At 34.9% G+C, this 72,089-nt stretch overlaps 3 protein-coding genes across 4 annotated transcripts; 1 reads left to right on the top strand and 2 right to left on the bottom strand.

The window, feature by feature from the left end:
• Positions 1-10,310: 10,310 nt before the first annotated feature.
• LOC128559307 (L-xylulose reductase-like) lies at positions 10,311-10,988 on the bottom strand. The gene has a single exon (XM_053550606.1). It carries the CDS (start codon positions 10,986-10,988, stop codon positions 10,311-10,313), a length of 678 nt encoding a protein of 225 aa, XP_053406581.1.
• An 11,494-nt stretch (positions 10,989-22,482) lies between these two features.
• LOC128559553 (L-xylulose reductase-like) lies at positions 22,483-27,010 on the top strand. The gene has a single exon (XM_053551567.1). It carries the CDS (start codon positions 22,593-22,595, stop codon positions 23,346-23,348), a length of 756 nt encoding a protein of 251 aa, XP_053407542.1. The 5' UTR covers positions 22,483-22,592; the 3' UTR covers positions 23,349-27,010.
• A 34,108-nt stretch (positions 27,011-61,118) lies between these two features.
• On the bottom strand, positions 61,119-68,236 carry LOC123547294 (uncharacterized). 2 transcript variants are annotated; one of them, XM_045334272.2, is made up of 4 exons: positions 68,085-68,236; positions 65,896-65,996; positions 63,915-64,077; positions 61,119-63,582 (listed from the first exon to the last, which is right to left on the bottom strand). In XM_045334272.2, exons 1-4 carry the CDS (start codon positions 68,128-68,130, stop codon positions 63,458-63,460), a joined length of 435 nt encoding a protein of 144 aa, XP_045190207.1. In that variant the 5' UTR covers positions 68,131-68,236; the 3' UTR covers positions 61,119-63,457. The 2 variants fall into 2 exon arrangements, with proteins under 2 accessions (XP_045190207.1, XP_045190208.1); XM_045334273.2 differs by lacking the exon at positions 68,085-68,236 and adding an exon at positions 67,188-67,333.
• Between the last annotated feature and the right edge of the window lie 3,853 nt (positions 68,237-72,089).

Here is a 72,089-nt window from a genome sequence, read left to right as displayed (position 1 = left end):
AGTCCTATTAAATAACTTGTCATTTAGTGGATCTAAGTATATGTAAAATTTAAATAAAGCAGCAAGCCAAGTAGCAACACAATCTTGCTGCTTAAAACAGGTAATTCCTTAGACAAGTTGAAATTAGACAAAATGTCAATTTGTAGAGTTATCTGACTTGCTGCTTGATAATATATTTCTAAGATTAGAATATCTGCAAATGTCTAAAATGATGTTATAATTGTTTTAAAAACTATCATGTTTTATTCTCTTTATGTAATAAAGTTTTACATTTGTATTTCCAGAAGTGCCACAAGTGTGTTGTCATGTGAAATGGAATTTACCCCAACTGTGCTGCAAGATGTATATTCAAGTGCAAGACAGCCATCCATGCACCAGCTGTAAACTGAGATGGACCCATATAATAAATATGTTGACTTTTCTATGTATTATCATCTGTACAGAATGTGTTCATGACAAGACTGCATACATATATTGTTAAATCATTTTTTATTCCCATTATTGCATGCATGTAAGAAGCAAGCATTTAACAATTGCATTCATAGAAGTGTTAAAATGTGATCAATCTAATTTAAAGAAACACATTTAATAGGAATTTTTTAGTTTCATAGTTTTTGTGGTGGAGACTGACCCAGTCATTCAGCAGCTTATACTGTCTGTATGTCATTTCTTGTATGTTATAGTTTTCTTAATAATACATTAAATGTCAAAGTTATGGTAAGATGAAATCATTCATCACTTGTAGATTAATGTTCAAGCAGTTCAACATTTTACCATAAGTTAACTAATATTCTATTTAACCAGAGTTGTCACATATTTTCATATAAATATTTGTATAATACAGTCTAATCTAATCTACATATGATGTTCCACAATTTTTTAGTTATATTTTATGTTGATATTTTATGTTGTTTTCATGTCTCTACATATAATTACTAACATCAAAGAAACTTTAGTATTTTACAATTTGGTTGGTATAAATGGTTGTTTTGTTTATATATTTTATTTTTTTTCCATCCAGGAGAATAAAGAAATGTACATTTCAAAATATCTAATCATTCCAGATAAGTACACTACATAATCAAGATAAAAGAAATAAGAACAAAATATGTTGGTGGAAATTTATTTTCAAAAATTTGATATACAGTCTTTGTAGTATTTACTTCTTTAGATATGTTGGACTGAAATAGGAATAACAACATACTTTAAATTTTTGTAGTCATAAGTAACTTAAAAAGATTTTATCTCACTGTTATGCCATCTGAGCTTTAATATTTTTCAACATTGTCATTGGCAACAAGGCTCAAAATTATTTGTTGTGTATACCTTGCATTCATGTGTGATAAATGCTTTTATGGTATTCTTTAATATAATTTATGCTTTTCATTTTACCATGGATTAAAAATATAAATTTATTTGTCTGAAAATTAAGGTAAAAATACTGACTGATTAAATTGCAATAAAAGAAAGCTTATTTGAGATAAAGGGAAGTAATTCCATAAAAAATATGTAGAATGTAGATGATAAATGTAATGAAGGGAGGTAATAAAATATTGTGAAGTTATTAGTCTTCATTTCTTTGATGAGCTAATTAATTGTTTTACGTTTTGGTTTATTAACTACAAGTATGACCTTACATGTGTACCTGTCCTGAAGGAAAATAAAATAGGTTGTTTGATGTCCTTGTACTGTTAAGTTGTTCATATATTTGTTTACATTCCATGTCTGAATGAAATGAAGAAACAGACTTTAATGAGGGTATCACGGGAAAATACCTAAGTTTATTTTTATATCAGCAAATTTGATGAGATAGTCATTCAGGAGTTGTCTATCCTATTTCCAAAAATGCTATGGGGACTAAATTTTTTGGAGTAAATATCTCTTTTAGAAAAATAACACACAGCATTTTAATATTGTATATATATTATCTGATGCACTTAGTAATATATATTTGGAGTCAAAATGTTAAAAATTCCGATTTTAATTTTTTAGTTACAATGTCTACTTGATAAGTGTGAGAATTTTTCCGTTGCTTTGTTTTCAGACGAAATCAAAAAATGAAATCGTACGACACAGGACTCGAACCAACAGCCCCGAATACTTTTATCTGCACAGTTATAATCTGCACCTGTGAAATATTGGTTTTTCAACAGATGTATGGTTATTTAGGTTTGGACAACGAAAATTAATCTACAAAAATATACGGAATGTTCATGAGTGTCATGTAAATACTATCAGATAAGTATGTATTGTTTTAACTTGTTTTACAAGTCATCGGAAGGGTCAATGACACATAGGTCAGAAATTTGCTATCGATATTATATAGGTAACAATATAAGAGAATATCATGTCAAGGTATAGAGATAGTACCTAAAATTTTGAATTATGAAAAGGAATTAAAAAATTAACTTTGGTTGTTTAAATATAACATTTAAGACGGAATATAATGCATAAGTCTTGATTTGATCATTCTGAAGCATGTTATTTAAGACTTTCTTAAACTTTTTATTTAATTTCCATGTATTCCCTCTTGTAGATAGTCCTACCTGTCAAGTCATTGGTCAATATTTAATCCCCGATTATACCTGGATTATTGTGGGAAGAACTTAACACAGTGAAAAAATGTCCAGTCAAATGCATGATTATGACATCGGAAACTGTTTTAAGTCTAATTAAAACAACTTAGATCCACTATTTACCATATCACTCATCATACATAAAAACAAGAAAAAACTCTTCGGCATTTACCATGAAATTTGAAATTACACTTGACTTATCACTAAGGTTTTAACCATACAGTTACTTCATTCTTACTCTTGACTGGTGTCATACAGATGTATAGGTAATGCAGGGAAGCATTATTATTTGTGTCATTGATTGATCTCTAGTACTATGCCTACATGTCATGTGTATTCGTAAATGTAAAACGGGATTATAACCGTTGGTTTTGATGCGAAAACCCATATCCGAAGTGTTCAAATCGATAAAGTACGGAAATCCGCTTTAAATTGATACGATCAGGTTACTTTCGGCCAATTGAATGAATCTCATATCGGTAACAGTAAGTTTGATAAACTTTTAAGGTCATCAAGATCTAGAATACATCTTCAAAAGGGTCATGTAATTTAAAAGTAAATCTCCGCTCAGGTTAACTTAAAGCTATTTAATCTATTTCTTTGTCCGACATTTAACCCATCCCCCCCCCCCCCCCCCCCACACACACAAAGGGAAATACTGTTTATTTCATTGTGAGACGTTAGGTGGCAGAGGAACGGGATTGTTTGGTCATTTTTGAAATATCGCCCGGATACTCTAAGGCGTCTGTCTGTATTCAACCAAATTTAAAGGAGCAGCACTTGTGCTTTATTATGAAATATTACACTAATTTGTGTTCCAAAACGACCTTATTATCTAAGACCTTTGGAATCACATCTAAAATTAACAGTCATCTAAATCTACCCCAACCCTTTAAAATAAAGGAAATTGTGGTATTTTACCTTATCTCAAACACATGCAATTCACTCGGTATTTTTTTTTTTTTGTCATTTAATATAATATGACTTTGTTCACATACATCAACACTTAGGGTGCAAAGCGCTTCTAAGCAAAGTATCTGAAAAAGAAAAAAACAGGTCAAAAACACTTACTGTCGTTTTGCTACTGAAAACAAACTGCTTCGTTCAAATCTGCCACCATAATAATGGCTCACAAGATTTCCTGATCCAGATGTAGCCAAGTACTCGTATCTGTGATCTGACCCAGATGTATCCAAATATTCGTATCTGTATAACTACAAACATGTACACATTGATATTTTTGAGAATTAACTTTCACTAATTAAAACATTAATTATTATACACTTTGAGCAAAGGTACGCAAAATATAAAAAAACTATAATTCGAAACCACTCCTCTGGCACCTTAGAAAAATTAAACAGCAATAATATGTCTAAGCTAATTTGCTCCATTATATATTTAACATAACTTTTCCTGTGAAGAAAATATGCGTGTTTTTGTTGCTGTCGCTGGTTCAAAATGTAACAAAGGCGATATATAATAAACAGAAAACTCACATTTCATAATGAATATGTTTCTTTATTTTTATGTCTGTTTCTTTATTTTGACTGTTTACAAAATATCTTTGTTCTTTGAATGTATGAATTGGAAAGGTAAAATTAAACATACTTATTAAAAATAGTGACAAAATAAATGAAAAGAAACTAAAGAGAAAAGATGAATTTGATTAAAAAAGAAAGAGGTTTCCAGTTACATGGATGGGAAGGACTTTCTGTTGCTTTTGACCTTTTCTATTGTTGACATTCTTATGATACCTTATTTCTGATTTGATCTAAAAATAATGAATCCCGGTTCAAAACATAATCGCCATTTGAAACTCCGTTACCGTTAATCGAATTGATAGGTAACAACTTTGTTCTATTGGCAAATATGTTTGTATTGTTTGCTTTCCTGCCTTTAAAAACTCATTAAGACAATTTATGTCAAACTGTAATCTTCGAGCTTTCAATGCGGAGAAAGACCTCAGACGTTTCTCCCTGCAGTACGTTAGGCACTAGCGTGTGTTTGATAGCAAAAACTGAAATTCGACTACCCAGCACAAGCACGAGTTCTATATCCAAACTGTAGTGCCGTTTCGAACTCGCTAGGAAAGAGGTACGTTGTACGACGTATGTGTACAGTATTGAAATTACAATCTTAGTAGACTAAGTATTAATTCAACATATGAGCCGCGCCTTGAGAAAACCAACATAGTGGCTTTGCGACCAGCATGGATCCAGACCAGCCTGCGCATCCGCGCAGTCTAGTCAGGATCCATCCTGTTCGCTAACGGTTTCTCTAATTGCTATAGGCTTTGAAAGCGAACTGTATGGATCCTGACCAGACAGCGCGGATGCGCAGGCTGGTCTGGATCCATGCTGGTCGCAAACCCACTATGTTGGTTTTCTCATGGCGCGGCTCATATATATAAAACAGTATTTATCAGTTCACTTGTTTTATCGCATTGCCAATATTGAGGAGACAGTAAAACATGTCCATATATTAAAGCCGAATTGGCCAGGTCCAAATTTACAAATAAGGGGCAATTTGGGATTGAAGTGCATTAATTTTTTTGTACTTTAAAACAGAATTTTGTAAGTTCTTCTTCGTCAATTTATTTAACGCCTGTAGCGATTTTTAGTATGATTTATAAAGGAATATCGGTGTAAAAGTTAATTCTGATTCAGAAGAAAATTGTAGATTCTATAGAGCAATAATCAAGGGAAGAAAACCAAACTTCAGGCTTGAAAGTCGGTTTTACAGTGTTTTCCGAGCAGATCTAATTACAGATATCCACATACCAGATTGCTTAAACAGATAAGTATTGTGCCATTAAAGTCATCAAATAAGGCGATTAAATGATTTTTATTAATTCACAACGCGTTTTAGAGCTTAACGGTTCTCATAGGTCTTTCAACAGTATGTCCTTTGAATTTGTGTTTAAGAGCTCATTTCTGTTTACAATTCATACAAAATTTGATATAACATGTACCCCAATAAGGGAGGATTGAGGACTTAGTGCATTTTTTGTACTTTAAACAGATTGTTACATACTTTTAAAAACGTTTTGTCGGGTTGAAATCTTAACCAAACCTAATATCTGAGATGCATAGTCCGAGACCACAATTGTTTATTGTTAGAATTCAAATTTCATAAAGCATTCTGAAATATGTGTACGTTCTGTATACTATAAGCGGTCATTTTGTATCATTCAGTTGTAGATTTAGACAGAGTTGTAATAAAAACTTAATTCATTTCCAGAAAAAAGGTCTCTAACACGCGTCAATATCGAGGTGACATTGTATCTCGTGTGTTATGCCATTTTGGATCTCGAGTGTTTAGCTGGCGAGGTACAATTGTATCCCTTTTGCTAAACTATTTCATTGGCAGTACGGTTTAAAAAAAACAACGGTACACATGGACTGTATCAATACGACCTTGGTGGTTGACATTATAATAATAAGTACTAGAAAGTATTCAGCAATTTTCCTCATAGTTTGATTAACAATTATTCGGTTATAGATGAAACTTCGTAAATGAAAGTCTTATTTTTTCAAGAGGTAGGCCAGCTCAATTTATTTTTGTATTTTTTGATCGACTGTATCTGTAAATACATATACATATTAACATTTTTTTAAATTCATTTCTATTAAAACAGATAAAGCAACTCCCCAAGTAGGTGTTTAGAATAATTACATGTTAAGAAAGGCGTTCCTTTCATTTGTAACGTTTCAGTGCCATGTACTGGCATCCACTGGAATTACTTCCCTTTATGCTTTCAGTAATCGTTACATTACTTTCCCCTCCGAGAAATCTCGTTAGATTTGGCCTAGAAAATTCATGGGTAAGGCAACTCCAGTCCGGCAGTTGACTTCATCCCACCGCTGCCACCATTTGTAACGTTTTAGTGCCACGTACTGGCATCCACACACAAATCCCGTCGGTGAAAAGCTAGCTCATCACCAAAGGTGATTTATTGCGCCTATAATTATACTGTCATTTTACTCCAATGACAATTGACAGGTTTACAAATTTGCATATTAGTGGAATTACTTCCCTTTATGCTTTCAGTAATCGTTACACATTGTTAGACATGAACATATGAAGTCGCAAACAGAAAGGGGGGTAATCAAAATTAATACATTCAATAATACTTTCTGCGATGTAAATCAATTTGCAAACCTTTAACAAATTGATAAGAAAAGTAAATTTAACAAACAATTAATATATTTCATGCTTATAACAAGACAAAAAAAGATGTGGCGGTAAAATCATAAAGTAGATATAGACCCTAACATTTTCATTGATAGAAATACATTAAATAAAGTCTAGAAATTGATTTCCAAGTCCTTGAAATTAACAAAAATGATTTCACAAATGTGCAATGTATGACAGTTTTGCTAATACCAATAACAGAAATTTTAATATTTAATTCAAAGTTGTGATCCGCAAAGAATGTCAACTCTTGCCTTGGACTAGTACTTTAAATGAGAGATATTTATTAGTTTACTTCCCTTGCAATTACACAATAGAGTAGAAAACGAAAACGGTTTAAAACACAATAATATAGATTTTTGCACAACAACATCGTTTAGGATTTATTAATATGTGTTTGATTTAACCCTGAACCACTGGTTCCTATGATTTTGTCAACTTACTTATGGTAAAAAATAACTTTTAACAAGCCGATAATAAAATGAAATACCAGTAAGTATTTTATAGTGCAGATAATACAGTTTTGCTTGTATCGAAATGTCACAATAGAAGCACTTTTGTAATACAGAACACCTGGTAGGATGAGTAAAGGTGCAATTATATTGATCTCTTTTTCCTATGCCTACATAAAGACATTTTGACCCTTTAATAGATTAGATTTCAACGTACGGGTAATCACATCAAGACAAGCTCAGCTTTTTGGTTGGTCAGTTCATTATTCTAATATTATCCTTACTAAGCTATATATACGAAAGGCGTGTCTTCAACAAAGAAAAGCAAACTGCCAGCAGCGATTATCTCTTCTAGCACTACATTAATCTCTGTCGTCACAAAAACCACGTGACCATAAAATCACATGGCCATTGAAAAGAACTTTCAAAATTATTGTCTTATTTCCGATTTTATTCTTATCACCCACATTAGCATTAAATCTCATAAAATACTAAGCGCACTTTTAATAACTAAAATCTTATGTTACACGATGAAATAAACGATTTATCAAAATTTGGAATCAGTAAGGGGAGGCCACTATGTAGTAGATTGAGGGAAAAAGTACAGATAACCTTTGTCTAGTTTTAACTCTTTATTCTTTGCTGTTAATAAATATATTGCTGTTCCTTTCAACATAATTCCTATTTACTTTTTTTCTGTAGCTATTATAGATTTCAGTGACCAAGATGGAAGTTTGAAGGCTTGTCGTGGACAGACGAATACCTGCAGTGGGACCCTAGTAGTTACTACGGAGTAAATGTATTATTTCTGGTGAGTTTCTTTCTCAACAACACTTCGCAACATGTCCAGAGCGAACATCATTGGGAAGACTAAATCTTTTTTAACTTAAGGGTCGATTCTAACAGAGTGTAGAATAGTTTCCGTTTTAGGTAAATTGCCTGTTTGCTTGTTTGTTAGATCTTATCATTATATTGCAACGAACTGATTTAAAACTATTTAAATAAGGTAAAACTAATCCTTTTGACAGTCAAGAATGCGAACTGAAATTGCTAATTGTACTTAATTAAGCATACGGATACAATGTATATCCTCTTTTTCGTCCTTTAGCATGTAGTTTTATTTATTTATTTTGTTCGGTTTAACGTCGCACCGTCACAATTATAGGTCATATAGCGACTTTCCAGCTTTGATGGTGGAGGAGGACCCCAGGTGCCCTTCCGTGCATTATTTCATCACGAGCGGGCACCTGGGTTGAACCACCCACCTTCCGTAAGCCAGCTGGATGACTTCCTCACATGAAGAATTCAAAGCCCCGTGTGAGGCTCGAACCAACCTTAATGAGGGGCAAGTGATTTGAAGTCAGGGACCGTAACCACTCGGGCACGGAGTTCCCCTTTAGCATGGAGTATTTATTAAAACTGTATCTATTGCAGTATATGTTTATATAACAGTGGACATGTTTTTATAGTTGTGCCTCCATGAGTGGTGGGGGCATATAGATTTGCTCTTGTCCGTGCGTCCGTCCGTCCTTCCGTCCGTGCGTCCGTCCGAAGTTCGTGACATGCCTAGCTCAAAAAGTAATTGATATAAATTAATGAAACCTTGCATGAGTCTTTATCATGATATGAACTTGCGCACCTTCTATTTTTCGTTTGGCTCCGCCCCCTAATTTTAGAGTTATGTCCCCTGAAATAGTCAAAAATGCACATTTTCACATTGTGACACGCCTTGCTCAAAAAGTATTTGATATAAATTGATGAAACCTTGCATGAGTCTTTATCATGATATGAACTTGCGCACCTCCTATTTTTTATCTGGCTCCGCCCCTATTTTTAGAGTTATGGCCCCTGAAATAGTATAAAATGCACATTTTCACCTTGTGACACGCCTAGCTCAAGAAGTATTTGATTTAGATTCACGAAACCTTGCATGAGTCTTAATCATGATATGAACTTGCACAGCGCCTATTTTTCATCTGGGTCAGCCTCCAATTTCTAGAGTTATGGCCCCTGAAATAGTCAAAAATGCACATTTTCAGATAGTGACACGCCTAGCTCAAAAAGTGTTCGATATAAATTGACGAAACCTTGCATGAATCTTTATCATGATATGAACTTGCGCACCTCCTATTTTTCGTCTGGGTCCGCCCCCTATTTCCAGAGATATGGCCCCTGAAATAGTAAAAATATGCACATTTTTACCTAATTATGTACCTCACTCAAAAAGTATTTAATGTAAATTCATGAAACCTTGCTTGAGTCTTTATCATAATGTGACCTTACACAATTGGCATTCTTCTTGAGAATTTTAGCATTTATTACAGAGTTATGGCCCTTGAAATAGCCAAAATAGTGGATTTTTTGTTTGTGATGCTCATAGCTCAAAAAGTATATGGTATAGAATAATGAATCCATTTCATAATTTTTTTTGAGGCTATACCCCATTAAGACTGCAAACATTTGAATAATTTCCCCTGATTTGTGACAAATGTACCAGTGGGGGGCACACCCTGTGTCCTACAGACACATTCTAGTAATAGTACTGGTGTACAGTCTTCAGTAAATGTTTCGATAGATGAACATTTATAATTATGCTGAGCGTAGATCATTTACCATCTTTTATTATAATACCTTAGATAAGAAATCAAACAATATTGAAGAAAACTAGCAGGGTCGTCAGCCACTGTTTATCAACCAAAACAACAAACAGTTTTATAATCAAGTATTATGTATTTTCACTTTTACTATTTGCCAGTCACGAAATGGAAGTTCAACAGTAAAACAATATCTAAAATTAGATTGATAAATTTACATTTAGAAATGTAAGCGTTAGCGGAATGAAAGTGTTTTGTTCATAAACAAAGCCAAACTAAAGCTTCTTCGTGCGGTATACCAGCTCGTGACAGAATTCATCTTTACATCTGAGCACATTTTTAAACACAAAAGTATAAACAAACATCGAAAAAAACAAACATCAACTTTAAACTCTACGTGGGAATTTTCAGAGTTACATGTTAATGGTAATGTTACAGAGTTACACTATAACTATTATGGTACAAAGTGGCACTTTGACCATGCCATTAGAGAGTTAGATTTTGACCGTAATGTTAGAGAGTATTCCGCCATCAACTACGTGAGTCTGCCGAGTCACCATGGATGAGTGATCGCTAAGGAGATACAGGATCGGATCTACGACTTCATGTACCTCTAAAATCCTGCCCATTGGACATCTTTCAGCTACTAAGCTTTCCACCGGTAAACCTTTCCCGATGAGGTCTTGCATCATCGGTGTCCTTACAAGTGCTGGGTTCACAGAATTCATGCGGATGCCATGAGGTCCGAGTTCTAAAGCGAACTGTTTGGTTGCCATATCCTTTCCAGCTTTTGACACGTGATAAGGTAGTCCATTTGAAAATGAAGCTGTTCCTGCAACACTCGATATGTTGACTATTGACCCTTTAAGTTTGGCTTCTTTCATTTTCTTAGCAACCACTTGTGAGCAGTTTATTGCACTAAGAAGGTTGTTGTCCAGTAACTTACATAAGTACTCTCTTGGACACTCCAATGCTGTGTAATCATGGCCATCTATCCCTGCATTATTAACCAAACCGTCCAAAACATCAAGCTTTTCTAACTTTACTCGTGTATCGTCACAGTTACATAAATCGGCTTCAATAGGTACAATGTCTGGACATTCTTCTACTAAACAGGCCCGTAGCCAGAGGTAAAAAAATAGGGAGGCATTTGGTAGGGGGCCCGAGGGCATGCTCCCCTGGATTTTTTTTTCGAGGGTGCCATTTCGTGCATTTTTCTGCATTTCAAACATGTTTTTGTTACTTTTAAGATACCGATTTCGGAAAAAATAAATGACGTCAAAAAGATTCGCGTACATTTTAGTTACCATAGATCTACAGAAAATAAGAGTTTTGAAATAGTCAACGTATTTGCGATTATTGTCACTCTAAAACGCTAATTTAAAGGCATATGGTCATGTTTGCTTGGTTCTTACATCTTCAGTTGAGTAAATGTATATATGTCATGTTTAAACTTTTTATCATGGCTGACGTGAAACGAAAAATTTGAAGAAGCAACACAGTTTATGCATATACAAATACAATACAGAAACGTAATACAAAATTAATGTACTTAGTACATAATATATTTTGTCAATCTTCTTAAAATAATATTACATTTTTGAAATTCAGCACTTGGATAAATAGTGCGTATCACATGTCAGATCTAAAAGATCAAATGTTGTCATAAAGTTATACATATAAGTTAATGAAAATCTAAAATGTCACACATTTATATAAAAAAGTATAAACGGGAAGATTCTATACTTACGAACAATTAATAAGTGTATCTGATATAAGTTCTTAACTTTTAAGTGACCATATATTTTTGACAGAAATCTTATAATAAAGTTTTGTTATGCTGTACGTAGATCTATAGTCGTGACCTTTTAGAAATAATATGTTCAAAGGCGTTTTAAGAACGAAACCTCATGATTGCAAGACTTCAATCTGTTGTAGTAGTAATGTCAAAATGAATCAATTTAGAAAATATATCAACATTCAATCAGATAAGCGCCACGTTTTGTTTAGGTATGCATAACATAAAACTTCTTTCGCAAGAACATGAACCAACTGACAGCGACAGTGTAAGCTGGAATATAAACTAACGGGCGCATAGGTTGAGCGAAAACTAAGTTATATACATGGCCGTAGCGACTATTGAGGCAACCGAGGCACTTGCAGTTGCCTCGGTCATTTTTCTGCCTCATTTGCATCGGTAGTTTTTTTTAATTATCTTTAGTCACCCTCAGCTGTATGAATTACCAGGCTTTCCGGTAGTGTCTAATCTAGGTTTAGTAATATGTGTCACATCCGATATAGCTCCCTTAGGATATAGCTCCTCGGGAAGCTATATTCGGGGCACCTTTTCGTATATATCTCCGTATATAGCTCCCTTGCTTAGACTGGATCTATAAACGGAACACCTGTAGCCTTGTTCCATATAATTATAGCTCCTCGGGGTTTTTATGCAACATGGACCACGTGGCTTATTTAGGACATTTCGTTATATCGCATTTTAAAAGACCAGATAGTGTCAAGGCGGCCTCCGTGACCGAGTGGTTAAGGTCGCTGACTTCAAATCACTTGCCCCTCATCGATGTGGGTTCGAGCCTCACTCGGGGCGTTGAATTTTTTATGTGAGGAAGCAATCCAGCTGGCTTATGGAAGGTCGGTGGTTCTACCCAGGTGCTCGCCCGTGATGAAATAATGAACGGAGGGGCACCTGGGGTCTTCCTCCACCATTAAAGCTAGAAAAACGCCATATGACCTATCATGTGTCGGTGCGACGTTAAATCCAACAAAAGATAGTGTCAGATATTTCAAACATGATGACTTAATTCTGATGTAAGGGTCATAACTAGTACTAAACCACTATTTGCCTGTCAACATTTCTGGACAGTCTTGGAAATAACTTCGGGGCAACTACCTTATTTCGTCAAGTTCGACAAAATAAACTAAAATCTTCAGGTACACCTAATTAACATTTGTTCCAAATTTGATAATTCTGTCACATACTACAGAAGAAAAGTGTCTGTCACTGTATGGTCAAGTATGTATTTGGACTCCAGGTTATATTTGCTAGACCAGATACAAAATTTTAAACCCATATTTCTAACTTAATTGGTCAGTTATTACTTTCTTGTACAGGTTGGCGATTCTTGGTCTAAATATATCCGTTTTCGGGACTGTGTACCTACGCACTCTAGCTCATACGTATGAATGCCACGAGAAATAAAATTTATAAATCCCAACCTGTCTCCAAAGTGGTGTGGAAAATCGTATCAAAATGACACTCTGCCAAATATACATGTTTTTTATTACTCGAACAGTACTGTTATTATTCCTTCTCTTGAGAAGGAATATTACAGTTTAATAAGTCACACTTGACTGAGCTATTGATACCGAAAGCTGTTGTCATTACAAGCCGGCCAATAAAACTCCGTGACCTTAGAAATAACCTCTGACGTTAAACTATTCTAGCTCAATGGGGGGGGGGGGGGGGGGGGGGAGGGAATCCATGGGTTACACAATACTAAACCTGAGGATGATTAATTGATTCTTTTATTTCCTCCTGAACTTAACATATGTACATTCACCAGATACACATATATCAGCAAATTTAAATGTAAACAACCAAATATTATCGTTACCTTCAAATGCATGGTTAATACCACTGCGACCCTCTAATTATGTGTAACAAATTCCAGGTCAATGTGTCAATGTGTCTTATTGCCGTATTTACTATACTGAAAGAGGTAACAGATTTAATTTGTTGTTGGATTTAACAAATTATGTTAAATAACTAGCGTAAATACTTACCTGATATTTTTTGGCAGTATAAAACAGACATTGCAACCAAAATTTTACAAGATGGTCATTTTATATATTTATATAGATGTGCCCTAGAAGGAACTTTTGGTATGCTTTAACTTGTAGTATTTAAATTTTTCCATGTATAAGGAGTCATATTCGGGTTTGTCGTATACAGCTCCTCTGTCCCAAGGAGCTATATACGAAAACGTGTGCCGAATACAGCTCCCCGGGAAGCTATATCCGAAGGGAACTATATGGGGTGTGACAAATATGTCTTCAATTTTCATTTTCGAATATGTATGCTATATGACAACAGCGTAAAACACGATACGACGTTATAATTATGTGGTATTTGTGAAATATTTCAGTATCATACTTCAGTTGGTGCGCGCATTTTAGATATCTTAATGCAAGTGGTCTCATATTATAGACATAGTACCCAAATTCAAAATTATGAAAAGCATTTGAAAAATTAATGTTTGTTGCTTATATATAATATGCAAGACCAAAAATCTTGAACTGATCATTTTGAGCATGTTGTTTTAATGTTTTTTAATTTCCTTGTAGCCGCTCCTGCAGATAGTCCTACCTATCAAGCTATTGATAATTATTGCGGGAATAACTTCTCTCAATGACGGAAAGTTGTATGATATCAGGAAATGTTGAAAGTCTAATAAAATAAATTCAGATCGACTATTTATCTGAAATTTAGATATAATGTTATTCGAACCATTATCATATATCATATATCAAAATAAGAAAAACTATTCAATATTTACAATGAAAATTAACATTACATTGAAATGACTTTTCACTAAGCTGTGACATACAGATGTATGGATGAATGCAAGGTAGGATTATTATCTGAGTCATTGAGTGTTGTGGTCTCTCAAGCAAGTTTGACTGTACTTAAAATTAAAAATCTAAGTATAGCACTGAAGGCTATGTCAGGCTGACATATTAAGATATCATTTCATGATTCAGACACGCAAGTAAAGAAAGGAAATTTTAACAATCTTCAAACGATTTACCAAATATAATACTAAATCAAGTTTTGCAGTCAAAAAAGTTACTCATTAAGTTACACTTGCATCGTAATCTAAACACGCTAAATGAAACAATATATACAATATTGTGGAAAAAATGATTTTTAAATGTATAAAGTGTAGTGAATGTCGCAAAGTAAGTTTTTATGCCTTTTTAGTTGTTTGGATCTCATTACATGGTAATATGGGCATAAGTTGCAGTGTCATTGAATTTGTGAAATAAATAGGAATAAAAAGCATCTGATAACTCCGTTCGAATAATAGAAACAGACGTCAGCCTCATACTGTAAATGAAATGGTTTAATGGAACTCGGATATGAAATTCAAAAGATTGCCTGAAGACAGCGTCTTGTAGAAATGGGAAATGCATTTAGCTTCTTTTATACCACGAAGAGAAGCGAAACAATTTTCCAATTTAAAATTTAAACCTCTTTCGGCCAGCAGTGTGGAGTCTAATTACACGCTTATACACTTACCATTGCTATATTACATACAATGTATTGTTCAAGATTGTAAGATACTACACTATGTCTACCTCTCACATGTACATGTAATTACAGTGTTAAAACCAAGATGTTGTAAAAGTTGCCAATCGTTAGTTAAAATCTGATATAACTTAAGACCTAAAATTACATTAAAGCTGAATCTCGACCTTTCTCAGCTAGAACTGGGCACTAGCGCCAGATCAGAAAGAAAATGCCTCTGTACCCCTAGGTATTCTATAAGAACCATGGTCATGAAGGGGAAAATTTACTAACCCGTTCCAATCGCGCATTTCATACTTAAAACACGCAGTTCGGTAAATGTGTACTATGGATATCAAACAAGTTGTAATATATCTTCCATTGTGTACCGGTCACATTTCTTCAATACATCTTATCTTAGAAAAACAACGCGTAGTTTATAGTTATTTCAACGTTACACAAAAAACTTGCTTGACCTTCCCTGGTGAAGTTCCGTTCTAGATTACAATATAGAAAAAGTGGAAACTCCACAGGTCGCTCAACACAACAAAAACAAAAATGTTGCAGGCTCGGTTTGATTGAGCCTGTTCATGGACGGTAGTGGAAATGCATGCTACCGTCTACGCCCTCTAGCCCCGAGTTTAGCAGAACTCAACATTTACACATGCTAAAAGTACAAAAAACAATTTACAAAACCATTCTGATTGGCTGTTGTGAAAATGTATGTCAATCGTCATTTTACTACACGTGTTCGCTAAAATGTGAAAATGCAGCATAAATGTGCAAAATGAATAAAATAAACAGAACAGATGCAGACCAATGTACCATTTCAAATTAAAGATCATATACAAGATGAATTTCATTCATCATTTAATGTAAAATTGTAATTATTTTTTAATTCTGTTTTGGTTTGTTTAAATTTCGCCATACATGTGCACACTGCCGTGACCTCTAGATCGGATGTTCATTAGGGTCGGTCAAGCAAGGGTTTTCTGTAATGTTGACGAAAGCATAAAATATGTTGATAATCTCAGCAATATGGAATATTGAGACAAGGTGATTGGTGCACGATGGAAAATAAATTACCGCTTGTTCAATATACTAGGTACCCATTCACCGAACTGCGCGTTTAAGTTGAGAAATTTACGATTGAAACAGGTTAGTATATTTTCCTGTTCATGACCATGGTTCTTATAGAATACCTAGGGGTAGGGCATAACATGTACAGAGGCATTTTCTTTCTGATCTGGCGCGCCAGTGGAACTGGGCTTAATTCTATCAAATATCGAAAGAAACAATAAAACAGATCAGGTCAGGGTATGAGGCTAGTGCTAATGTCTGCGCATATATTAGTAAACTGTATTTTTGTAGATTTATCAGACCTCGACGTTTCAGTCGTTCAGTTAAGACGTTCCACTTTTTAATGAAATTTATTAGCAAGTGCAGCTTAGTAAATATTTCACAACTGTAATTCATTTAATAATTTCTACTGTAGACCTTTATTTCACTGTAAATGTTCATTTTGCTTAAATGTAGATGATACCATACTGGTTAATACCAACACAAGTTTTACCACTATTACAAGAAATGGATGTCAGGTTAACATAATTTGATATCCTTTCATCGTCGTTTTATGATTCAGACACGCCAGAAAAGAAAATTTAGTATTATTTTCAAAAGATTTATAAGATATAATACTGAATCAAGTTACCGATCAAAAATGTCTACTGTCTGTATCAAAATAACAGTATCATATGTTATCAGATACATTGCGTCATAATCTAGACGCCGCTAAATGCAAAAAAGTAACTAAAATACTATGAAAACGTTGATGAAACTGCTTTCAAATGTAAATAGCGAAATGCATACCCCTAAGATAAGATTTTTGTTTAGTTGCTTGGATCTCATCACTTGGTAATATGGGCATAAGTTGCAGTGTCATTGCATTTGTAAAACAAAATGAGAGAAAATGCTCCTAATAACTGCGTTCGAATAATATAGACAGAAAGAAACCATAATATTGTAAATGTAAGGTAATTCAAAAATAGCAGGAAAAAACAGTGTATTATACCAATATGAGACGTATTTAGCAACTTTTATACCTAAGAGCGTGACAGAATAAGTTTCCAGTCAAATTTAGAATTTAAATGATCAATAGCAAAACTCTTTCGGTCAGATGTGTTGAGCCTAATGATAACTTCTGGTTACACGTTTACCCTTACCATGAATTGCTTCAAAATTGTACTCGTGAGTATTTTATACGAATAAAAATTTATATATTTATCATACTAGAAAAATTATATTCGTGTAGTACACTTTAAGTCTTACAGCTTTAACTACATTTGTATATCCATAGGCCCCATGTGGTTCTGGGACGATATGTGTATTAAAAGAATTGGAACCACTGCCTTATCCTTGCATGATCGTAAGAGGCGACTTATAGGGTCTTAACACTTGGTTTTGCTGTAACTCTTTGATTCAAGCAAGTATGCAAATTTTGATTCCATACCTCATTTTTTTATTTCAATGTAAATGCAAAATTTGTAGTCCTGTTTGGCGCCATATAACCTATACTGTGTTGGTGCGCCGTAAAACCGAAAAAAAAATATTTTGTTTGTTTGTTTTGGGTTTAACGCCGTTTTTCAACAGTATTTCAGTTATGTAACGGGGGGCAGTTAACCTAACTAGTGTTCCTGGATTCTGTACCAGTACAAACCTGTTCTCCGCAAGTAACTGCCAACTTCCCCACATGAATCAGAGGTGGATGACTAATGATTTCAGACACAATGTCGTTTATCAAATAGTCACGGAGAACACACGCCCCGCCCGAGGATCGAACTCAAGACCCCGCGATCCATAGACCGACGCTCTACCTACTGAGCTAAGCGGGCGGGTTGAAAAAAAAAAAATATATATATATAGTGCCTGTCTAAATCAAATTATGTCAAACATTGTAGATACTAGTTTAAACTTTGATCTGCCCTATTCAGTTTCAGATAAGCTCCAGTATTGTAGTATCAGCCGAAGTGTTGCCCATAAGTATATCGAAACAATGTCTTAGTATTTTTTATTCGGCACAATAGAATAGTCAGTTTGCGAAGCTTCTTGACTGGCTACTTAATAATTAATACCTTAAGTGACCGCTAAAGCAAAATGTACTGTATACGTCTATCACAGTTCAACATAAATGTCCTTTATATGTGATAAAATAGGCCTGTTAAACCAACCAAATAGCTATTTCTAAACATTCACAAGGACTACATTTTTCATTCGTGAAAAATTCGGATCCCGAATTAGTATTCGCATCCCTCCCATCGTCATTTCGTACTTGGGCACTTATAGCCGGAGCAATGATTTACGAAACCTCGGGATCGGGAGGTAGGGGCACTAGAAACGTTTACATACCTACGTTTTCTAGCTACTTTATGTCTAATTTCCTACAATATAAATCGTTTTTCCCAAACCTAATTTATTTCAAAGTATGGTTAAGATTCAAAATAAATCGATGAATTTGTTGGTGCCAAAAGCAAAATCATTTGAAACTTAATGATTTATCATTCATTATACTTTATATGTATTTCATTTTTATCAAAATATCATTGGTGGAGAACGGCGCAGTTTATTTTCATTTATTTTGAAGAATATTAAGCGCGAAATTCTTGTTGAAGCAGACGATAGGTAGAACATGTGGTATCGTGAGCAATTGATGGAACTCCATTTAATAATAATAATATACTGTAATCATTAATTAATATGGATTTGAATGTTCATTTCAACCTTACGCTAATGAAGTTTGATTTTAATTTCACGCAGCAAACAATTTGTTAAAACGCATTTTGCTCTTATCGGCCTCTGTGACGAGTTATACTGATATCCAGTCTTTGTAGCAACATCCTTGTCATTGTATGAAAGAAGATTTTTTTTTATAGAAAACTAATGTCCTTTTCAGCATGAGAGCAACAATAGACGGAACTTTGACTTTAGGGAAAATTGTTTGAACATTTTTATATTTAATTTTACTCGTATGAGATAAATCAGTAGCTCCATCAAGAAGAATATTATAGACATACACCTCTCAATAAGTAAGTCCTGTGTTGCATCCGAGACCTCCATCGCAAGAGAGACCATAAATCGGTATTAGTACCCGGGGAAGATCGTGGAGTGAAAGGGTAATTTTTCTCTTTAATATAAAAACAGCGCAACAAAGTGTGTTTTTCATATCATATATCCTATTTTAGGGGGAGCACCCACAAACACTTCTGTGGAGGAGCGTGGGACAAAACCTTCCTAATTAATGCAAATCTATCGACAAGGATGCCACTGGGGGCATCAAGCGTTTATTGAACGCAGCTCCTTGTTTCTTATAATCTTGGCAGAAAAACAGGGAGGCACCGGTCTCCCTGTGCCACAGTGTAGCTACCGGCCTGCTAAAGCATCCAATATAGATTTTGTCCGACTTAGAGCATAAACTTTGCAGCCACTCTTACTTAGGGCAATTGCCAAGCTTCGTCTTATCCTTTTCCCTGCTCCCGTTACTAGCACTTTCTTTCCTCTAAAGTCGAACGACATTGTTAAGAATGTTTATGAAAGTAAAATGAGTAAGGTCAGTGACACTATCACAGAGATATGTCTGGAGACTACCGCCGTTATGCGTACACACAGTTTTCATCAGTTACCGTTTTGGTTTAGGTTATAATTGATGATATAGTTTACGTAAAGTCCTAAGTCTTTGTGTTGGGTAACATCTGGTAACTCGCACCAACTTTTCACAATTTGTAGAAAGGACAGGAATTGTCCATAAGTATTGACCTGGCTCTCTTAATCTTCGCCAATATTTTGGGATTTTTTTCGTTTTCGTTAATTTACATTAAAATATCTGTATTAATAAAAAAAACCGATTAGTTAACAATGATTGTCATACCATGTGTTCTCCAATATTTAACTAGTTCTCTCAAAACTTTAGTGAAAATAAAGACCGAAAGGCAAAACAGTGAAAACAAAATGTCTGGTACTATTGTTGTGTCTTACAGAAAACCCTAAGAAAGTTTGTTGACTAGTAGAAATATCTATATGGTGGAAACCTGAAGTTAAATCAAACTTGAACATAAATCCATCGTTTTCTACATAAATTAAAGCTAACTTTATGTCCTCGAAACGCATTTTTTCTTTTCCATTTATACTTGTTTACATGCCTCAAATCTAGTTTAAGCCGTTTCTTGCCCGACCGATTTACAGAAACTGAAAGAGGATTTACTACTAAAGGCTGGAAGGGAACCTCTAAAATTTACCTGAATCTAATAACTCTGAAACAGAATCTAAAACGAATGGCATGTTATCTAAAGCTGACCTTTTTTTTAATTTGTTTCTGGTGTATGTATAAAAGGTATACTGTATCCGTTTCTAATAACTTCTATTATATAACTGTTAGCTCCTGCCTCTCCCCAAAATTTATTTTTTTTCTTTAGTCTGCCCTTTACCGATATTTTATTTGAGAATTTGTTTTCTTGAATTTCAAATTATTCCTTATGATTACTGTATATTTCGAGAAAAGAAAGTGTATCTAAATACTTAACTTTGAAATCTTTAACTTTGTGCGTTGTTACTTCAGCATGTCTTGTTGCGCTGTCTGCTGTGCTGGTGACGGTTTTGGGTTCGGTGTAGGATTTTTGATTGAAGAAGTTGTTTGGGCAGCTTGAGCGGTAGTGTTCAAATTTACCGCAGACAAAACAATGTTCCGTAGGTCTAGGTTCCGTGAAGAATCTCTGACGGCCTTGGAAATCGTATGTGTAAGGGCGAAAAGAGCCCTGTCCAAAACGCTGGTCTCTCGGCGTTCGGGGTTGAAGCGGTAGGCACGTTCAGAACAAAATAAGGAGAGTAACCTGTGTTAAAGGTTCTTTTTTCCGCCTTGCGTTTTTCATCTCTTTCCTTCAAGATAATCAATGCTGCCTTTTCGGCCTTTCTGGTTTTCTTGTTGTCCTCACAGCTCTCCAAGTAATCAAAACACAGTTCGCGTTTTTTCACTAAAGTCAGCAATTCACAGCTGATATTGATTTGTACCTGTGCTCCATTAGATTTCACGGGTTCTCTGTAACTGGGTCTGGTTGTTTGCAAAAGTCCTTTTTAAATTCCGAAAACTTTGAACCGAAGTAAGATTTTAGTTCGTCTATCGATTCAGACATGTTTGAAATTTTACAACTTGACGGCTCGAATAAAAACTATTACCACTACCGAAAATCTCGTGCATTTTTGCCGCCAAATCATAAACCCAATTATTTCCTTTTAAGGAGATTTCAAGTTACGGTGTATGCTCCCGATAATAAATACATTAATTGTAATAATACATATAATTATTTACACACTTTAACATTAAAATACTGTCGATGAAGTTATCTCTCGTTTCTATTCCTTATAAAATCTTGCTCTGTAATCAAGATACACAAACACATTTAATTCCGAAGGATGTAAGAGACTGCAATTTACACTGACAATGAAGAAAACTAAATGTAAGCGTGTCCAGGAAGGGTTTCAGGTGTGAGCTGGGATAATCAAGCGAAAATGAGCCGCGCCATAAAAAAACCAACATAGTGCGTTTGCGACCAGCATGGATCCAGACCAGCCTGCGCATCCGCGCAGTCTGGTCAGGATCGATGCTGTTCGCTAACAGTTTCTCTTGTTCCATTAGGCTTTGTAAGCGAACAGCATGGATCCTGACCAGACTGTGCGGATGAGCAGGCTGGTCTGGATCCATGCTGGTCGCAAACGCACTATGTTGGTTTTCTCAGGGCGCGGCTCAAATAGCCAACAACAAGCATGACACTGTAATAACTTGTAATTTTGATATTAGGAGAAAACAGTACATATCATCGATTACTAATTTATCAAAATTACCTCATTATTTCACTCATTTCTTATTCGAATGCCATAGATACCTTATTCTTATATGGATTTTTGAACATTTACCTGTAAAAAGACAACAATCTATTACAAGTTCTTTACAAGCTTTATCAAGACATTTTCTTATGCCGTGTTGAGTTGGTTTTACTATTAATGATACATAAGATGCTTTACTACTGCGTCTTGTTTCAAGATTACTGAGACTCCACTTGATGCCGAAAGCTATTCTGATTTCCTTTCACATGTCTTCCCTTCTAAAATTTAAAAAGCTCATCTGTCATGCAAACATTTATATAACAAAATGAACAGCTTACACATGTTCTAAACATTCCAGAACACTACTTGTTCACTCTATTGAATAAGCTTTAAATTGGTAAAAGGACTGTGATCTTATTTATATTTCAGTTGGCCTAATATAACTAAATATATAGTACGTGCATTTATGCATTTATCGGTACACAGTTGGCTGCGCAATTTGTACATGCATAGTGATGATTTAAATTTGTTTTGTCCTGATTAAGCCATAACTGCTTAAGTATTTGGATGTGCTAGTTACGGTTAAGGTATTGTGTTTATAATGCCGTTTAATTTTAGCGGAAAGAAAATGTTGGTGACTGGGGCAGGGAAAGGCATCGGACGTGGTGTAGCTATTGCACTGAGTCAAAGCGGATGTAAAGTTTATGCTCTAAGTCGGACAAAGTCTACGCTTGATACATTAGTGGAGGAATATTCAAGCATTGCACCCATCGAAGCTGACTTATGTAATTGGGACGATACAAGAGCAAAGTTAGAAAAACTTGAAGCTTTGGACGGTTTGGTGAATAATGCTGGCATAACTGGTCATGATTACACAGCATTGGAGTGTCCAAGAGAGTACTTGTGTAAGATACTGGATAACAACCTTCTTAGTGCAATAAACTGTTCACAAGTGGTCGCTAAGAAAATGATAGAAGTCAAAGTTAAAGGATCAATAGTCAACGTATCGAGTATAGGAGGCTTAGCTTCAGCTCCAAATGCACTACCGTATGTCGTGTCAAAAGCTGGAACGAATATGGCAACCAAACAGTTCGCTCTAGAACTCGGACCACATGGTATCCGTGTGAACTCCGTGAACCCGGCAATCGTAAGGACACCAATGATGCAAGACCTCATCGAGAAAGGTTTACCGGTGGAAAGGTTAGCTATCGAAAGATGCCCAATGGGCAGGATAATAGAGGTACATGAAGTCGTAGATCCGATCCTGTATCTCTTAAGCGATCACTCATCCGTGGTGACTGGACAGACTCACGTTGTAGATGGCGGTGTGCTCTCTAATATTACGGTCAAAATATAACTCTCTAAAGTGGTCAACGTGCAACTTAGTACCATTATAGTTGCAGTGTAACTCTGTAACATTACGATCAAAGTGTAACTCTCTAACATCGCGATCAATGTGTATCTCTCTAACATTACGATCAAAATCTAACTCTCTAATATCATGGTCAAAGTGCAACTTTGTACCATTACAGTTACAGTATAACTCTGTAACATTACGATCAATGTTTAACTCTGTAACATTACGATTAAAGTTTATCTCCCTAACATTACGGTAAAAGTGTATCATGAAGTAGCGAGAGAAGTCAACTTATATTCATTTATCACACACGAATATGTTGATGGAATTCAGAGACCATGTCAAAAGTGGAGAACTTCCTTTTACGGTTCATGAAACTATTGTTAAGATAATTTTAAATTTAGTCTAAATGAGCAGCGCTAACATTTCCAATCTGGGCACCCAGGCAATTCTTCTAATCGATAGTGCTGAAAACAATGTGTGATATATTTGAATATTGTGCAGACACTTTTTAACACACCAAGGCTAATTAGATCAATAGAACTGGATAGCTTGTCGGATGGGCGGACAAATGGATGGATAAGTGTTTTGTTTATTATTTAAGAAATAATAAATATCTCCATATATTCTATCAGTTAATAAAATATGGGCAGTCGATCGGATGCGTAATAATTAAATCACGAGTGCGTAGTTTTCGGATGCGTAATAATTAAATCACGAATGCGTAGTGTTCGGATGCGTAATAATTAAATCACGAGTGCGTAGAACGAGTGATTTAATATTTGCATCCGAACGACTGCCTATATTTTATTAAATGGTAAAATTATTTGAACATATTTATTATTTCGATTCTAACCACGCAAATTCTTCGCTTTTTACAGCACTAAATTTAAGCTCGATACATCATTCGGCTGGCCATATGCTATTATAAAAACCTCCCCACGAATGGAAAGCGTTGCATAAATTGTAATTTGCCAATAGTCAGAAAATATTAATTAAAGTATTAAGTAGTTACTGCTGTGAAAATATTATTTTCAATAACATCTAACTTCGGATATGGAAATCAGAAGTAAATACTCCATTCAAAGTTTATCTATACAGTTTCGAAAAATAGTACACGTAACCTATGTTGACACTTAAACATAAACACCAGAACATAGCGGCATATGAAGACGTAAACACATTAGTCTGGAAGAATGGAGCATGTATTATAATTGATTTACTGTTAAAGTAGAATCTAGTTGACACTTGTGGTGACTACAACGCAGAAATTGTAATCTACGTAGACGACCAGATATAAAGCTAGATGCACTGATGTTGAAGTACTGTCTAGACTGACTGGAACATTTTCTTACGGTTAGAAATTATTTGTTTCAGAAAATTTGATGTACTTTTTATTACTACTAGTCTACTTAGCCCTGAAAAAGTCGAGTATTTAGTTGGCATATACGGAAGCAGAGTAGAATCTCACAGTCATGTTACAAGCGTAGGGTGGAACGGAACAGCTATATTTTATCGTAGATTCATGTATAGGCGATTTCACTATAAACACATGGAGCCATTTCGGTTGAGGTAGTTCTGCATATGGGCATTTAAGTAAAACATTTACGCTTGTAACATGACTGTGAGATTCTACTCTGCTTCTGTGTAAGTGACTTATTCTTGCATTTAAATTACATTGATACAATGGTAAATTGATATTTTAATATTCTTTGTCCCAATTTCTAATTTCTATGTTCCATTTTCTTATTTCTTTGTATGGAAAAGATAATCAGTAGTGTAAAACATAACATTTTATCAAAAACATTCCTGCATGCAAAGTGGATTTTACATATTTGCTATGTTTAAATTGTTAATGCTGAAGTTTTAATTTTTCTACGCCGTAAATTTCTTTCTCTAGGTCCTAAATTGCTAATCGCTAACTGTAAATTTCATAACTCACTTTACAAGTGTTTCATCAAGTCTCATTATTCGCATTTCTTTTCATTCAGAAAGTATTTCTCGATTGTATAATCAATTTCAAACATATATTACATCATTTAGAAGTTATAATAGGAAACTTGTCTCGTACGCATCTAAAAGTTACAATGTAAGAAATAGAATTTAGAAGGGTACCAGTAAAATTGGTATCCAGCTACATAGAAATTATAACAAAGAAGGAACCAGAAATACCGATTCCCTTTTAAGACAGAGTGCGCTCCAATCTAGACTACTTTACGGCACAATGGTTTCCAGGGGTTTCCCAATGTTATAAATAGCAACTCGACTCTTCAAAAACTCTGTCTGGAGGAGGACCACTTCGTTCATTTCGTAGCCAATTATGTATGTTTATAAACCTATCTGTCGAAATACTGACTTGATTATAAAAATTATGATACTGTACAATTGAATTGGCCTTAGTTGCCGGTTAGCCAAATTCATTCGGCGCTCGACCCATTTTATATACTTGTCAGGCCCGGGTTCAGAATTTTATGACTTGGGGGTTGGGGTGTTGGGCGCCAGTCTAGAACGAAGACGTCATCGCCGAGGCGCATAGCAAGCGCTGAGAGCGGGTAGGTATTAGAGGGGTGCCTTTGCCCATGTTAAGGGTGTCAGGGAGGGTCCCCCGCGTGTTTCTTTTTGTTTGAAAATACAGGTATGAAATGGTGGCCTCTGGTGCATTTACTAGAGGCTGTACTCCCCTCATTTTAGGGGGTTCAGAGGCCTCTGGTCTAAATTTTGAGGTAATGGAGGGGTTACTCCCCTCTTATTGGGGGATGTGGGGGGCAGGGGGCTCTCCCCTGGAAAATTACCTGAAATACAGGTATGAAATGGTGGCCTTTGGTGCGTATCTGGGTCTAATTCTTGAGAAAAAAATATTCCTTTGCCAAAATAGTAGGTTGCATCTTTGAATGAGTAAAGGTCACTTCTCAGCCAAATGGGGTGGGGGAAGGGGGCGGGGTACGAGCCACTTCGACCCGGCCTTGGATCCGGGCCTGCTTGTCGATCATTATCGGTCAAAAATGTTCTGGGATGTTTGTTTTGGCGGATAGATCTACTTGAAACACGCTGTTGTTGCATTTACAAACATTCCCATATCTACCGTAGGTCACAGATTGAATGTATGAATAATATAGAGACTAAACGTTATGTGTGACATTAATGCCTTTCTGCATACTGGCTAGTGTACCAGAATTCGGATCTACATCTACAGTGTACTGCCCAGCAATCAATACTGATTTTAACTGGGAGGCGCTTTGTCTGGGACAGACTGCTAAAAGATGAGCAAGCTCATTCATTAGGTGCAAAGTTAAAAAAAACAACAAATTCTAAGATTAAAAACATAGGTATAGATTAGAAAGTTACAGTTGCCATTCCAAGGAGAGCACCCCCCCCCCACGTCTTCTTCCCCCCCCCCCCCCCACGCACACACACAAAGAAATGAGGGGAGTACAGCCACCAGTAAAGGCACCCTTCTAAATTCTTTTTTTTTTCAGATTGTAACTTCTAAATGCGTACGAGATAAGTTTCCTGTTATAACTTCTAAATGATGTTATATGTGTTTGAAATTGATTACACAAACAAAAAAATACTTTTTGAATGAAAAAAATCCTAATAATGAGACTTGATGAAACACTTGTAAAGTGAGTTATGAAATTATGCGATTAGCAAATAAGGACCTAGTGAAAAAATACGGCGTAGAAAAATTAAAAACTTCAGCATTAACAATTTAAACATAGCAAAATATGTAAAATCCATTTTGTATGCAGGATTTTTGTGACAAATTGTTATGTTTTACACTATTAATTATCATTTCCATACAAAGAAATTAGAAAACTGGACATAGAAATCAAAAATTGGGAGAAAAAATATTAGAATACATGTATTCATTTACCATTGTATCAATGTAATTTACATGCAAGAGTAAGTTATTTATGTGAAAGGATTTTTTACTTAAATGCTCTTCCATACTGCACGTTTAAAAAGTGTTACATTATTTATCAGGATAAATTAGGATACGGCACACAGACAGGAAATTTGTACTTCATGTGTGTTAATAGATGAAAACGACAGTATAACTTTAAAAAAAGGTATTTTATATTGAAAGAAGAAGAAAAATAAGGATATTTAACACTTTTCAGTGTATTTCGTATGTACATTTTACTATGGAGAGTAGGCTGGTACCTTATTCCTTTTTCAAATAAGGAATAAAGAACTAATTTCTTATTTCCCATTCGGGGAATACTAAAAACAATGAGAAAATGATCTTTACTCGCGGGTAAAACGGTTCACAGCATAAAATGAACACGCTAGATCAGAAAACGAACAAGTAAGAATGAAAATCCGAAAAAGGAATAAGTAACTGATTCCTTATTCCTTTCTCAAAGGTCGAATAAAGAATAGAATAAACCGAAAATGAAAACGATGACCTGTCATGAAAACCACTTTTGTAACATGCAAGAGTTGCAGTTTGAAACGGTCTCATTTTCTGGTTGTTGAATGTGTATGTCTTGTTAGATATGATATATACAGAGTCTGCAAATTCATCAAGTCAGTTGAAACATGTACGCGAAACATTAAGAACCTGTTCAGTACATCTAAGTAAGACATAAATCGTAATTACGATTCCATCTAATATAAGTCTAGTTCTTTATTCGATCTTTGTACATCTATTTTGAGGCATACATGTACTCTCTAAATAAAACTGCAACTCTTGCATGTCTTGACGTGCTTTTCATGACAGGCAATTGTTTTTATTTTCGGTTTTTCGACTTTTGAAAAAGGAATAGGGAACCAGTTCCTTATTCCTTATTCGATCTGAAGATTTTTTATTATTATTTATTTTTAAGATGTCACATTTTCACCAATTTGTTTTTCTTAATCATTTTGAATTACTGTCTTACATATATAAATGCTAATGTTTCGCATCTACATTATGAATTTTCAGACACTGTATAAAAATTTCAGCGTCTATAAAAAGCTTCCGATAGTTTAGCTTTTCGAAAACTGCTACTCTTGCATTTTCGTTTTCTTTAAATCTTATTCAACTTGAAAACGGAATAGGGAACAAGTTCCTTATTCGTTTTTTTTTTTTTTTTAGTTTTTCGTTTCATGATTTAACATGATCATTTTATGCTTTGAAACATTTATTTTTTGACCTCGAATAAGGATCATTTTCTCTTTGCCTTTACACAGTATTCTCCGAATTAAGAATAAGGAATTAGTTCCTTATTCCTTATTTGAAAAAAGGAATAAGGAATAAGGAACCAGCCTAATATATAGCAATATAGAAAAAAAATGACAGTCTGTTAATATTTTAACGCTTATCAAACATTTCCATCTACCATTTATAGCATGTTCAAAGGCGAACTTGATCATTCAATTCCTTTAAAACAAATGACAAAAGTCTTAGTTGCAGCACCAGCTTAAGGATAGATACATTCTTCCGCCATAAAGCGGAAAACTCCTTCGAAATATTAATGAATAACATAAATTCTTATTTAGAAGAAATCTGCATGCTCGAATCACCGCCAATTTCCATACAAATGTTTTTCCATATCCACTAAGTGATTTAAAACGCTCTCTCAATTGGAAAAAAGGACTATTTAGATTTTTCTCCTTTTGGAGCGTTTTACAAGTCATTAAAAGGTAATCAGTTTCGACGTTAATGATTATATTAACAGGGCATCTTCTTGCAAAGCTAGTCGTTCGAAAATAAAATTGAATTTAGCTTCCCTTTTCGTTACAAAGGGCTCATTTACAAACTAGACCTTTGTTCTTGTGTCAGTTTTAATTGTTACTCAATTAAAGTAATTGTTCGTAATGATTGTTCCCAGTTCCCACGAGCACATTCAATCGTGCATTGAGGAATTAGAAAGTTTCTGAATGTGAGCCATATTTCCTCCATTCTGCTGAGATATCGCCGGTTTAATCTGCCTTTAACAGATATTGGAATTCAGTTTTTTATTCTAATAAATGTTTCCGTCTCGTAAAAGAAGTCAGGATGATTTTAATACATGATAATATTCCCATGTAAAAAACATTTACTTGAATGCACACTGAACAAAATATAAATAATTATTGGCTTGCTGTAAAAGTCACACACGTGAAAAACTTGTAAGTTGCACTTTTAATAATACTGCTAGAAAACAAAACAGTGTATTCAGTCACATATATTATACATATTTCTCTGAAACATGCAACAATATACGCGCTACGTTCTCATTATACACCATACAGTCATCCCTGCCTTAGCAGCCGCTTGTATTAATTAGGCAGCCACTTGCCTGAAGTGGCCAGTCAGCTAAATCCGGAATTTACATTTTGTTCCAATTTCCACCTGTCTTAAGCAGTTACCTCTCTTAAGCAGCCACATTGTGAGTTACCTCCCTTAAGCAGCCACATTGTGTCCCTCTCTTGACTGGCTGTTTGACTGTTTATCATATTTAGATTGTAAAATGATTTATTTTAGCTGGATTAACTGTAAACTAGAAGGTTATTTGAATCATTCTGGAGTGTCCGCTTCTTGGAAAATCCAGTACTGATTTCACGTGGGAATGTGCGGTCGTGACCAAAATGAGGCTCAAAACTAACGACCCCGGGTTATGCGCCTGACATCATAATCACTTGACTATCGCTCCACTTCATCGTATCATATTTAAACCTGGTTTTAATGATGTACTTTTAAACGGGTACCTCTCAAGATGTACATACATATTAAAAAATGTAAAATTGACTAAAACGATGTTTACGTATCAGCAGAATTGTAGATTTAGTTAAAACAAAAAAATAACTTGTGATCTGGTGAGTTTAAGTTCATATTCATTAAAATGAAACACTCTTTCGTTAAATAGTCACGCGGGAAAACTGTGAAGGAAACAAGATCGACTTGAGCTGTATTTCGGTCCAAAAATTACATAATTCTAGACTGGCTCCCATCCCTATTTTTATTCTCATTAATAAACAGGGGAAGTCACTCCAGCAGGTTGTTTCTGTATTAACATTTTTAATTGCCCCTGGGTTCAGCCATCAGATAAAATGTGTTATTTCAGAGGCTTAAAACTTACATATAAAAGATTTGCAGTATTTAAAAAAAAAAAATAACCATGCAGGCAGGAAGCCAGGCTAACATAATTCATATTATTTATTATTCCAAGTATTTTACAGAATTTTATGTTTTGAAAACTGGAATAGCTTACCCTTTTTCTTGAGGCGAATATATTTAACGGCAGAAGTATAACATTAAAGGGGTTGAGCTTTTAAGACAAATGGTACGCACAATAGCTCATGCTTTATTTTTAAATGTGCATAATTATGTGGTCTGCGGTGTCAAAATTCTCAACAAAACGATTTTCAAACAATTTTAATCGCATACACCTTCCCGGTGTACGTGTTTAAACTTGCTTTTAAAAACACAACTTACATATGGCATATTTCGTAAAGGATTTTACGACACGTACGCGGACATGAACATTTATTAATATTAAACTCGCAACCTCTCCAATTTAAACCACAATTTATATGTGTATCAGATATGATTCTAATGATACAAATTGCTGAAATATAAGACAATTCTGCAGCTGGATTTTGTCTTGTAAATTTGAAGTTTTTAACGTCAACATTTAACGATAACCTCATACACTCAATGTATGTACTCTAAACATTTAATATTATATTTATATTTCTTTAACACATTGTTTAAAATATATGCTTACGCGCTTGATATGTTTATATGTTTCTGAATGATTGAATGAAAGATGGATATATAAACATAGTCTGTTTATTTGACGAATAACACACAGTGTGTCAAAAATATATCAATTTTGGCTGATGCTAAATGGGTTTGTAAATTAATTGTATATCAGAAAATATGCCAAGCCTACTATAAATAAAGAAACGCGGCCAGGTTTGTATTTAACCGATTATTCATATAATTTGTACAATCACATTCTTAAGACATGCGAATATTTTAAAGCAGTAAATGATTAATATTGGCGCATACGGTTGAATTTTACTTTTTGTATTTTTGTTACTGAAAGGTTACTAGGTAGATCGGTCCTCTCTTTGACCTATTTTTTTTTTATAAATGGACGTTGCAGATTAGAACTCATATTCATAATTTCGTTAACATTGTATACATGTATATTAAGTATATATTATGTATGTATTATGCATATATGTATTTGTATATATACTCATGTAGGCAACTCCTCTGGAAGAATGTAACTTATTACTTGGGGAATAAAGCGGCATACAGATCACAGTCCAATTCCAAAGTAATAATAATTTTAGTTTGAGGAAAGGGGTACGAACATATGGGCCCTGGTATATAGTAATACATGTACTAGCACTCTCTTTTAGATCTAATATATAAAATGTTCTTATGTATAGAAAAAAGTCATGATAATAACCTTTTTCGTTTTGATAGTTGTCGCACCATTTTCATGTTTACTTAGTCAGCCTACAGGATTAAAAAATCAAAGCTTTGAAATGTCTTATGGTTGCGGGTTTTTGGTAGATTTATTTTCTGTTTAAATGCCAGTCTATGAATATATATGAATGAAACAAATAAATTTATGTGCTCATATCTAAGATGAACTACGCCAGACCAGTTGTGATGTAACCATGGGCGGATACCTTATCAATTGATAATCTATATATCTAAATGGTCAGTGTGAGTGGATACAGGTTGATAAGGACTGCTTTTGCATTGATAATCCATTCGCATTGTTCATGAATGGACTTTTTGTGTAGCACTTTAACTTTCATTTCGGTGTGATTCGATAAAATAATAGATGCTATGATTGTCAGAAATACACTTTAACTTTGGTAGCGGGATAAACCCGCAACCAAAAACTTGTCAAAGTTATTAAACTTTATTGATTGTTTTATGAATAGATTCTTCACCAGACTGATACTCCCCATAAAATTGCGGTAATGAGACTGTACATAGATCAAGCTCTGTTTGAAAATAATCACCAATCAATTACGCATAAAGTTGAATAATTTTCATCAGAACCATAGTCTTACACCGGAGATAATGAAAATATGGCTTTATTTCTCTGTCCTAGACGTTTTTGAGGAATTAGTCTGAAAATGTTTTTTGCGACCATAATGAAACTTGTTTAAATTACGACGGGTCCCAAGCGTTACAAAATTAAACTAGGGTCCTTTTTGCCCATCAATTATTCAGTAGTTTTCTATTTGCCAGCTCGGAAGACGTTGAAATTGACTGAAAACCTCATTTATGGTGACACCGGTGATGCTTTAATTAATCATAGTCTTTGTGTAAACCCTGTTACAAATATAATAGGGGACTACATGGTGAGAAAATGTTGCTGGGGTGAACATATCTCGTTCTTTCTTGTAAGCTTGCAAAGAGAAAAAAAGTTGCGCTACATGTACATTCTTCGTCATGCTTCAAGTAGAATTTCGAAATAAAAAAAAATGAAAATGTTTCGTTTGTTTGTCTGTTTAATTAAAAAGTAAAAACAGCATGATTCAGTGAGTGTTAGACGAAGAAATCTATTAATTCATTGTTTAAAAATTAGACAAAGTTGTCAGTAGCGCCAGCCACGAAATAGCTGTTTTTTGTATTCTACTTACACGATATGCGTATAGAAATATTTAATAGATGTTACATTCGGTTTTAAGGAAGTTCTGCACGTTTGATAAACCGGAAGTGAAGGCGTAACGTCATTTATCCGGATAACGTAGAATGAAGCCTGGATTCGTCGTACGGCAATGAAAATCATCAGTTTATGAATGAATGGCGACCCGTGAGTAAATTTATTACAATAGCAACGATACTATCTTTCTACAGTTAAAATATGAAATTAAAACACGTGGCACGTTAAATAATTCAAAATAATAGCTTAAAACCAGCTTGTAATGTGTGGTTCACTTTAATCATGGGCAAATATCTCAAAAACAAGAGCACGGGCCTATAGATTTTATTTCACCATATTATAGGCCATATGTTTATTTACGACTGTGAGAAGTTTCATTACAATCTACATTTTAGAAAAAATTCTATTGGCGAAAATGTTATGAAAATTGTGATTTTCATCGTGAAAACTTGCGTTAGGTCCTATTTCAAAATCAGTCTAACAAAAAAAGATGAAGCAAACGGCCCTATTTTTTTTTTTTTTTTTGCTGAATTTTCAGAACTACAAAAATAAAGTGTGACATGTATCGTGCCAAGAGCGTAATTAAATCGAGAGTATTATCAGGGGTACCTTTACAAATGGTGCCTTCGGTGGGTTAATTATAAATTGTGTCTATCGGTAAATATGACGATTGTTGACAATCTTCACCTAGGTGTATTTTTGCAATTAAGTAGTTTTTCTTACTTTGGAAACACGCTATTATCTCCTCCTGGCAATTTACCCGAGTCATACTGGCGTAAACGTTATTGAACGCTTTATACGGAGATAAATAGTTCATGTCCTGCTCAAGTCCACTTTTCCAACGATTTTTAAAAAAAAAAAAAAGAACTGTAGAAGTTCGACCAAATTTATGATAGCAAAGGCTTAAGAATTATTAATTCTTACTTACGACTGCACAACACAAGTGCAAGAATCTTTTATTGTCCATTCTTTTCTTGTTTAAGCCGATTTCAGTATCTTACGGGGAACTTTAAAACACTTTGGTCTCTATTAGGGTTACTCTTACTGTGTAAGAGTTACTAGTATGTTAGTATGTAACCGCGCAATTGTTTGTTTGTTCCTTTTTTACAAAATCAAGAGGAAAAATTTATTCATTTAAAGGGCAATAACAGAAGAGATTCTGATGAAAGATACGCATGCATCACCGCCCTATAGTGATCTATACTTGTATTAAACTTCATAAAGATCCTTGTTATGTGGGGAATTTATAGATTGTAAAAGGGCAATTACTCTGGTTGATAAAGAGATCCTAACAAGAAAATGCGCGTGCCACTGTCACGGTATAGGACTTGAAAATAAAAACGGGGTGAAAATATGTAGGCAACCGGCTAGCCCAGTCGGTGGAGCATCGGAACGGTATTCCGAGGCCCCGGGTTCGAGTCCCGGTCTGGCTGCACATTTTGTTTGCACCAGCTGATATTTGGCGCCCAACGGGGGACCGTGACGGCATTACACTGGTTAGTCTACGACGCCTATAATTGCTTATATATAAAGTACCCGCTGAAATTCGAGGACGAATTACAAAATGGTGGGGAAATGTGTCACGGTATAGGACCCGAATAATTATTAAAACGGGGAGAAAATGTGTAGGCAACCGCGTAGCCCAGTCGGTAGAGCATCGGAACGGTATTCCGAGGCCCCGGGTTAGAGACCCGGTCTGGCTGCACATTTTTCTCACCCTGTGACACCACACTGCGCTATAGTGATCTATATTTGTGTAAAGTTTCATGAAGATCCATCAATAGGTTACTCAGATACAGTCAAAAATTCTTTTTTTACCAGATCAAGGGAGAAAACTCTATAATACTATATATAAGCAAAGGTCATGTAATAATTAATCATTATGTGAGGTTTTGTGATTCTTACTAAAGTACTTTTCGAATTATAACCATTTTCCATTTTTAAACAAATCAAGGGGAAAATCTGCTTTTAATGGGAAAGGGGGAATACTATGTGTGAGCAATGAGCATGGGCTATTTAGCATTTATGTGAGGATTGGTAATTTCTAGCTAAAATACTTTTTGAATTATAAGCATCAAACAAATTAAGACATCTCTGCTTTTACTAGGTCAAGGGGGATAAGACACATCTGAGCAAAGGTCATGTGCTAGTTAATATTTGTGTGAGGTTTAGTGATTTCAGCTAAAATACTTTATGAATTAAAAGCAATTTCTTTTTTTTTCTCTAACAAATCCAGGGAAAAACTGGGTCAAGTGGGATAAAACTTTGCCTGCGCATAGGTCATGTGTTAATTAATAATTATGTGAGGTTTGGTTATTCTAGCTTAAATGCTTTTTGAATTATAATCATTTCAATTTGAGACGGACGGACGGACGGACGAACACCTGGACGGACAACATCAAAACAATATCCCTCCAACTCCGGCGGGGGATAATATCCTGCATCTTGCAATAAATACTTTTGTAAAAATGCAAAAAAAAGTTATGGAACCTTTCCATTGCATGTCACATCATTACAGTTGTGATAAAACCTAATCATTATAGGTGACATCACCATATTGAACATCTATGTGAAGTATCAATCATTTCTTATCAGCGGGCACTGAGATATCAACTTACATACACAAACTTAATCAAATGCTGTTTAGTTGAAAAGGGGCATCATTTTGTAAAAGTACAAATTAAAGTTATCGAACTCTATATGCGTCGTATGTCAAATCATCACATTGACTATCTGTGTTAAGTTTCAATCCATTACCACAAGTGAGTACTGAGATACCAGTTTACATACAAAAACTTAACAAACAAAAATTCTAAGTTGAAAAAGGGGCGCAGTTTTGTAAATTTGCGAAAGAGAGTTATGAAAATTTACACTGATAATCATTTCATCACAATTTCATCCGGTGTTCCGTTTGGACAATCGTGACTTTTTATTGAATCCTAAACCGCGATGTACGATGGTACGATGACGAAAACGCGATGGTGCGCTGGCACGATGATGAAACAACGATGGTACGATGGTGAAAACGCGATGGCACGATGATGAAATCGCGATGATGCGATGGTACGATGGTGAAATGTCGATGTAATATCGCGTTTTCATCATCGTACCATCGCCTTTTCACCATCGTATCATCGTACCATCGCGTTTTTATCTTCGTACCATCGCGTTTTCACCATCGTGCAATCGTGTTTTCATCATCGTACCATCGCATTATCACCATCGTACCATCGCGTTTTCATCATCGTACCATCTCGTTTTCACCATCGTGCCATCGCGTTTTCACCATCGTACCATCGCATTTTCACCATCGTACCATCGCCTTCCTGTGGTCATGCGCAGTGGTACAGTATATGTGTCAGTAAAATACAGGCTTTATAAATCTCATTTTCACATTTCACTATGTACCTTCTACATCCTAACAAGAATAAGCTGAGTTTGAATAATTTCATGTGACTATTACATCCAGCTTTTTATTTTCTTTCATGCATACATAAAATACAAAGGACGTGGCCTTGAAGATTTTACAAAGTTTTAATGAACTGAGCACTGACCATTTTATAAAACACTTTGCAAAACAGCAGAATCTAAATGGTAAATTTCTTCTCACAAAATATATTGAGATACATTCATCTATTGTTGACAAAAATACAAGTGCACGGAACTGCGCATTTCTAACCGGAAGGCGATGTATGATGGTGAAAACGCGATGGTACGATGGTGAAAACGCGATGGTACGATGGTGTGAACGCGACGGCACGATGGTGAAAACGCGATGGTACGATGGTGAAAACGCGATGGTAAAACGATGGTACGAAAACGCGATGGCACGATGGTACGATGATGAAAACGCGATGGCACGATGGTACGATGGTGAAAACGCGATGGCACGATGATGAAAACGCGATGGCACGATGATGAAAACGCGATATTACATCGACAAACCATCGTACCATCGCACCTTCGCGATTTCATCTTCGTGCCATCGCATTTTCACTATCGTACCATTGTTGTTTCATCTTCGTGCCATCGCGCCATCGCGTTTTCGTCATCGTACCATCGTGCATCGCGGTTTAGTATTAAATAAAAAGTCACGATTGTCCAAACGGAACACCGTAGTTTCATCTGACAAAGTTTCATTTCATTTCCACACGTACTTACTGATATACCAGCTTACATACAAAAATTCAGCCAAATTTATGCCGATGCCGATGAACGGTTAAGTGAGAGCAATAGCTCTACCTACTGACGGAAGAGTCCCGCTAACGTTTGACTCCCTAATAACCTTGACATTGCAGATACAGTTCAGGTTAAAAACACCACATTGCTGTGATAAATGATTTTACAAATTTAAATATAAATAGATTAAAAATGAAATAGACCGAACATGAAAGAACACTACCTCCTACCATTTTGGCCCCTCGCGGCTTTCATTTCAAAGTAAGATTGGCAGATTACTATTTAGCAAGGACCATCGCTATGCTGCTAATAAAAAATTGCATACAAATCGAGCAACAAGGATGTGCAGTATTTAATACTTTTTCGACCCCTTGTGACCTTGACATTAAAGATACGATTGGGAGTTCGCAGTACCCGCAGTGCAATGCCACGATAAATAATTAACCCTTATCATGCTGGACACAACTGATTCTGCCTTTGCGACCAGTGTAGATCATGATCAGCCTGCACATACATGCAGTCTGACCAAGATCTACACTGTTCGCCATTCAGTCAGTATCTTTTTGGAATGCATCCCTTTTAACAGTTAATGGCGATGTCCAAATTGAAAGATGGACAAGTTCATTATAGTTAAACATTATCCTTTTATACTTCCTGTCATTGATCCTTAAGTTAGTAGGATGTACACTGCAATAGTGCCGCAGATGCTTATACAAAGTTTTAGTAAAATCTGTTCAAGGGTAAAAACATTATGAGCCAGACAATCAAAATATTTTGACAGATCCTGCGCATTGCACATCGTAATGTTATTATAAATACTTATTTTTAAATTGAACTAAAATAGGAACATGGGTAAGATATGCGCGCGCACAAGAAAGTAATCCCTTATATCTAAACCTCTTTACGGATAGTATTTTATTTTCCTGAAAAGTACAGAATAAGACATTCAACCTTTAGAAGGTTTAATAATATTGTAATCATGGAATTTAAAACTGTCTAAAGTTTCATTACCTTTAGTTTATTCTCATACTATATTCATGAGTTTATTAATTTCTTTAAATAAATTAGTGTACAGACAAATTAAATGAGATACGGCTTATTATAATTATAAATATTATTTAGAAGTTTTGTGTCGTTTTTTTTTCGTCTCCTCCGCAATGTGAGGGATGAAGATTATGGACAGTTCGTCCGTGCGTCCGTCCGTCATACTTTCTGTCGGAATAATGACTTTATAGCGACGAAAGGGAATGAAATGACACTTGATTAAGTGATAGATGACACAAACTTAAAAAGATTTTAAATTATCACGTGCTGTTTTTATTTCCTGTAGTCCAGCATATCACTTTGTAACTGTTGGATGGAATTTTAAGAATATATGTCATAATATATATGATAGGTGGCAACGAGAGAAATCTACAGACCGGTATTGTCAGAAATCCAGCTCTATCCAGCTTTGTACTTACTTTTTCAAAAAACTTTTTCAGGTATTGTATTAAGGGAACTGAAAGGTATTTGTCATGTTGATATACATATAGGTAGCAAGGGCAACGAAAGATTCACACTATATTGAATACTGTTTGAGTTATCTCCCTGTTATTTTTTAAAAATTCATGCAATAGTTTTGCAACTATTTTAGATTACATTAAATATAAATTTCTTATTACAAGGTAACATGTGGTACATTTTAAATAATAACTTTTAATGTGTTTTTGAGAGCAAGAATAGTTGTAATCAGTTGTCAATTCATTTCTTCTTTTTTTTACATAAGTGTCTAAATACCGTTTGTACACTATCGTTGCAACTTCTATCAACAGAATATCTTATGTTGGTAAATGGTAAAAACCTTAACTTCAGCGTCATTAATTACTGACTGATATCCCTTTCCACAGTCATTTACCTCGTCATAGTTTGTGCTTTATATTTGCGGGCGTAGGTATGAAGCAAAAACTTAAAATATTGAAACGTGCTTATTTATGGGCGTAATTTTGAGCGGATGATTATAATATATCACCTATTTTTCATTCTGGAATCTATGGTTTGTAATAAAACCCCTCCATAAACCACGGTGATACGCAAAATACAGTCGGGTGCATGTAAACACCATCATAAAGTTAACAAATGATTTACATATAAAATTTGAGATGATCTATTTTATGTGCTCATTTTGCACGAAAATAGTTCCTAGATGCCGATTTACATTTTTCTGATTGATGGGTAGTCATACTTTCTGATCAACGAGATACTTCACACCCTATCTATCGATGAAAACCCGTTCGTAAAACGCCGGTTTTATAGGGCCACACACGCGCTTCTCGTGCAGACGATATTATTTATTACTAAATGCCTCCATATATAAATTACTGGCCCAAAGTTTGTGCTATATGACGGGTGTATATTAAACACATGTTTACTATGATAATACGTCAAAAGTATAAAACTTGAACAGTGAAAATTAATTTCTGATGTCATTTAATAAAACACTTACTAAATGGCTAGCTTGTCCTCAGTCCGAATAGTTTTACTATTGTCCAGTAAGCCATTCAGTAAGTGTCTATTATACAGTACAATTCAAATAAAGTCCTAGAGAGAGAGAGAAAGAGAGAGAGAGAGAGAGAGAGAGGGGGGGAGAAGAGAGAGAGAGGGAGAGAGAGAGGGAGAGATAGAGAGAGAGAGAGAGGTGAGTGCCAGGTATGTCTATGCGATGCATCAAGAGCACAGCTACAGTTACAAGTTATACATAATAGAAATAAAAAATACGACAAGTTGAACTTTGATTATGGTATTCCTCAACCAGACGGTATCATTTAAAAAAATATTTCCACTATCCTTCATCCCAACTAAAACAAGATTTTAAACATTTAAGTTAAGGCAAAAACATAAGTTTCCTCAAAATTATTTCAATGCGCGAAATGTGTGCGTTCCTATTTTATTACTTTTCTTAACTTCTATAGTTTCTTATATTGTTAGTTATAACTATGTATTACGCTAAAATAATTGGAAACGCAAAAGATTCCATGAGCAGACGCTGCACTAATTGCCCGTATACTATAGTTAAATAGAAAATAAAAAATTGCAGTGAACATTTGACAAGTCTGGAGCAATTTAATATGTAATTAAAGCATTCGATCAGTATATCTAGCGTTTTCAAATACCCCTCGTATCAAGATACAAAAGTCAAAATGTCCTAAAATAGTCTAATTTTAGAAGGAATTATATAATAAAGATTTAAACGAACAATGTGACTGATGCGAAACAGCTTCGCAACTACATAACTCTCAAAAACGAAACAAAAATGTATGCGTTTTTATTTTTGTATGATATCAAGAGATGAAAGAAATAGTTTTGCACATTCATATTATACTCTTATTGAATGGCTTGCCGGCCAGTAGTCAAAGCTATTGCCCAAAGTCCGAAAGGTCAGGAGTCAATAGTTTTGACTTAAGACCGGCAAACCATTCAATAAATGTTTTATTACATGACATGAGAAATAATTTAGTCTATTGACCGCCAGAAAGCGCTATCTGTCTTCTTATGTCATATGCTGATAGCACCTTCTAGCGATCAATAGGCGATTAGTCTGTCTCGATTTATTGTTCATAATTTGTCTTAAAAGATTTGACTTCATCCTAGCAAAATCTAGGCTTGAACTATAGACCGGTCTACAGCACAAACTATGCTACGGCGATTTATGTAAAGATTCATATGATATATTTAGCTATACTCAATATCCAGTTACTAGTATTTGACAATTTGCACACCTGAACCATCCAAAATCGTATAAATGTCTTTTTATTAGATATGTTTATGGCTGAAAAACTGTCATTTAAAAAAAATGAAAATATTTATAAAATGCATAAAGTTTTACTTCGAACTACCACAAAGTGAGAAGCATGGGCAGCCAGACAAGACCCACATCTACGGCACGGGATACATGGATACATTTGCTTTGTTCTACCTAATGTGGTACCGACAAACAGTGCTTTAAAAAAGTCCTATGAATGATAGAATTTTTTTCTCTCAAAAGTCAAACTTGGCCGATAACATCGCCGGTAACCTAAAGAGTTTCCCAGTATTTTGAAACATACGGAGGTAAAAATAGCTCCAGCGCGGAAAAATACACAGATCTTTAGGATAAAGAAATTGTTACTAAATGTCTAGACAAACCTGCTATAACGTTTGTTTTGTTAATATGCCTTGATAAATTAGTTAGGTCATGGCATTCCATAAACAGTTGATACATCATTCAATTTGTATATAAGTAACTACACCAAATAAATATCAATTTCGAATCAGCGCGCTGTGTGCGACTGACTGGAAGTATTTTGAATGCCCGAAAAAGCTACCATGAGTCTGAACTGTATATCTATTCCCCGCTGGAGACCGACACTAGGAATTTTATGCTTACAGTAAAATCTGTAACCAGTCTCTTTGCGCATCCATACTGTTTCAGACTTAAATGAAATCAAAACCCGTTAGTAGATAAGCACCCAAAAAGAAAAGCGTGAGTTGAGGAAGTTAGTAGGAAAATATACTTTGTGTTTATTAAAATTTGGTCTCTAGTTATAACTCGCCACTTCCTTATCGACGTTTAGGCTTAACCCTTAGGCCTTACCATGCTGGACACGATTGATTCTGCCTTTGTGACCAGTGTAGATCATGATCAGCCTGCACATCCGTGCAGTCTGATCATGATCTGCACTGTTCGCTATTCAGTCAGTATCTTTTGGAAAGCACCCCTTTTATAACAGTTAATGGTACTGTCCAAATTGGAAGATGGACAAGTTCATTATAGAAATTTAACAGGGTAAGGAAGCGAGACTGGTTTTCATATTGATCTTTTTTTTTTATATATCGAACAATTTTATCGGACGTTTCTTATTTTGTTTAGGGACCTTTTACACGTTTTAAAATTTTACGCATACACATACATGTACAAAGAAATACCTCTTGTGAAACAAAATACACTGCTGATATTTTTTTTCGCAGAGTGTGAAATTTTCAATAAAAAAGAGGAACTCTGTTTCCAAAAATTATTTTTTGACAGCATATCTGTCAAGACCAAGAACATATATTTATCAAATTTAAGCGAATGTGTTAACATAAAAATTGTGAAACGTAAACTGTTCAAAAAAGAATATGTTGAGACTTATTTCCGCCCTCTGAATATGCCATGCCCGTGTTCATCTATGGTTAAATTCCCAAACGTAGACATTAAATGATATATTTTCATTTCGCCCTTGTATGGTCAAATATGCATGAAAATTTGCGGGAGTTTTCATTCTGAATCAAAAGACAGAATGAATATCCTATGGACAAAGTTATGGCAAATATAAATTTAAAGATAAGATTCCACTTCAGTTACCAGTCCAGTTTGTGTTAAGAACGCCGTGACATTCGTGTTAATTAAAGCAATAACAAAGATTAAAAACGTATATTACAATACGGTTTCAAAATATAATTGAAATAGATTCAGCTCTTGTTTATGCTTGATCTATCAAACACGCTTGATAACTAATTGTAATTAATATGATAGCACAAAACGTGAACCGATCTGAAGGTAAATGAAACCTTTGCTGCATATCAAATCATTAATCAGTAGTGTTTGAACTTACACTCGTATTCAAGATATGACAGAATAAAAGCAGGCAGTCATATTATTTGCAAAGAAACCGAACGTAATGTTAGATACACTCTGAATAAATATATCATACTAGATATTTAACTCCACTTTGAAAATCAAAGCCATTGAATATAAAGGCATGATGAATGGATACACGGTTTAAATGAAATGGAATATTATATTACATTACATTTATGTCCGAATGACAGATAAAGTATATAATTTTCCAAAGATATCCGAGTTAAATAAACCCCGAATGAATACTAAAACACCAATATTAACGCCTATATTTATTTTTGGATAAAGACAAACAATATGCCACATTGGTTTTGGATCTATATAATACTATTTTGCCAGGCTGTATTTAACTTTAGACCTCCAGTACTTGGGAAAACAGAAACCTCGCACTCACTCAGTCGCATCAAAATTTCGGAATTTTATTTTTTGAGCGATATTATTTGTAGAATAAAAATGCGTCAAAGAGTGACTTAAATGATGATACATAAAATTCTAACTTTGTATCAATCCTATTATTATGAGAAGGCTCGCCGTCTTTCTCTTGTTTCATTATTATTTACCGAAAACTCCAGTCACCTACTAAACAAATTTTGTATTTCAACCAATGTGCTTTCTTTCTATTAGTTAAAGTTAAAAAAAAAACACACCTAAATTTCTTTTATTTCATGTTATATCAGGCTTTTTATTTTACATACCGTTCTTTTAGATAAAAGAGCCAATGAAAGTATTCTAACCAAATCAACAAAACTCTTACTAAATTTCTTACTTACGAGTTGTTTTTTACTGAGTATATTGAATTGAAACTCAAATATGACAGTACGTTAAAGATACATGTTTGTACATGTATTTCTATTAGTTTGTGTACCAGAGTTTCAGTTGATAAAGGTCTGTTGTGTGCAGAATATGCATTTTGATACAAGATGAAGAATTAAAAATATTTGAAAGAAAAGTGTTTTTTTCTGGTTGAAATCCATATTCTGATGTATGAATAAAGTAAGAAATAAATCCTCTGTATATATTATGTAAATGCTCGATAGCAACGCAAATATATAGTGCCAAACTATCTCTGAAACGCATTAAGTTTAACTATCTATGCTGTTTTAATTGGTACACTGGGAACAGCCCTTCAATACATTCAACATAAATCCCCCGTGAAGTATCTGCAATTTGTAATTCACATGCAAATTTGCATGCATGGTGCTCATTTCTTGATATGATATAAAGATGGCAGAGGAAAACTCCATTTTCTTAGAGAATAATTACCCATATGCCTTGAAAGTATAAGATAACATCCTGAACAAAATCTACAGTTTTACGAAAATACAAACAAACAAACAAACAAACAAACAACAACATAAACACGTAAAATAAAAACTAACCAAGAGTTTACTTGTTGTAACAAGCAAAATAAAAAGAATCGCAGATTTTACTTGTTTTTAATATGCCATAAAACTAATCGCTGTACGGATCATTTGGTTGATATTTTGAAAATAATTCGGTAAACTACAGTCACCTTTGTATTTTAAATGATAAGCAAATCAAACGCACTCTAAATTATGCTTCATAATAACGAGTATATTTTTACACGGCCATGGTACTATTCGATTACAAAATAGCTTCTAAAACATACTAGACGCATGCCCACCTCCAAATCTGTCTCGTCGGAAATCTATCCAAGGTATACTGTAGGGATTGAACATGTGTATCATCGGATGTGGCCGCTGAGCTGGAACCTTTACCACGCCTTGCGAACCCCGGTATAAGCCGCACCCGCCAAGAGGCAGCAACGTACCTCCCGCCAGATCAAACGGATATAAACTCTGTGCATGGGCATAAGCTTCTTCATATTTAGACGCTGACAACGCCGGTGACGTCACGGGCGACGTCGAACGTGACCGTCCGTTGTCTGATGTCTCTTTTTCAATGTCACTATCGCACTTTTCGTCGGAAACACCATTGATAGATGTTGCCGGGGATGGCGACCGACTATGTCTTTTCTCACCCAATATCTGATTAATTCCGAAAGAAAGTTTAGGTTTTTTTGCCTGTTCAACAGATTTTTCAGTATCCACGTTAACATCATCACCGGAATCATTGCACTCTTTCTCCGACATTTTTTTCAGAAGCTATATATTCCTGTGTATGAACAATTTGCAAATCATTAATGTATTCTGTTTTCAGAGAAACCCGTCATTGTTCGGTTTGATACATACGAAGTTCCGTTTTAATATTCTTTCACTTTTTGCACGATAAACTCCTTTCATAGATGTCAAAGACAAGATTCGGAACAAGATATGCTCCATTATAGGTAACATACCTCCAGAATCTGGCGCGGAAAGACGTCAATCATTTCCCCGTTAGTTATTGGCTAACCATTGCAGAGCGCGTGGTTCTATTCCTTAGCTCCGCCCACCAATAATCTAAGACCAATTATCTTAGAAAAGCGGGTTGTTGAAGTTCTGTTCTGTAATCGATATAGGACATTTGGAGCGGCACTTAATCTTGAAAACTGTGAAAACGTGTAAACGAGGGCCATTAAAAGCTTTAAATTGCATCAACAAGGAAAACTGGTGTTGAAATAGCAATAACATCGTGAAAGGTCGATAATTCTGAGAAATAAGGTTGGAAACTTTGGCCCTGTAAATTAACAACGTTCTCACGTCATAAAGAGGGTTTTGAACGTTTATGTTTCCTTTTGCCTCTTAATATAATTTACAGGGTTTGTAATCAAGTTTAGAACAGTGTTATTTTACCTCTTCCTTTTAAAATGTCGCACGTAAAAGAATGATTTTCCTAATTCCAGGGCTCTATACATTACTTTTGAGCACTGAAAAACATGCAGAAAGGGGAAAGTTCCGCGAAACTACGGAGAGAGTATGCGTATAATGAATTTATTTTATAAATAATTGATTTAGTTTATTTGGCATTTCACTAAATGATAAACACTTTATAGAATCAGAAAGTACAGAATAAGGAGTTCTAATAGAAAAATTACATTAGAAGTAATACGATAAAGTTGAACGGAAATACTCATTTCAAGATACAGGTTTAATATCGTACTGATATTTATATTTATTTTGCATGTTATGCAATTTTTTAAGAAAATACGTGAAAAGAATCTCCTACTCATATGCGACCTCTATAAAACATAAATATTCTATTTAAAATTTTCAAATTAAAAGAATGTAGAAAATCTAACAATGTTTTTTTTTTAAGATTGTAAGAATAAGATTTTAAGACAAATTATATACGTATATCACATGTGTCTATTACATTTTATGGTATGACTTCTTATATAATAAATTAAAGTATAAATACCGATCAATTCAGCTGCTCTCTGTCGAATTCATCACTTTTACTATCATTAAACTAATTTGTTTGTTATATTGTGTGTACTGGGTGGTCTAGATAGAAATGCATCCATTTTGCACTTCTACAGTGAAAATAAACGCCCGCAAACTCAAGAGCTGTTTTCTATAGCTCTTGATTTGGACAAGTTGTTTATTTTCAGTTGATAAATATTTCCATTTCAACGGTTTTCGTTGACAGCTGTCTTATTTCCGCTATCACACCTGAATGAAACCCCTCATTATGTTCAGATTATTCAGTCAGCCATTCAAGCCCCGTGTTGGGACGGCAAATAAGGAGTTTAGACTTCTTGTACGCGTAACGTAATTTCTTACGGCATTTATATTTTGTGTAAAACTGAAATATGAGTCTGAATTACATATGAAACATTAAGGGGTATATAAAAAAAAACACACAATGAACCATGCTTATAAGTTCTTCTGATTCCATGTTTTAAAAATAAGAAATATATATATTTTTTTTTGCACACAGTAAAATGTTATGGTAAAGTAAAACTGCAATATTTACTCTTCCCATTTTTAACATTTCTTTTTGTTTGTTTCGTTTAAACCTAACGACAAGTACAAAAGCGCGTACGTGTAAAATCTTTTTCATGGTTCTTTTAGATTTTTCAAAAGTTTCCATTCTATTCACTGGTTGTTTGAATAAAGAGAACACCATGTGCAATCAGTTTTTATAGTTGATTTTCCCAGTAAAACAAAATTAAATGAATAATTAATTTGATGTCTTTATACCCCAGACGATATTTTCTTAAATTTAGAAAAAAACAATTCATTAAATGTTGATTGATTTCTAAAAGCAAAAATAAGCAGGGAATTAATTTAAAAGTCATGGACCCACATTAAGATGGAGTCTGAAATTCTATTAAATAAGTCAAAGAGCTATAAAAATAAATAGATTGGCAACTTGAAAGGCATATAGAGCAAATCTCGCGAACCTCCCGTGACAAAAAAACGAGATCTCGTTTACGGGAGTGGCGCTTTCTCCACGCGCCATTTTGTATGCGAAAGCAAATATTCATTGGTAAAATAATTATCACTGTATGGCCACGCTTCTTTCGATGGCAAAAAACAACGTGTACTTCGTGTCTTAAGACCATTTCAAATTAAACTAATTTTGTTTTAGAAGCTAACATGCATTTTAAATGTAGTTTTAAAGGTACAAATTGTAACTCCATGCTCGCCGATGTTTGTTTTTAGTAAGATAACGCCGAATCACGCTCTGACACGAGCTCACGCGAGATTACAGCCAGTTGCCATTCTGTGTATTTATACTTCTTTGAATAAGTTAAGACAATTTTTACATTTAACTTGAGTCAGCCTTCTGTTTTCTCTTTTTTCCATTAAATATTGTCGGAATTTTATGAGGTATTGCGTAGAGATGTAAAATATATGTCTAGCCTTATAAAAGGACATCGGCATACGATAGTGTCGTAAAATTAGTATGACTGTCGTGAAGCTGCAATTGCCTTGACTTGACCTTGCATGGCTTAATTTGACTTGAATTTTGACTTGACAATTGTTAAATATGCCTAGTGCTAAATCGGTGTGAAAAATGCAACATTTTGAAAATTAATATCACACTAATTTCAGATAAAAGAGTGAAACGGAGGAAAAGTTCCGGTAGATGGTGAATATTCCTATATATGTTATATAGTTTATTCATTTTTACAATCAATTTCTGTAGCCGGTTCATTTCTGTCAACACTGTTGGACCAACCCCCACATTTGTCTTGTCTACCAAACCTGACACTCGTTACATTGCTGGCAATACTTTATACTTTTATCACTAATTCTCGTATATTGTGGCTAATTGGATGCCACCTTATGTATTTAAGATGATAAGAAATAAAATAGATGTTTATTTACTGATACTCGCCTAATGCACCTCACACATTGTTTCAACGTTTATCTACATTTTGGCAAGTGATTATAGCTTTTGTTTTAACGCCATTTGAAACCAGTTTTTCTCCTCTCTACAGATACCGCAAGACGGCACTCGACTATTTCATAATTTATAGGTGACAAGGCCAAGTGGGAATGTAAATTAGTTTTTCTTGGCAAATTAAGCTAAATTGCCCTATCTATTCTCTTTTCATAATGATTTTTTTTTGCACAATCCATTATCTATGTTGCAGTTAGATTAGGAAATAATGCTTATTATTTGCACAAGCAAAACAAGGCATACATTTCTTATCATTTGCAATACAATATATTATACTGAAAGGAAAACGCATGCTGTTTTTCTACCTTGTATAAGAAATTTTCGTCCAAATTTTGTAATGTCTTTAAACTGTGTTAATCATTCTTTGAAACTTACGGTTTATTCATAATCCATGTACTTTATAAACAGACTGCCGTTTTAAACATAATGTATATTTCCAATCTGACTAAAGTACATATCCTATTACGCTACGCATAGGATCTGAGAACGACCTATTCATTGCCTCGTTCTGACGACCCTTTCGCTAGCCAATCAGAGCCTAACTTACAACATCTTGCAAATCTACCTGTAGCATTGACTTTTGATATTTACAATTCTTATGTCATAATGTATCAGATAGCCGGTTAGCTCAGTCGGTAGGCCACTTGCTTTGTAAGCGAGGGGTCCTGGGTTCGAGCCCTGGAATGACTGCACAATTTTCTTACTCTTTGACATTCGAACAAGTCGTCTGATTGGATAAAATAAAAATAGCAATACTGGTAATCCAAAATATACAGAAGACGAATGTGAATGGGTCGTTCTCAGATCTTCGTTTAGAAGATCAAGTACTTTAGTCAGATTGTGTATATTTCAGTCTGTTTAAAAAAAAATCACGCAATACGTTTAAAAATCTCTTGTTATCTTCAAAGTGTTACCATTTTTAGTAAACCTTTGAAAAGTCTAAATAGCACAGGAAGTATAGCTCAATCATCATTAAGAAACTGCCAAAATTGTAGACCAAAACATGGTGTTACATCTCCGACACGCTGTTTTGAATGGTATTTGTCGTGTGGAATACATAACACAAACTTTCAATCCTTTTAGTACAGAAACTAGGAATTATTAGCTATAATATATAGAACACAATGTTTCGTGATGTCCAGTTCTCGAAGTGTTATTAGCTCGTCAATTATTCACCAAAATCACACTCTCTTTATTGTCTCTTTTACATATTGACCATCATTTCACAGCTCCGCACGAGGTCTGCATGAGCCAGCTTTCGTGCTCGTGACACCGCAATCTATCCTTACATGGGTTCTTCGTGAAAATCTCAAATACTGTTGAGAGATAGCGATTGGTATTGATAACCTGACCGTTCTCTGGGGTAAAATATGTCCGTGCTGTTTTAATGGTCAAGATATCGTAGTGGTCATTTGGGGCCGCAGCAGAGAAAGGCGTAAATTGTAATTTGTCCATTTATTGTTGAGAGACATTTCCAATTATAGTGAAGGATGCCCGCATAGTTATAGATTTGGTCGATCAGTCAGCATCGTATAATAACTTACTGTAAATATAAAGGTTAATGGTGTAATGCTTTAAAAAGATTATTAGTTTCATGGGGTTGTTTGTCATGGCTTTTATTAGTTGTTTCCATGTGTATTTTCACTGAAAATAAATCATCATTTTATTGAAGACACAAAGCGCTAGTACATCAATTTTTACAGTTTTCAGTTTATCAAGATGGGAAATATCTGCCTGAAGAAAAATAATTTTGGAAAATAAAGATATTGATGAAGTATTGAGTATTTATCTCCGGATTCACATAGATTTTATTCGTGTATTTTTTATCTTAGGTAATATTGCAGCGAGAGATATTAAAACTGAAAATTCTTCAAAAGGACACACTCTTATGCCGATGCGAGAAAAAATACAAAAATGTCTAGTTTGGGTGACTTTTAGGGAAGATTAGTGAAACGTCTTGCACGTACTTCCTCACATGATATTTTCAGTCCAGCCATTCAGCCCGCATTCACTCAATGGAAACGACTTATTTAGATATCGGTTTCAGGACACTATATTTTAGGCAAAAATGTCCAGCCATTACCTGCAAATGACTCGTCTTAAGCGGAAACATATAATTGATATCTCGAACTCGCTTATCTTACATTTCCGGCTATCTCGAAAACCGTCCCGAAAAAAACGTGCACAAAATATTACCTTTTTAGTCAAATGAGCCGTGCCATGGGAAAACCAACATAGTGGCTTTGCGACCAGCATGGATCCAGACCAGCCTGCGCATCCGCGCAGTCTGGTCAGGATCCATGCTGTTCGCTAACGGTTTCTCTAATTGCAATAGGCTTTGAAAGCGAACAGCATGATCCTGACCAGACTGCGCGAATGCGCAGGCTGGTCTGGATCCATGCTGGTCGCAAACCCACTATGTTGGTTTTCTCATGGCATGGCTCATTAATATTTGTTATCTCAAAGTAAAACGTTAAGAATTCGATCCCTCGGAATTTGAGATACCGGAGCTTCAACTATATCGATAGCATGATGCTAGACGTATGCGACTCAGTCTGACTAAAGTACATCTCCTATTACGCTACGCATAGGATCTGAGAACGACCTATTCATTGCCTCGTTCTGACGACCTTTTCGCTAGCCAATCAGAGCCTAACTTACAACATCTTGCAAATCTACCTGTAGCCTTGACTTTTGATATTTACAATTCTTATGTCGTAATGTATCAGATAGCCGGTTAGCTCAGTCGGTAGGCCACTTGCTTTGTAAGCGAGGGGTTCCGGGTTCGAAAAATATACAGAAGACGAATGTGAATGGGTCGTTCTCAGATCTTCGTTTAGAAGATCAAGTACTATAGTCAGATTGTATGCGACTGAACTGAGAAAAGTGTCTAATAACCGCCGTTCACTTCTTTCTCAAATTTGAACTGAATCAGTATGGCTGTGTTGACGTTCTAGTTTGATCACCATTCGTCATATAGGTATAGCCTTCTCTGGAGCCAGTAAATTCCATTCATGCATTCATTATTTTTACACAAAAATTACTCGGTTGCCGGCATCCTTATCTTATCTGAAAATTTAATAACCATTTGAATATAAGTAGCATTATAGAAATCTTCAGTATTTCTATGGTGCAGATTATTCGAAAGGGAGCCAAGTCCTTCGTCCTTAATTTACCAATTAACGATTATCTATCCTTCCCCCACACCCGTCACTACTGGAACATTTCGAATTCAGGTACATTTTCGATTCTTAATTGTGGTACATCTTTCATCAAAATTCATAGGAAAGAAAAAAATTATTTAAAAAAATTATATTGCATCGATAGACATGAATATCTATGTCAACTTATCATTCAATTTTAATGACAGATTAGATGAAGATTTTACAGTAATTTGATGGATTTTCTTGCATTCTATCCGTCGTCTTTGCGTAACATAAAGAAAATAGCCGATATTATAATTTAATAAGTTTATCTAAATCTTCGTTAGTATTATTGAGATGTTAATGTTATTTGTATAAATATTGATATGAATCCGATTTTCAGTCAGTAAATGCATTTAATTCAGGTATCTAGACTATATTCAATAAATTGATTTAATTAGGGCAATTTCAATTTGAAAACACAGTAGGCCTACATAAGCCCTCTACAGACGGTAGGTTTTTGCTGTACAACACCAATAAAGTTCAAGATGTACAGCCAAATATTATCGTGTGTATGATGCTATTCCTTGATTTCGTAAATCTTAAGTCTTGACTTACAGATTAGGACATGTTCTATTTCGTAAGTTTTGCCTTACGTACCACCCACGTTGACAAGCAACAAATTGGTAAGTGATTAGTTGATAAGAGGCAAGTGAATGAAATTCCAGAAAAAAACTGCCCAAAAAATAAACACAAATCTGGAATTAATAATATGGCTTCTAATGCATAATGGAAAAAGGATGACACTGAAAAGTTAAATGATTTGAGCCGCGCCATGAGAAAACCAACATAGTGCGTTTCCGACCAGCATCCGCGCAGTCTTGTCCATGCTGTTCGCTAACGGTTTATCTAATTGCAATAGACTTTGAAAGCAAACATCATTGATCCTGACCAGACTGCGCGGATGCACAGGCTGGTCTGCATCCATGCTGGTCGCAAAGCCACAATGTTGGTTTTCTCATGGTGTGGCTCATTTGTGTCATGCGTAATCAAATTCATGGGACATTATTTTTAGTATTAATAGTAACATTCTTTTCAGTACCTGATGCACTATGTTTGCTTGGTAAATCTCTGTGATTTATATGGGAATGGAATACTGTCTGTATGTGAAAAATGTACAATTTCAAAATTGTACATCTTTGAGATAATTAGTGTTGTACAACAAAAACCTACCGTCTGTAGAGGGCTATAGTCGTGTAAAGTTGATCAGTACTGTGAATCGCTTGCGCATATTGGCGTGTATCGTTAATTGTGTACAGCACATACACAGGTTTAAATCAACGGAACATTCGTTATTTTAGATATTATTTAATATTTTTACATAAATGAGTAAGGCATCGAATCCCCTTTTGATACATATAAAATTTATCTGAATTTATAGACTGAGACGTAATCGATCCGCGAATTAATTAAACCTGCCAGCAGGGATAAAATTACATTGGAAATTCCGCCTCTATTACTATAATAAATAGGTATGACTTAAAGTGTATTGATGTGTATTGACGTTTAACATATCTCGGCATAGTTCTGAGCATTATGAATCTTAATGAGCCAATGGACACCTGTTGTTGTCAAGTCATTTATATTATCTAGAGATGCTTTGCTTGTAAAAAATGATAAATGATAATAATAATTAAAAAATAGATAAATTGATAAATAAAATATGAATAAACATCAGTAGGCTGAAAGTTTGGTAGTCCTATATATGACAGAATCTGGATAAATAGATCTACATGTATTAAAGTATTATATATATAAATAAATGCAATACTAAGGCTTTTATCTGGCTAAAATAATTCATCGTTCGGGTTGTTTTATATCTGTGATGGGCAATCTAAATATAAACTTCAATACTTTTAAAGACCGAAATAATGGAGGATAAATCATAGTACAGAGTCATGTTAGTTATCAGGTTTTTGGTGACTGCGCATGCAAATTGTAAATGTTAATCTTATGCAGTAGGCTACATAGAACTACATACATAGGTGTGAATCAGTAGAAAATTCGCTAATTGTATTATTTGATATTTTACATAAATGAATGAATTCCTCTTTCGGTGCATGAAAGTTTTTGTGGCCATTTTGAGTTTGTGGCCAGTTCGAGAATAACCTATAGCATGCAGAGAATCGGCAGCAAAAAAAAAAAAATAATCAATATTGTTGTGGGGATCATCTCGTCAAATTGGATGGGCTGATCTGGCAGTTGAACCAAATTTGTTTATATCTATATACATCTATATGGCATACTTCTGATTATTACATTGGTCATTATCGTTCGATCATCTGTTTTGACGCTCATAAAGTTTGACGCCCATTTCTAATTTGGCTGTCAAGTTGTTATAAAAGTGAGCTAGGTTTTTTAATATGCAAAAAACACACTATTCGGCCTCTAGTTTTTCGGCTGGACCCCAACATTGTAAATGCCCATAAACCTGGAATTCTTACATGTCATTAATTCCGATTGTCCGGAATGACAAACTATTTGACAATTCTTTTAAGTTGTAAAAGCCATGGACAATAAATGCCAAAAACATTAAGATTTACATATATCTATTAATGAATTGTTTTTAATTGATTGAAAGCTTAATGTTTTATGTGATACCTCCATTTTCTAATAAATACCTCTACATTACGAACTTTTAGTAACATCGACCTAACGGAAAATCAATAAATTTGTCTATATCTATATAGATATAAACAAAGAAGGATAAAATCATTTAAATAGAAAAGGGCCTATTTGGAAATTCAAAAAACGGTACTGCTTTATCGGTTAAGAAATGTTACTAAAAGTTGGTAATGAAAATATATTTACTCATTTTCATGAAATCTACTAAACTACCATATTACTAATCATTAAAAAATATATTAAATGCTGTGGTAGATAGAGTGAAAGCCTTTTCTTGCACCGAGGGAGGCGATATTCAACACATTGTTACTTCCCTTTACCGGTAAAGCAGACACGTATAAATTGGGCTGGCTTTCAGCCGAGTTATATTTTTATATATTTTATTTATAGTTTAGTGTACAAAGTTTGTATCTCAATAGTTAAATATCATATATTTTGCTTGTAAAACGAGCCAAAAAAAAACAAAATAAATAAATAAAATAATGCAGTAATACTAAAATTACTTCTTTCGCGCATCTGCTACAATGTAAACAAAGAAATTATTTTACAGTATTTTGAGTACAGTCAGAGAATTTGATGAATCGCATACTGCAAAATATAGATACATTGAATACTTTCATTATGTTTTAAAGGGTATACAGTATTAAATAAATTTGTTATAATTATGTTCTATAAATTAGCAATCTTCTGAGAGCTGTAACACATAGCCAGGCGCATTTAAAAAAAAGGATTACTAGCCTTACGTTCTTAAATGACCAATAAACCACAAAACACAAGAAAACTACGGGTCACGTATCTCCTAAGAGAGATATATTGTCTGACAGGTCAACACTAAGGAATATCTTCAAAAATGACAGCTAAAATGTGGGTATGAACACAGGTGTAACAAGGTTTGTTTACATTTTTATAATTAATGTAAAAATCTCCTTCAAAAATGCAACCAAAATGTCAGAGGTTCACAATGAAATAAAAACAGGATCTGGCTTACATAAAAATATGAAAATGCCACTTTAACTGGGAAACAAGTGAGGATTTTTTCCGCCAATATCCGACTAGCCCGGAAGCGCTGTTGTACATTAAAGGTTGTGACATTTATAGATGTCAGTTTGACCAGGCGTTGTCAAGCGTGTCGTTGGTTTAGAATCACATGGTTTTACATCGTTACGTGATTTACTTGAAGACAGGGGTGATTGACAATATTCCTGCGCGGAGGTTGCAGGGTTGGCATTCAGTATACAGACACATCTTTACAAAGGGACTTAACTGCTGAGAGCATCTTGGTTGGCATATTACTACAAGGTTATCAAATCTGAACCATTTGTTTATATCAAAAACACCAAAACACTTTCATATAATGTTAGTATTTATACTTCAAAAGTCAACTAATTATGATATCAGCCTATTATTTTCACAAATCTCTATTTTTGGTTCAATCTGCCAGTGGGGACCTTTAAAGGTACTATATTTTGGACGCATCTATGCATCTTATATGCAAGATTTATCCATATATATATTTTTTTCTCAGGTTTTCAAAGTTCAGGCCTAATCTATCATTTCGAATATTTAGTCGTATTTTTACCTGCAGCGGCTGTCGATCTTCATCAATATCCGCTACCAAACCGCTACTAAATAGTACGATGATGATAAAGCGATAGTACGATGATGATATCGCGACAGTACGATGGTGATAACGCGACAGTACGATGGTGATAACTCGACAGTACGTACGATGGTGATAACGCGACAATACGATGATGATAACGCGATAGTACGATGGTGATAACGTGACAGTACGATGGTGATAATGCGACATTGCGATGATGATAACGCGATAGTACGATGATGATAACGCGATAGTAGGATAATTAAATTACAAAATCACGATACTGCGGTAACGAAAACGCGATATCACGATATTACGATGGTGAATACGCGACAGTACAATGGTAAAAACACGATAGTATATCGCATTATCATCATCCTTCTATCGTAGTATCCCGTTTTCCTCATCATAGTTTCGTGATTTCGCGTTTTCATTATCGTACTATCCAGTATCGCGTTTCAGAGCAATACATTCAAAGGCGATGACCCTAACGGAATTCCGTAAACGGAATCCGTAAGCCCGAAAGCATGATGTAAAGTCGAAACAACGAAACCTCGATGATGAAAGGTCGAAACTACGATGGTGAAAACTCGAAACTACTAGACAACGATGGTGAAAACGCGATATTATTTCGCGTTTTCATCATCGTAGTTTCGACTTTTCATCATCGTAGTTTTGACTTTCCACTATCATTGTTTCGACTTTTCATCATCGTGGTTTCGACGTTTCATCATCGTTGTTTCGAATTTTTATCATCGTGGTTTCGTTGTTTCGATTTTTCATCATCGTGGTTTCGAGTTTTCACCATCGCAGTTTCGAGTATTCATCATCGTAGTTTCGACTTTTCAACATCGTGGTTTCGTTGTTTAGACTTTTCATCTTCTTTGTATCGTGCTTTCATTCGTTGGGTGTAATTTTACGCGGCGATGGCCCTAACGGGACACCGTAATACAAAGTATGAAAGAATAACTATATCATAATGCAATTCCAATATTTTCAATACATTAAATCCCCACCAATGCCGAATATATTTTTAAAAATATTTCTTGTTATTCTTCAAGAGATATTTTTACGCGATATTTAGTAGATAAAATGCTGATAAAAGTGGAATACAAAGTTTTTACTTCTGGTGCGATCAATTACCGTTAAACATATGAGCCGTGCCATGGAACCACATAGGGGTTGCGACCAGCATGATCCAGACAGCCTGCGATCCGCGCAGTCTGGTCAGAATCCATGTGTCCGCTAATGTTTCTCCAATTCCAATAGGCTTTAAAAGCGAACAGCATGAGCCTGACCAGACTGCGCGGATGCGCAGGCTGGTCTGGATCCATGCTGGTCGCAAACCCACTATGTTGGTTTTCCCATGGCACGGCTCATATTGATTTCATTTGCGTTCCCGTCGTTAGTATCTGTTGGTATGATGACATAATTCACAGTGACTGGAGATGCTACCAGAAATTACAGTTGCTGCCCCTACAAGGCTTCTTTATTGTGAGTTGAAATATAAAAAAAAATACAAGCGGTTTTAAAAGCCTTTCAAAACTTAATCGACGTTAAATGTGCGTGTGTGCTTGCGTGTGTGTGGTGGGGGAGTGTAAGAGTGTTAAGAGGTAGTTGTGTTGTTGTGTAGGTTGGTTTGAAGGTAGGTTTTTATTAAAACAATTTATGCAGCCAATTAAAATCTAACTAGACTCCGCATGATAATCATTAAGTGCTTGTGTCCAACAGAGATATTTAACATAACTTGTTGTTTTTTTTTTTAATAAGCATTTCCGAGTTGATTCATACGAAGTATTTAGCTCATGGTCCACTCGTTTTTTAGTTTTCTACACTAATGGCGATTTTCTGCTGTAGCTTTGTTAAGTATTGATAGTTCCCTATCTTCTGTGGCGGCCAATGAGAAGCCTTAATTCAGTTTCAATTTCACCGGCATTGGCTAGTTTTAGAAAACTTTTCAACGGTTTTACTTTAGTTTGTTTGATACTTCCGATTTGAACTTCGTACATCTATGTAGAAAACAAAGCCCAAATAAGTTAGTTTTTCTTTTCAGAAAGGCTAACAAATATTGACAATTTCTCAACAAACACGCGATTTCTTTAAAAAGGTAAAAATGCACAAAATTTCACAAGGTAAAATATGTTGGTCAAGCCACCGTTGAAAACAGAAGTATTTGGTACCTAAATATATGCGTAGTACGTTGAAAATATCTAGAAGTATGAGGAAATCAAAGAAATTAATTTCAGGAAATGTGCTATCCTATATAGCAGATAACATAGATATCTTACTTTTCCAATGAAATGACATTTTCCTGGTTTGATTATCAGTCGAGTTATGGCCCTTGATTCATCAAATATTATGATGCTTTGTTCACTTCTCTTATATTATTCTCATCTTGCGTTCTTTTTTCTTTATTCCGTCTTGTAGCAAATGTAAAAATCAGCCGGAGAAATTTAACCATTATCATGCTGGACACGATTGCCTTTGCAACCAGTGTAGATCATGATCAGCCTGCACATTCGTGCAGACTGATCAAGATCTTCAATGTCCGCCATTAAGTCAGTATAATTTTGGTAAGCACCCCTTTTAACAGTTAAAGGTAACGTCCAAATTGAAAGATGGGCAAGTTCATTATAGAAATTTAGCAGGGTAACGGTTAAGACACACACGAGGCTTACACCATTTGCGAATCGCTTTAAAAATTCACCCCGTATTTGAGATCAGTAATATTTCGTTTCGGATCCTTAAAATTTCGGTTCACTCAATGATATAGTAACTGTACAACAAAACAATTCCGCTCAAGGTGGTTATTGGGGTTGTGAAGGCTGTTTCACATTCAATAACCGACCATAAATACTCGATCGAACTGAGTCTGCTACTCCGTTGTTTTGCTGCGATCTTCATTTTCAAAGAGTCTTCTAATACATTTGATTCATGTTTCAATATATTAGCTTTCCCAGAGAAGTTAAGAGTCAAATTCTGTGGTCTCAAGAGGGCAATAATGAAAATAAGATGATTTTTGTTTTCAATTTTATAATTGATGAATTACATGTGGGTTTGGAAATGGTAACTTAATTTGTTAGCAAAAATAGTGCATGTGTTCATTTAATACATTTAGCCTTTCACACGAAAGGAATCATTCATAATTTTCAGATATGTTTGTTTCATTGTGGCAGATCTGTTCAAACCTTTTATGGGCCGTTCCATGACCAAAAAAAATGTATTAATGATAAAACGTCAAATTGAGATATCAAAATATTCATGCAGAAGATTCTATTCGCTTTCAGATCAAAAATTTAAAGAAACTATCTTCGCTACTTTAAGAGTAGCCGTCCTTTTAAGTAATTGACTGAACGCTATATTTACTAACGAGTGAAAAAACAACAACCTGTATTCAACTACAATCGGATCCCAAAAAAAGGTTTCTCGATTTTCCAGAAATAAAAAATAAACTGTCTCAAGGAATTTTCAGTCTTCTTTATGTAAAATTATGTTCGATTTTGGCTGATCTGTATATGTTCATAATAAAAGGGTCATTAAAATGGTACTTTTTATCTCTCTCACATATTTGCGACTTCGTAAACTCAGTAAAAGCTGGAAAACTGGAGTTTAAAAAAAGCCGAAAAAAAAACATAAAAACAACCCTTTTGTACCAATTACAAAATACTGAAAGCTATTCCCCAAATATGGATTGCTATTTCATAAATTATAGAATGTGCCTTGCAAGCTAGGTAGCCCGGACACTAGAGATTTATTGAGCTACATGCTGACAAACAGACTGACCCTAGCTGATTCTCTGCAATGAAATACCCTAATGAAAAGAAAATAAAATAACATTTAAAATCTTTATAAAATTAGAACAGCACCATACCTACCATTAGTATAAAAGCTATTTCAACACTGGGAACTAACTTGACGTGACATTTTCCCGAATTGATACATTTTTTTCAATACTGTCAAAGGGAGGGAAATGCTGAAAAGCTGCGCATCAGTAAATAGCTGCGATTGTGACGTAAAACCAATATACTGGGATACAGTTATCATATTCTGCTAACCTTCATTCACATTTTATTATATTAAGGTATGTGTATGTCAATGTTTCTAAACTGCTAATAAACACATGTGAGCCGCGCCATGAGAAAACCAACAAAGTGGCTTTGCGACCAGCATGGGTCCAGACAAGCCTGCGCATCCGCGCAGTCTGGTTAGGATCCATGCTGTTCGCTTTTAAAGCCTATTGGAATTGGAGAAACAGTTAGCGAACATCATGGATCCTGACCAGACTGCGCGGATGCGCAGGCTGGTCTGGATCCATGCTGGTCGCAAACCCACTATGTTGGTTTTCTCATGACACGGCTCATGCAAATTATACTAATCACTTCCTCGCCCTCTTTGATTGCCACGTATGGGAGATGATCCAAGTACACCAGGAATAATGTCATTAATTGTTAAGTAATCCATCCATCCACCCATCCATCTTAGTCATAACTATCTATCATGTGGTAACAAATCTGTATTATTTAAACAAATTATTATCAGTTTTGCCGCTGAAAAAAATGCTTAATAAGTGTAACTTAAGATTTAATGGACATCGCTTGCGTCCAGCGCGTGAGTCCTCGGAGATACCGATCAAGAAGCTCAAATATTTAGTTATTATTCCAAATGTGTATGGCACCAACACATTTAAAATGGGCATTTCATCTCCATTTTGCCTTACCTGTTTTATTCCAGTGGTTAAGAAATAATAGATATACATTCAGTCTAAAATAAAACGTTACTTAAAAAAATGGAGAAAATGCGTTTGAAACCGTTTTAATGTTTCCATATCAGTCAGAGTTATATTCAAGACAATGACATAGTCTGAACAAAGACTGAGTCAGACCCTATTTACATTATGATGGCAGTTGTTGACTTGCAACAAAGGTCGTTTCTACGGAAGACCAAACGTATGGTAAATGCACGATATTGATTGTTCAAAGGATTTAATATTATGAAGCAATTACTGCCTTTCATTAACCCTTACCCTGTTAATTTTCTATAATGAACTTCTCCATCTTTCAGTTTGGATAGTACCATTAACTGTTAAAAGGGGTGCTTACCAAACAGATACTGACTGAATGGCGAACGGTGCAGATCATGATAAGACTGCATGTTGTACGCTGTTCGCAAAGGCAGAATCAATCGTGTCCAGCATGGTAAGGTTTAAAGATTCATGGACATTCTTGAAATGACGTCATCAGGTTTGGTGTAAGAAGCTTTGCTCGCAGTTAATTAAACCCGATTGTCGTCTGCTGTGACTCAAATGCTTGGACAAGGATGATTTGTTATAAAAAGATTACGGGGTCTGTGGCCGAGTGGCTATAGTCGATGACTTCGAATTTCTTGTCCCTCACCGATGTGATTTCGAAACCTCGCTAGGGGTGCAGGATTCATCATATAAGGAAGCCTTCCAGCTGTCCATCGATACTTGAAACAAAGCTTTCGGAGGGGCATCTGAGGTCTTCCTCACCATCAAAAACACGAAAAGTTGCCATATGAACTAAATTGTATCGGTGTGACTAGAAATGCATGAAAAACTGTTACAGCTAAAATAACTAAGGCTGTTGTACAAATGAGATTTAATGAGTGTAAAGCATATCTGTAACAAAGAATCGATGTCATGTGTGATACAGGAATACGTAATAGTCATAAATTTTGACAACACTTCATCATGTATACAGGAGAGAACGTTAAGTGCAGTTTCCTGCTCTATATATCTATTATAACTTCAAATTGGAAGTTAAAAAAATATTACAAGCAACACGTCATTAGGGACTCTACTTAACACTGTCATGATTTGTGAAAATATAATTGTGTATCAGCACAACAGGCGGGTCCCTTGTTTTCTAGGTGTGAAGCAAGTTATAAGTAAATGACCATGCGGCATAACTTGACCCAACAGGGACAAAGTACGTACTCTGGTGATGTTAAATCAATTAACCCTTACCCTGCTAAATTTCTATAATGAACTTGTCCATCTTTCAATTTGGACAGTACCGTTAACTGTTAAAAGGGGTGCTTACCAGAAGGATACTGACTAAATGGCGAACAGTACAAATCATGATAAGCCGTCACATCAGACTGCACGGATGTGCAGGCTGATCATGATCTACACTGGTCGCAAAGGCAAAATCATGACGTTTATTTCGTATGAACAGCAGAAGGAAAGGCGCGAAAGTTACATCAACGCTGCTTAGTGATAACGGGCCGCTGTTTTGACGATATCTATGTATAGTCAGGGAGAACGTTCCTTAGAGGACATCGCAGGTGTTCCGTCTGGTGAACAGAATGGCCAGGAAGCTGATTTTAATGTCAAATGCAATAAAATGTGTGCAATTCATAAAATAATTTTGTTTACAAATGGAAAGGAAATATAATGTAAATATAAGAAATACAACTTTTTTCGGTGTTCATGTGAACTGAACGACAGAATAGGATCGGCAAATTAAACTTGAATTGCTAGTATGATTTGCCGATCTTATTTTGTCGTTCTTTTCACATGAACATCAAAAAACCTGTTTCATTTCTTAAAAGAGATAAGTAACAGTCGTTACATTAATATAGGTTGTATACATGTACTACTGATATGATTTTGAAAAAAAAAAAAAAAAAAAGAGGAATTAGTTCACAAAAGATAAAAGATTTCTGTACCATATCTTTTAAATTAACACTTTTCTTAATGTACTTTTCTCAAATTCGGCATACGTTTAGAAAAAAATATATGAGCCGCGCCATGAGAAAACCAACATAGTGGGTATGCGACCAGCAAGGATCCAGACCAGCCTGCACATCCGCGCAGTCTGGTCAGGATCCATGCTGTTCGCTAACAGTTTCTCCCATTCCAATAGGCTTTAAAAGCGAACAGCATGGAGCCTGACCAGACTGCGCGGATGCGCAGGCTTGTCTGGATCCATGCTGGTCGCACACCCACTATGTTGGTTTTCCCATGGCACGGCTCATATTGTGAATGTCGTGGAGCTATAAACTAGATTAATGCTATCTTGCATTTTTTTCACATCCCACGACCACACCGTAAACTGAACAATTACAGATCAAGACACTGATAATAACACCATCGTTTTGTCAAAGCGGGCTAAAAAGTAAATATTAGCACATACAAATGTATTAAGAAAAAAAGAGTAGCACATACAAATGTATTAAGAAAAAAAGAGATACTCTCTTTTTTTTCTTAATACATTTGTATGTGCTAATATTTACTTTTTAGCCCGCTTTGACATCTCTGTGTCTGTTTGGGTCGCTCTTTTAAGATTGCCTGCATTCAGTCTCGGTTACTGTTGTGAGTATCATCGTTATATTCTGAGTCTCTGACGTAAAAAGTAAAATTCCATAGTAACTACTTGTCAAACATACGAAAGTTCATCTTTCCTCATTTCAAATGTTATTGGATAAGCTATAACAGTTTTGTAACATCTTAACTTATACAGAGTCAAATTGCAGAAGTTGTCAAAATTATAAGGCTCGCATGTCACTTTCAAAAAAGCAGTTAAACAGATGTTTTATTGACCTCCAATTTTCAGTACAAATTTAAACGAGTTTCTAAGTAATTCCAATTCATTTACTAAATCACATATTGCGGCTCATGAGATCATGCGATCCCCTATCTCGATTTTTCTGCAATTTTCAAAGGTGAATGATATTTCACCTTTCTAGATGTTTGAAAATTTTCAGAAGTATTAGACTATGCGTAGTATTTTGAAAGATAATGGCTAACAAGATTTGCTATGTGAAAGCAGTTAACACAAGATGAAATGAATGGTTATTTTCTTCTCCGAGCGTTCGTATTTATGAGGTAATGTAAACTTTCGGATGAACTGTTATCGATATGTAAGTGTAATATATGTAGAGAAGTCTTTGCACATTTTGTGAAATCAACCAAACTTCTATGTGTTCATTCCTGTGGTTGGATATGTTTGTTGGACGGAAGGATAGGCCGCAGGCTGAGCTGGGACGAACCCTGCATTATTCCCAGTATACAACTGGACTGATGGCTGACCATATGGCGTTCCTGTGTAAAAGAAATATCATACTGACGATATAACGAAAATGGAATTGCCACCATCATTGTTATGATAAACTAAAAATTCGTAAATAAATTAGCATTTAGGAACAGAATATGCGTGAAAGATTATGAATAAGCATATTACTGAAAAAACATTTCAAACATTGGTGAATACTACACGGAACAGTTTTGTTTCTTTGCCTGTCATTACTGATGTGCAAGAAGTACTAGGAATAAAGTGTGTTGATTACCTGTGTCCAATTAGACTACTAGTTTACTGTGATTAAAATGTATTACACAACTCTTGCAAATGATTGTAACATTTTATTCGGACTCACCATACGCCACTGTTGGCGGTTGTGCTGTTCCTGCACCAGAAATCACCTGTCCCCCAGCAGCCCTTCGTCGGTTTCTCCTCTGAATGACGCATATGCATATTACAAAGATGGCAATTCCGATCGCAACAAGGCCGCCAATAACTGATACCACGATAATCCAGGTCTGAAACATAACAGTTTTATGTGTACGTTCAAAACCTCCACAAATTCAAGATTTGAAGTATAATATTTACGGTGATTAAAAAGTATTACACAGCTCTTGCAAATGATTTTAACTGTATATCTGAAACATAACATTTATCTATGTACGGAACAATATTGCAGAATTGAAACATAACATTTATTTATGTACGTACTAAAATTCGTGATCTGAAACATGATAATTTCAGGTCCATTAGACTGACGGAGTTTTTGTCAGGTTTTGAGAATCTGCATCTTCTACTGTGCTTGTTGGGATCAATTAATTTTGAACATAACTCAACGTAGTTCCACGCAAAGCAATCAAGTGGATACCGATCTGTTTCCTCATAAAAATCATACTTAATCTATTATCTAGGTGAATTACATCATATTTTTCAGTAAATTACACAAAATGTCATGTCAATGTACTGTTCAATTGCATGTACATTTCATGTAATTAATGATATGTATTTGTTTCTTAAATCAAATTTTCCTTTCAACTTTCGTGGTATATGACATTATTTGGAACATTTTCATCTGCAAAAAAATGTTTGTTAATATTTGATGATAACGAAGAAGTTACGAAACACAAATTGTTATCAATGAACACGAGAGTTTTCGTTTATCCTTGACATGTTTCTTTTACCTGATGCTAGATTACAAAACTCTCTAGTCATAGGTGCAGATGAAAATATCCATTAACTGTAAAGGCGGTAAGGAAGCTCTGCCGATATACCGGATATTTCCATCCACACATACAACCAATGAACAATTTTTTTCTTGCATACCGTGTTCTACAAATAATAGAAGAAAACAACAAATAAGAGCGGACCAAAGCGGCCCTAAGTCTAACATCTGAAACTGACTATTCGACCTTGGTATGTATGACATACTAAATTATGAATAGTAACAACTGTTTAGTATGAAAGGTATTGCTATTTTTTAGCTCTGGCAGCCCTAAATCAGTCAAGCGGAACCATTAGGAAATCTTACAAAGAAGAGCGGACGCAGTGGTCCATAGGTAACACTGTCTGTTTACGAAAACAGGGGTCTTGAGTTCGAGCCACCGCTCCTTCAAGTAAAAAATACTTACACTGGGAAAAGGGGTGTGTTACATCTCAAAATGGCAGCAACGCATTTTGGTAGTCACTCCCAAAATTCGGCCGAGTTTGGTAGCGACAAAATACGTTGGTAGTTTTTTCTACATCAGGGGCTGTGTTCATTTTTACATTACGCAATAAAGAGAGAGATAAAAAGGAGAGAATGTCTCCTATAAAAATGGCGGATGAGCGGGTTCGGAGTTTCCCTCTCGAGATATAGTTTTCGTGTAAAAACAACCAAAATGTAGATTCCTGAGCGTGTGAAAGGGGCCTCAAACGACGCTTCCTATGCAATAAAAAAGGTCAGCTAGATCTAGTTTTGAATGTTTTCAGCAAAACGTATCCAAACATTATAAGCGAAAAAAAAAAAGGAAATATAATACTCTAGAATGGCTAGATCAGTATCATGATATTGAACAACTGAATACTTGTAAGAAATTTTCTGTGAGGTCAGGTTTCTGAATATGAAGTTTTTTTGATAATATCTAGACCCTGATAAGCCCTGTATAGAAAGCGGTTTTTCTCGAAAACTGACAAAAATCTCTTTCTTCCGTCCGACTGTACAGAAGTGTTTGAGAAAATAACAAAAATATCGCAGCTACATGAACACATTCTTCCGAGCTCAAAACATGCGGTGATGGCCATAACGGGACACCATAAAACACAGATCTGACAAGTTAAGATGCACGTCATTTACTTACCTGAAAGGAGCAGCAAGTCTGCTTCGGCCAAGTGTCACAGCATCCCCAGTCACAGTACAATAAGTCCCCATCATAACACCAATCACCGGCAAAACTCACCCCTACATATTTATGTATAAATAAGAAATATTAACAATAAAATATGTGAAGAGTGTGGAAGCATAGAACGCAACCAATCAACATAATAGCAGGCTAATTGAGACAGTTCATTAGAGGTTACAAGAAATGCCCCGCCCCCGCCCCCACACCCACCCCCATCGCCCAGCACCGGCTTCGATGGAATTCTATTATTATAACCTTGAAGTTCTACAGGACCCTAACGGACCTATACTTTACTTTGTAAAAATGAAAACTAGCAGGTATTCATGTGTTCATAGCATTTTGAAATGATACGTTGTAATAGTTTACCATTATATAAATTATAGAAATCTTGAAGCATTTTTACGATCATATTTGCTTTGAAACGTTTGTAGACATGTAGCATTTTTCATCACTTAAGTGAGAATATTTTTCCAAATTGCATTAATATATGCTGGGAAATTAAAACACAAAAATTTAGTTTGCGGGCGAAAAATAAATTCAATATAATTACTGTGCGTTTTATTCGACCTGGCGGGGCGGCCTTCATCTCTGACTTATGCAAATAATGGTAATCTCGAAAAACGAGCAAAATAGGTAGAGCAATATCTTTATTTAATTCCGTAACCAACGACTAAATTTAACGCTACTTTGGTTACAATGTAAGGATAACGAAACACGTTGCCGAATATACTACATATCCTGCACAATAATGCAGTGGACCGCCGCGAAACGCCGCGCCGCCAGGTCGATTAAAACGCACATGAACAGCAAACAAAATGATATGCTGATTGGAACATTCAGTATAATCATAATGTTGAAATAGAATATATATATATATTCGTATATGAATAATTGTTGCCAAGCAATTTTCCGTTAATGATATCCATTTCCCCCTAAGATAATTAGCAATACAAATCTTAGAAAATATGACTGTATTACTCCAATTTCAATGCTAATATTCAAATTTTTCAACACGTAAGTGGCAATGAAAATCAATACAAACACCTGATGTTACATTGAATATACTACAATGAGGCCAAAGATATCTAGTTAGTTTCAAAATGCTGTATAAATATCAAATATGTGTATTGTACTAGATTTTGACACACTGGCGTTGTGTGTATTTTTAAATTATTATCAATGATTATGCATCGTAGCCGCATAAAAGATTTAAAATGTTTCAAGAATAAATTGTAAATATTTAAATTTACCGGTTATGCTTAAAATCCAGAGTAATGTAAATAAAATAGTTGGCATTTTTGTAAAAAAATAATTAACTCCGCTATGTTAACTATTATAGAATCGTGACGGGTATGAGAATACGCCCTATAAATAACAGTTTTTAAATTTTGTAATAGATCTTAACATATCTAGTGTAAGGTAATACGAGTAATGGTTTGAAGACGAATAGAAATAGGATTGATGACGATAATAGAATACAGTTCGTAATTTTGGGGCTTTATTGAAGACCCAAAATACTTTATTTTGATTTTTTTTCTGGGATCTTATTCAGTGTTTATCCTGTCAAAGGTGACACAATTCTTTTTCAGTTATATGTTACACTGAGTTAAAGCTCAGATAACATTTCTTTGACGCAATCGAAGTAAAGTTGTGGTGTTATATTTAATAACGTTGCATGGCTTAAAAACATTATTTGACGATATTTTGTGTATCTTTGATGCAAAAACTTTTCCATTTTGTGCGATTGTGCAATGATTTAGATATCAATTTACACCATATTTCCTATTCATATTTCTACGTGAACATGAAAACCATTTTGAACGGTGTATAAATATACTTATCTGTATTTAAATGTTAAAGCTAAATGAAATCAGGGGTTTTCAAAGACAGCTATCATATAAAAATAATGTTAAGATATAATTGATAACAGTACATTGTATTTCAATGATAATCATTACGAACTGTCGGACTGATACTGTATATAAGCCGTCAATCGATCGTTACAAAACCGACAATTTATCGTCATCACACCAATACTTTACTCGTCGTTGTAAAAGTAAATAATCGTTTCATGAAACCAGAGTAGCCATTAAAAAGATTTAATTAGTTTTGTTTTTTAAAAAAAAATGATACTTGTTTAAACTTACCAGTTACGCTTAAAATCCACAATAATGTAAATAAAATATTGGACATTATTGAAGAATAATTAACTTATGTTAAATACAGTGACGCGTTGTGTATTTAAAGAAAAACTGAATAGAAATATATAATTTCATAGAGATATAAATAGATTTTTTTAATGGATCAATGACCTTCTATTGCGTGGTTGAAAAGCTAGTGCACTATATATTTATGTCTGGGCTTGTCCCAACATATATGGAAAAAAAAACTACTATAACGGTTATTATGCCCCGCATTTTCGGAGTTGTTGATATAACAGTGTCCCTCCGTCGTCTGACAAGAGATTTTGACCTACTGTCATTAAACATTTCACATGTGCAGTTGTGTTGCTCTTTTCATCGACTATTAATAAACATTCTTTATTAAAAATGAAAAAAAAAATGTGTTGTACTGACAGATGAAATGGAGCAATCCATCTTTTCATCTTCGCTTTTGATAAACATTTTTTTTAATTATATTGACACTTAATAAAATAGTGTTGAGTTCAAATTCAAAGACATGAATTAATCAAGCGCTATTGCATGCACTGGAAAAAACATTGACAGATCATCTCAGAAATAATTCCAGACATGGATTAACCCATCCACTATTTCAGCAGCCATTTTCAAACTTCTATATACAGTGCAAATACAGGAAAGGATGAATTAACCGATCTCTTATTTATGTTACAGTTTTTGGTACATCATTGTCAGATCACCACAAATGAAAAAATAAAACGTTGATTCATTTTTTTTCTATATAATCCATCTGTTACTTTTACATGTTCAAAATCTTTTCTACATGTTCTTCAAACTTTCAAATACAAAACAAAAACTGAAAAAAGGATGGATCAGTCCATCCCCAACGTAAAAATACTAATAGTTAAAGATGCATTAAACCATCCTTATTTAATGCAGTAAACATTGTCGGTGCATCTTGAATGTATGCATGCAATACTATCATAAAGAAATAGTGTCGCGCTTCATTTTTTATATAGATATATATAATAGTAATTTATTGATCATCTTTTAGCTGTTCTTTTAATAACAAAGGAAATTGATACATAAACGTGAAACTAAGCGTACTGTATTTCATATTTAAATGCGTCCACTTTGATGTAAATTCAGTGTTCTTACATCCAAATATGTAAAACCAAACTTTATTCTTAGGGCTCTTTGTATATTATTCTCACATTTAATGTAGTTGCCCGTGGAAAGTGTTTTTTTCCCTCGCCTAAATTAGCTAATATATAGTGAGTAAGTGAGTGAGTTGCATTTTACAGCGAATCGACGCAAAATGGTCATACATGTATATCGCCGAAAAGAACTTATATTGAAAAAGTAAATTGAAAGACATCGCTAAACCATTTATGTAAAACATATATATTGTTAAAACTATCAGTTACAAACATCATAATATCGCAAAAGAAATGAATAGAAAAAAGATGTTCATTAGCGATGATAAATGGCTGTCTGCTTAAAAACGGATTGAATGTACTGCGCTGTGGAGCAAAGTCCACACAGTCAGTTAAAATATGTTTAATAGTAAAGGGTGCTTGACATGATACACATTAGGTTGATCATCTTTGTTCAGAAGGTAAGAACGAGCCAAACAGGTATGACATTTTCGACATTTTCGACATCGAGAAAGAACAATTGACTTAAACTTTTTATATGGTAATTTCAAACCAGACTGTGGTAATGAAAGCGATTCCTTTGCTGATGCTTGCTGAACTAGTTGGCTAACAGTCCAGCTCGACATTCGATTTCCCTATATAAAAACGAATGACGAGCTGAATGCATGTAGTCTTGCCAGTAACTGCTTGACAGTTTCAGGGGTACCCTCAGCTGTGTCTGGCTCCAGTTGGAGTTCTTGACCTTCCGCACTTGCTTGCTTCCAAGATGGTGCGGATCGGCTTTGCATTTGACGTTTCAGGCATTGCCCGGCTTAGTCGAAGAAATAATTCATTTTAAGATATGCTGTGATGTATTGATCTGTTTTACTTCCAGTAATTGTCATAAATATAATCACATATTGGTCTTTGCTTGTGGGTTCTGGTCTTTCAATCATTAAAAGGTTCATTTTTCTGCAATTGTAGTGGGTAAATTATGCATTTTTCACTATAAATTGCATATTTTTAAAGTAAATACTCATTTTGATACATCATTTTACAAAATAAATAAGCTTAAAGTTACATAAAACATACTATAAGCATTAACTAGTTGTTTCACAGTTGATTTCATGAAAATCTGATTGAAATTTTCAGAAGGAAGGCAAATTTTGTAATGTGCCTTTTTTCTTCAAAATTCCGGTTTCCGAGCCAATTTCTCCGCAAAGTAGGTCTAATGTTTGAAATGTTTCTGCGGTACAAAATTTTCTTTGCGATTACAATGTCTTGTGTAACTTTTCTCGCAAAACCCTAAGTTACAAGATTTTGTGGGAAAAATTTGGCTAAATTAAAAATTTGATAAGATTTAGGTGTCACCCCGGTACAGAAGTACTTCCGGGTCGTTGTATCCTAGAAAGTAGTTCTTTGAAATTTTGGAGTTCCCAATTTAACGCTCTCCCTACTTTGACATGTTATATTCCAAATGTATTTATTGATACTGTGTACATTTTTTGTCATTTCTGACGTCTTTAACAGTTGTTTTATGTGTGTTTTTCAGGATTACATTTCTGTGCGGAAGGATTAAAAAACTACACCAGACTGGTGGCCATGACAGATGTCAGTGGGAAATTTAAACATGGACTAGATACTTTTATGTGTAGCAAAAAATTTCATCGTTGATGGTGGTGTTTTTCTGTGCTATATTGACTGGGATAGTATTACTCTTCAGAAATACAGAGCTGTCAATGCTGCAATTTTGTTGTGAAATTCACAATTCATGTCCAAAAGTGCTTGTTTTACTAAACAGCAAAGAAGGAGAAATTGTACCGGGCCGACACCGTATACCATGCATATACGGGACTAGTCCGTAGCCCGTATAGTAAAAATACAGTTTCGTATATTTCCCGTATATGACACAAGTACGGGATCCGTATATTGCGTATACCATGCATATACGGGACTAGTCCGTAGCCCGTATATCAAAAAGTACAGTTTCGTATATGCCCCGTATATGATAAAAGTACGGGATCCGTATACTTAGTATACAATGCGTATACGGAAAAAATCCGAAGCCCGTATATTAGAAAATACAAGTCCGTATTGCCCCGTATATTAGATGCAATCACAGTCCGTATATGACAAAAATACGGGATCCGTATACTACGTATATTCGGAATATACAGGCTCGTATACGTGTTCCGTATATTCTAAAATACGGAAAGTATACGGGAAAAAAGTCTCAAGACCATTCGAATACATGTACATGAAAATAAAACTTATGTTAAAGCAGGACACGAATAAACACCATTTCTAGGGATTTTTTTTTAAAGTTCGTATATTGCATATACATTTATGTATATTCGGCGTATACGGGATCCCGTATATGCATGACAAATATACGGACTTCCCGTATATTAGATGTTCCGAATACGGAATCGTATATTAGGTCCGTATATTTGTAATATACATCCCGTATACTCCCGTATTTTCGAAATATACGGGACCGTACACTCCCGTATATTGACCCTTTTTTCGCAGTGATGTCTAGCTGGCTAAACATTCCAGCTTGACCTTTATTTTCGCTATATAAATGGCGAATGTCTAGCTGAATGTTTAGCTGGTTAAACATTCCAGCTCGACATTGGTATTCGCTATAAAAAACGAATGTCTAGCTAAATGTCTAGCTGGCTAAACATTCTAGCTCGACATTCGATTTCCCTATAAAAATGGTGAATGTCTAGCTGGCTAACATTCCAGCTCGACATTTGATTTCCCTATATGATAGGCGAATGTCTAGCTGAATGTCTAGCTGGCTAAACATTCAAGCTCGACATTTGATTTCCCTGTATAATTGGCGATTGTCTAGCTGAATGCCTAGCTGGCT

This window comes from Mercenaria mercenaria, chromosome 9 (assembly GCF_021730395.1).
Source record: "Mercenaria mercenaria strain notata chromosome 9, MADL_Memer_1, whole genome shotgun sequence".
Classification (NCBI taxonomy): Eukaryota; Metazoa; Mollusca; class Bivalvia; order Venerida; family Veneridae; genus Mercenaria; species Mercenaria mercenaria.
Note: the sequence above shows the minus strand (reverse complement) of the source record. Positions and strands in the feature narration are given on the sequence as shown.

What these genes read in the sequence shown, in the direction of transcription:
- LOC128559307 (XM_053550606.1), bottom strand. Translation starts at nt 10,988, where the DNA reads ATGCCCTCGGGCCCCCTACCAAATGCCTCCCTATTTTTTTACCTCTGG.
- LOC128559553 (XM_053551567.1), top strand. Translation starts at nt 22,593, where the DNA reads ATGCCGTTTAATTTTAGCGGAAAGAAAATGTTGGTGACTGGGGCAGGG.
- LOC123547294 (XM_045334272.2), bottom strand. Translation starts at nt 68,130, where the DNA reads ATGTCCAATATTTTATTTACATTATTGTGGATTTTAAGCGTAACTG. An exon ending in AGACTTGCTGCTCCTTTCAG is followed by an intron (nt 64,078 to 65,895) that starts GTAAGTAAATGA and finishes GTTATGTTTCAG; the next exon opens with ACCTGGATTATCGTGGTATC. An exon ending in ACCGCCAACAGTGGCGTATG is followed by an intron (nt 63,583 to 63,914) that starts GTGAGTCCGAAT and finishes TCTTTTACACAG; the next exon opens with GAACGCCATATGGTCAGCCA.